The 72,089-nt window shown below is 49.3% G+C and overlaps 1 protein-coding gene and 1 non-coding gene across 4 annotated transcripts; one reads left to right on the forward strand and one right to left on the reverse strand.

Annotated features, from left to right (window-relative positions):
• The first annotated feature begins 36,295 nt into the window (after positions 1–36,295).
• Positions 36,296–53,259, forward strand: LOC145402547 (ATP synthase subunit C lysine N-methyltransferase). 3 transcript variants are annotated; one of them, XM_080274553.1, is made up of 6 exons: positions 36,296–36,331; positions 38,498–38,659; positions 44,452–44,578; positions 45,386–45,496; positions 49,619–49,810; positions 51,928–53,259. In XM_080274553.1, exons 2-6 carry the CDS (start codon positions 38,640–38,642, stop codon positions 52,138–52,140), a joined length of 663 nt encoding a protein of 220 aa, XP_080130679.1. In that variant the 5' UTR covers positions 36,296–36,331; positions 38,498–38,639; the 3' UTR covers positions 52,141–53,259. The 3 variants fall into 3 exon arrangements, with proteins under 3 accessions (XP_080130679.1, XP_080130678.1, XP_080130677.1); XM_080274552.1 differs by having other exon boundaries at positions 36,310–36,331; positions 38,490–38,659; XM_080274551.1 differs by lacking the exon at positions 36,296–36,331 and adding an exon at positions 36,334–36,374 and having other exon boundaries at positions 38,490–38,659.
• LOC145402731 (5S ribosomal RNA) lies at positions 50,295–50,413 on the reverse strand. Its single transcript, XR_013897849.1, has one exon. It is a non-coding gene; the product is annotated as a 5S ribosomal RNA (ribosomal RNA).
• Positions 53,260–72,089: the final 18,830 nt, after the last annotated feature.

Consider the following 72,089-nt stretch of genomic DNA (forward strand, 5'->3'; position numbering starts at 1 on the left):
CAGGTTAAAAAGTTCTGATTCAATTTAAACTAAAACTGATGGAATGATTGATGGTAAGGCAAGGAAGAAATGTCTCGATTTTAAGAATACTCAGTCAACGGTCAAGGCAACAGGACAACAACAGAATTCGACCCGTGTGTACCTGTGTGTAAACCAAATATATAATGAAACAGTTTTTGAATTTGAAATACCTGCCACCGCCGGACCGACCACCCCACCACCCCCCATCCTACCACCGAGCCACCGCCTCACCACCACCCCAGGAGGACACCACGGAGGGCCGGGTCACCGAGAGGTCAACCCGGGACAAGAAGGACACCAATGCTCCCCTGTCCTGAGTCCCTCTGTCCCTCAACCGGTCCGACAGAAGCTACGCCAGCAGAAGACACGACCCTGTGGGCAGGACAGCCTTCACCAGGTTCGGGGTGAGACTGAGCCAGATTCAGTCCCAAGCAACACCGCGGTACGGCCACTGTACGTGCCAGGGAGGGTACAGCCACTGTATGCCCCTCAGTTGCTTTCCCCCTGTAGCGCCGCCACAACAGCCACTGTATGTGTGGGGGAGGGGACGGCCGCTGTATGGCCTTCAGCTACAGCCACATCTACAGACGGCTTCGGAGTGTTAGCTATTGAGCACACTCTGACTGGCAAAGAAAGGAGGAGTGGATCCGCGATAACGGCCACTGTACGTGTCGAAGAGGGTACGAACACTGTACGTCCCTCATCCACTACCTCCTCCTCCTATAGGAGTACCACCACCAGAGTGTTAGCTATTGAGCACACTCTGGCTGGCAAAGGAAGCAGGAGTGAAATCGCGATAACGGCCACTGTACGTGTCGGGGAGGGTACGGCCACAGTATGCCCCTCATCCATTACCTGTTCCTCCTACGGGAGTAACACCACAGTAATGGCCACTGTACATGCCGGGGAAGGAGCGGCCACTGTACCTGCCGGGGAGGGAGCGGCCACTGTACATCCTTCAGTTACTTCCCGTGGGGCAGGCAGACCCGCGGTAATGGCAGCTGTACATGCTGGGGAGGGAGCGGCCACTGTCCGCCCCTCATCTGCCTCTTCCTCCTTCAGGAGCAGCACTGCCAACGGCCACTGTGCGTGTGGGGGAAGGGATGGCCACTGTACGCCCTTCAGCTGTGGACCCTGAGGATTACGGAACCGCCACAACGGCTACTGTACGTGTCGGGGAAGGAATGGCCACCGTACGTCCTTCATCCGTGATTCCTGAGGTCCTCCCGGAGAAGGAGGTCCCTTGCGTGGCCGGCCTTCCACCTCTCGGCTGCGTGGGACGCCCCTCTCTTACCCCCTCCAGGTGTGGTTCCCTGGAGGTGCTGCCGGAGTGGTGGTGCGGCCCTGTGTCGGCCCTGCTGCCTACCCCTGGTCGGCCCTGGTCTCTGACGGACGCCAGACAGAAGAGGTGCCGCAGTCTGCCCCTGATGGCGCCCCTCCCTACAGGCGACAGCAGCACCCAGGCTCCCAGACCGGACCGGCGGGCGCCAGAGCCAGGCTGTTTGGGCTCCACTCCCGCACGGCTCTCCACCCGGAAGAAGGGGCGACAGGCCCATCTCCTGCAGCTGTTCGGCCTTCAGGTCGAGGCCCCCAGGTCGGAGGGCCTCCCTGCAGCCCACCAACGAGGCTCCAGCACAAGGGCCTCTCAGGTCGAGGCCCCCAAACGGAAGAGCCTCCCTGCACCCCTCTGACGAAGAAAGCCTGAGCAGTGACACCCCTACGGGTAGTGCACTGTCTCCTGCATGAGGGCTCCCCAGTAGAGCCCCTTCCCACGCCCGGGCGCCTCTTGTGTTAAGCCCGGGAAACAAGGGCAAGTAGTGACTGTAACGCATCTCGTGTGCCTTGGAAAACCACAGAGACGGGAGTGAACAGTGACAGTGAAAGAGTGAGGCCAGAATAATATAAGTGACACACAGCGAGACAAATACCCAGGCAGAACAGAAAAGACTAGTGAGCACGGACACATAGTCATTTGGAAACGGCACGAGCGCGAGGAAAAGCCAAAAGTTTGTGAAAGGTGTCTCCGCGACTAAGTAACTATCCCGAGTGTCGCGACTCGCACTCTGATAAGTTATAGTAATATTCACTCTCTTGACCCCTGGCCCTCTCTACCCCTAGTGCATCTGGTTTAGACTATTAAATATTAGTTCTGCCTATAGACACGATACGGGTATATTTACAACTCACCATCGAGATATAATTGCAGAACTCTACTCTCTGCCTGTGCTGTGTGTGATACATTATATTGGGGAGCTAACTCTGTAAACCTGTCTCCATCATATCCTGTAACTATTTGTTTTTATATTGTAACAGTGGATTGAAATAAGCCAATAGATGTGTTAAGGCGTACTGCCTAGTTTTTATGCCCTGTTCTTTTGTTAGTGTTTTATTTCCGGTCGGGAAAGACGACCCCGCTCAGTCGGGGGCGTTTTTAGCGCGAGAAGTGGAGCTAAAAACACCCCACATAACAGAATTTTTCTCTGATTTAGACCGAACTTTGTAGAAGGATTGAACAGGTCAAGATTCAAGGTCATATGGCAAAATTAGCTTAAAGACTTTCTCTCCAATTTACAACAAATTTTGTGAAAGTGTTAAGGATAAGGCAAGCGTGAAAGGATTCGATTTTGAGAACGATCTCTCAAAAGTTAAAGTCACAGGACAAGATCAAATACTCGATCATTAGATCAAGCTGTTTTGATTCGATTTAGACAATACTTTGGGGAATTACTGAAGATCAGCCAGCTAATGAAGAAGATATTCCATCTTGAGAATAACAGCTCAAAGGTCAAAGTCACAGTGCAAGCCCAACTGGAATAGCTTTCAGATCACTTAGACCAAACTTGGTGGTAGGGCTGGGGGTCAAACAATGACGAAGTAAGCCGATTTTGAGAATAATCTGTCCAAATCAAGGTCATAGGGCAAAATCAATTGTTTGACCCTTAGATCAGAATGTACAGTGCATACAGTATGGCACAGGTGTTACATCCTCTGAGTCCTCTTTCATGTATCTTACAAGTCATAGTGCCTGGGCCTGTCGTCGCTTCGTTAAATATCTTTACTTTGACGTTCAGAGTACTGGGCAGATTAATTACATTGCGCCAAGATCTCTCTTGGACCATCGCAATGCTTTTGTTTTAACTAGACAGTCGGATTCCTATTGTCCATGAATATATATATATATATATATATATATATATATATATATATATATATATATATATATATATATATATATATATACTGTATATATATATATATATATATATATATATATATATATATATATATATATATATATATATATATATTTTTCTCCCTACGTGTCAAGTGGGGTTGGTGGAGGATTAGTGCCCCTCCCTGTAAAACAATTAACTCTGAGCCTTTGACCACCCCGTTTGGGATACATGGCGTCTGGCAATGAATGAATGAATATATATATATATATATATATATATATATATATATATATATATATATATATATATATATATATATATATCCCATTGGATCCCAGAGTTGCTGGGCGAGGCACTATTCCGGGAGGGTTCTAAGCGTACCGCCCTCCGTCTATTGGCTCATAGTCGCGAAGCTCATAGATCACTACCCGGGACCTCATCTTTCTCTCATCTCATCAGCCGTCTGAGTGTCCATTGCAGGACCGGCCTATCCCTACCGAAGTGGAGACGATACAGCCACTGTATCTCGACCAAGTGGATTAGGCTGTCTAGCAGAGATTGTATGTAGGGTGAGAAGTGCTTATAAGTGTAATTGTAGTGTTGGAGTGGCTCTGGATGTGTGTGTAGTCTGTGAACCAAGTGTAATCAGCCCGCACAAGCCGACTGGGTGCAATCATACTTTATAGTATGTGTAATGCTAGGTGAAAAAGGCCCGACTCCTCGGTCCTAAAGCACTTAATGTGTAGCGGGGTTCTCTTTCGAGACCGGGGCTTAGTGCAATGAAAGAGAGGCAGGACACAAAAACTTCAGGCAATAACCTTTTACACGTATATTACCACAGTCAGACACAGGACAAAAACAGCAGATATTACAACACAATAAGTGACACAGAAATAAAACATTAACTAGGATATTAGTATCTCGCAGGATACTGACTTAACCAATAACAGGTGTACAGGGAACACTGGCGCGCGTGGGAGCGCGGGAAGAGTGAGTTCACACGGGGGGAGGGAGGGGAAGGACTCGTGACGAGCCGGAACAGAGTTATGGTAATACTGGGAAAGGATAAGAACTACTAATTCACTCTTAGTATCACCTGATAGCAAAGGGGTTTTGACATTTGATTCTATCTCTCATTTACGTTACGTTGGCTACGGGGAGGGGATTTTGTAGGAAGCGAGGGAGTAGAGGGACACTAGATATTCACTGTGTTTACGGTAATATAAAGGGGAGGATATTACTTTCACTTCTCTATCGTTTACTAGTAACAAGGGACATAGGTATATTTTCACTACAGAGAATTCCTCAGGGGAAGAGTCTTACTGGTTTCTTATAAGGGCGTCACCTATGAGTCGGATTCCTCAGAACTCACTCACTGTACTCGTTCTTACTCATTCGCCCGTGATTTCACTCACCCCGACATTTGACATACATTAAGTCACTATATCACTGTAACCTGTTTTCTAGGGCAACGTCACACTTAATATAATTTCCTTCACTAGTCCTGGGGCAATACCACACTTGACATAATTCACTCGTGTCGTGGGGGCGGCGGGGAGACACGCCGGCGTCTATTCTGCCGGACTAGGGGCACCGCCAAGGAAGGGCGTGCCGAGAGGGCACGGGACGGCTCGCAGGGGCGTCTTCTCACGTCCAGGGCTGCACGTGGCACAAGGGCCCGTAATCTCCAGGCTAGGGTTAGGGGTGTGGCCCTCAGGGCTGGGGCCAAACAGGTCCAGAAGTCTCTGGCTCCGGTTTCGGCAGGAGGTGGAGGTCTTTCGCCGTCTCTTGGGCGTGGAGAGGTTGTGCCCGGGGGTCCTGGAGAGGGCCCGGAGAGGCTGAGGGCTGCGGTCCCCAGAATCAAGGGGCGCCGTCAGGTGGGGGCTGCGGCACCGTCCTGCACTAGGGTCCGACAGGTGAGTCTTCTCCAGGGCCAGGTGTAGGGACCGGAGGCCAGGGGAAGCCGTAAGGCCTTGCAGGGTCTCTCTGGTGCTGGGGAGCCGGGCGCCTGTCTCACGCTGGGGCGATGTCGACACCTCCTTCTGGCCGTGGGGCCCGGCAATAGGCCATGGCTGTGTGGGGGAGTCAGCGCGCCTCTGGTCACCTCTCAAGCGACCATTGGCCTGTCTCTTCTGCAGGAGGGGGGAGCGGCAATTGGCCGTCTCAGGGGCAGTGCCTTTGGAGCGGCAATTGGCCGTCTCCTTCGGCAGGAGGGAAGAGCGGCAATTGGCCGTCTCAGGGGCAGCGCCTTCAGAGCAGCAATAGGCCGTCTCCTTCAGCAGGAGAGAGGAGCAGCAATCGGCCGTCTCGGGGGCAGCACCTCCAGAGCGGCAATAGGTCGTCTCCTTCGGCATGAAGGAGGAGCGGCAATCGGCTATCTCGGGGGCAGCACCTCCAGAGCGGCAACAGGCCGTCTCCTTCGGCAGGAGGGGTGAGCGGCAATTGGCCGTCTCAGGGGCAGTGCCTTCAGAGCGGCAATAGGCCATCTCCTTTGGCAGGAGGGGTGAGCAGCAATAGGTCATCTCAGGGGCAGCGCTTCCAGAGCGGCAATAGGCCATCTCCTTCGGCAGGAGGGAGGAGCAGCAATCGACCGTCTCCTGAGGCAGAAGAGATGAGCGGCAATAGGCCGTCTCGGAGGAAACACCTTCAGTGCGACGCTTGGCCAACTGACAAAGGCAGTGGCTCAATCGGTAGAGAGTTGACCTGCAATCCTAACGGACCCGGGTTCAAATCCTGCTGGTGCAGGGAACAGTTTAAGGATTTGAATTTCATAAAATCAGACTTTACTGATCTACCAGAAGACCCGCCGACATGTCATAAAAATACCCCCGCTAATACCAATACACCAGTCCTGTATGAGACAGCCCTACCATGTATTCAGTATGGAAGGTGGGTGTTAGCGCCGAAGTGGTGACATGTAGAGGTGTGCGGTACGTAGGAGGACTACTGGGCCTTGAAAGCAGGCTGTGAAGCCTATGCCCAGAGTCGGTCACATAAAAAAAAAAAAAAAAATTGGCTGTCTCCAGAGGGGCACTGTCGGAAACTGAGATATCAGTTCCACCCCAGTCTGATCCAGCAATCCCACTCCCCGAAGGTAGTGTCCTCCTTCTGCTAGGGTGGCGGTGCGGCGGTTGCGTGTTATAAGGGCGCACAGCCCAGGCTGGCTTTTGCCGTTGTCATATTGGGTCCCCTAGTGTGGGTGTGGCTACTTCGTGGGGTCCAGGTAGGGGTGTCGGTGTGTTTCTGGGGGCACTGCGCTGTTCTTCTCTCACCATGTTTCTGAGGGCACTACGCTGTTCTTCCCTCACCTTGTTTCCGGGGACACTGACTTGCGAGCCACACATTTCACCACTCTCCCCTTGGAAAAAGTCACATCCCCATGGCTGGAGGTGGTATATGTGAGTGTCGTGGGTGGCGTATGCAGGCTGGAGATGCTGGAGTAGGGCTTGCCAAGTGGTGGTGTGCGAATTTTGCTCTTGCTCGGCGTCGCAGGTGAGGAAGAGCGTGGAGTCGGTGAGGGTGGACCGGAGGAGGGTAAGTAGGTGATATGGTCCTCTGAGCCGACGATTCTTGCAGATGGTCGGCGCCCATATGGCTCGTCTAATCTTCATTTCGGTCAGTGTTGTTGCTGGTGTGGTAGGAGGCTGTATGCTGGATACTGAGGGTCCGGGCCTGGTTTTGTGCCATGGTAATGCGGCGTCTAGTTTCTGGGGAGTATAGGTGAAGGGTATTTGGGCTTGGTGTATCATAATGGTGTGAAGTTGGGGGGAGGCAGGAGGTGTAGGGGTATGGGTGTATCAGGCGGGTGGGCGTGAGAGTCGGCCGAGGTGGGTGGTGGTGGTTCTGAGGGTGGGTGTGGATGGGGAAGTGGGAGGGCGGGGTGGGCAGGGTTGGTTAGCACGGGCTGTTGCACGTGTTGGGGGCGCGGTGGAGGGTGAGATCATCGGAGTCGGCGTGCATAGGTGTGGAGGGGAGGGGGAGGTGGTAGTGGGTTGTCCTGTGGGGATGGCGGTGTGGGCGGGGTACGTGGGCGCGGGTGGAAATGGCGTGGCGGCAGAGGGAAGGGGTGAGGGTGAGTGTGGGGAGGTTGGTGTGTCGGGTGAGATGTCAGGTGAGGTGCGGGGGGTGGTGGCGGCGGGGGAGGCTGAGGTGGTAGGGGGGGTGGAGGGGGATGGCGAGGAGGAAACATAGCACTCGTATGTGGAAGTGACAGGCGGTGCGGGAGCAGGGGAAGGTAGGGGGTGCGGGGTCGGGGTGGCAGAGGTGGGCGTACGGAAGGAGCACACGTGGCAGTTTCGGAGGGTGCGCGGGGTGCCGTGGTAATCCACGACAACCTGGTAGGGGTTTGGAACATGGGTGATTTTGTGGGGTCCCGTAGAGCGGGGGGCGAGTTTGTGGGGGGTGGGAAGTTGGGCGATGATGACAGTGTCGCCCGGGCTGAAAGTTTTATTTTATTTTTTTTTTTATGTGTCCAACTTCTGGGCATAAGCTTCACAGCCTGCTCTCAAGGCCCAGTAGTCCTCCTACATACCATACACCTCTCTACATGTCACCACTTCGGCGCTAACACCCACCATCCATATTGAATACATGCAAGGGCTGTCTCATACAGGACTGGTGTATTGGTATTAGCGGGGGTACTTTTATGACATGTCGGCGGGTTATCTGGTAGATCAGGAGAGTCTGCTTTTATGAAATTCAAATCCTTAAACTGTTTCCTGCCCCAGCCGGGATTCGAACCTGGGTCCATCAGGACTGCAGGCCGCCTCTCTACCGATTCAGCCACCGCCTCCCCCAGGAGGCAGTGTCGTGGCCAAGGTCCAGTGTTTTCTGTAAGTGGCGCAGCCGGCTTTTCAGAAGATGCAATGGGTCCGTGGTGGGGGCGGAGGCAGGTGGTTGCATGTGTTGGTGTAGTGGTAGCAGGAGAGGGGATTCGCCAAATATTCTCTCATGTGGGGAAACCCCGTCCTCTCGGGGACAGGAATTCATGCCCCATTGAATGATTTTCACATGGGCAGGCCAGTCGTCGTCTTTCGTAGCCTCGATGCGTGTACGTAGTTGGTTCATCAAAGTACGTTGACTACGTTCACATACTGCGTTTCCCTGTGGCCAATAAGGCGAGGAATGGGAGATTTTATATCCAAATATCTTGGCAAGTTCCTCCCAGATTTTACCAGAGAACTCTGGGGCAATGTCAGAATGAATGGCTTGAGGGATGCCAAAATAAGGGAATACGTGCCGGAGAAGGGCATCAGCGACAGCGACGGCATGATGCTCTTTCGCCAGGCAGGCTACTACAAATTTCGAATATGTGTTGACAAAAGCGATCACATATTTATACCCAGATTTGGAAGGGAGGGGGACCACTACATCTATCACCAGGAGTTGCAGGATTTATAGGCGGTGATGTGGCCAGAGGGTCCAGCGGTCCGGGTGACATCCTTTCCTAGCGCACATGCGCGGCAAGTTGCATGATCTCTTTGGCGAGGGTGGAGGGGTTTGACGCCCAGTGTCATTAAACATTTGTACTAGCTTCTTGGTACCCAGGTGGATGCCGTTACAGGCATGGAGGTGGCGTAGGGCGTCACGTGCCACATCGGGGGTCAGTAGAATATGTCCGGACGGGGTTAGAAGGTGATCGCCATGTCAGCATAGTTTGGTGAACAAGTGGGCGGGAATCCAGGGGGGTCGTTCCTTTCGGTGCCATAGGTGTAAGAGGTCCGAATCTGGCTGTACCGCGTGAATGGGAAGGCGGGAGAGGGCATCTGCCTTGGTATGCAGTTTCCCAGGCCTGTAGGAGATTTCATACTGAAATTCTTCTAGGATTTCGCACCAAGTGACGAGTTGGGCGTTATGCGAGTCCGACTGGGGCAACCATTGGAGGGACTGATGGTCAGTGATGATTGTGACCTGGGTTCCGGAAAGGTAAGCCTGATAGCGTTGGAGGGCCCAAATTATGCGGAGGCATTCTCGTATGATTGCGGCATAATTCTTCTCAGCTGGATTCGAAGTGCGGCTGGTGCAAGCAGTGATGTGTTCTCAGCCGGCTTGTACCTGGGCGAGCACGGCGCCTATTGCGGTGAGAGAAACGTCTGTGTAGAGGCGAAACGATGGGTATAATCGGGAAAGGCCACGATGGGAGCAGAGACGAGTTTGTCTTTCAGTTGTTGGAAAGCTTTTCGTCTTTCTTCAGTCCATACGAACGGTTCCTCCTTCCTGGTCAGATCATGAAGAGGCTTTGCAATTTGGGCGAATCCCTTCACGAAACGACGATAGTAGGACGTGAGTCCTAGGAAGGCGCAGACGCTGTGGACGTCCTGCGGTGGCGGTATCCACTATGGCGCGGAGCTTGTCAGGGTCCGGGGAGATTCCTGCCTGGGAGATAACATGTCCCAGGAACTAGACAGTCCTGGCGGCTAGGACACACTTAGAGGGGTGAAGTTTGAGGCCTGCCTGGCGGATCCTAGTAAAAACCTGGAGGAGGCACTGCAAATGGTCGGCCCAGGTCTGGCTAAAGACAATGACGTCGTCCAAATAGGCCAGACGCATCTCCCAAGTGAGGCCGCTCAAGACAGATTCCATTAGCCGGAAAAAGGTGGCAGGGGCATTGCAAAGGCCAAACAGCAGGATATTGAATTCAAAGTGTCAGCCGTTGCTCGTGGAGAAGGAGGTTTTGCCTCGGTGTTCTGGGTGTACCAGAACCTGCCAGTACCCAGACTGGAGGTCAAGGGTAGATAACCACGATGCCCCATGAAGGGAATCTAGGGAATCGTCGATTCATGGGAGGGGAGTGGCATCCTTGACAGTAACGTCGTTCAGGCGGCGGTAATCAATGCAAAATCGCATCGTACCATCCTTCTTTCTTACTAGAACGACGGGGGAGGACCAAGGGCTGATGGAGGGGGAAATGACGCCAGCCTCGATCATTTTGCGCACTTGGCGGTCCTCTTCCTCCCTTTATCAGGGATTCTTGCATCGGGAAGGCTGTCTGATCGGTGGGCCTGTCATATAGATCTCATGAGACAGGTATGTGGTATGCCCTATATCTGCTGGTCCGGTCGCAAACAGGTCCTGGAAATCCAGGAGGAGGTGACGTAGGGTATCTGACTGCTGGGCAGAGAGATGGTCAGGAATAGGGGGTAGGGGGGCGGGGAAGTGGGAGGAGGTTGGGGCACAGGGCTCGGCTTCCTCCATCTCTCCGATAGTGAGCCCTTTGGGGAGGGTAAGGGGGGAAGGGGCGAGGTTGACTATGCGGACGGCGGTGTGGTGGGGGGGGGAGAAAGGTGGGAGATAAAAGGCAGGCAGAAAGGGCTCCCGATGGGAGGAGGGGGGAAAACAGTACAGAGGGGCCGGAGGGCCGGTTCAGGGGCACCTAAGCCTCGTGGTGAGAAGGAATGGTAACAGCGGCGGAGATGGTAGCGGGGAAGGAAGAGGCAGGGGCGGTGGGGGGAGCACTGGGAAACAAGGGGAGGGAGCGGGGAGAAGGAAGGAGGAGGGGGGGGGAGGGAGGGAGAGAGGGGACGAATCCTCCGGCTGGGGCCGCAGCGTGCAGGTGCAAACGGCCTGGCTAGGGTGGGGTGGGGGAAGGAACTGGAGCTGTCGGTAGCGGCAGCCAATGGTAGTTCCGAGTTTTTGGAGCAAGTCCAGTCCTAAATACCCGTCGTAACTCCGGCAGGAGTCAAAAACAATAAATTGATGCTGGGTGGACACTGGCTGGTGGGTGTCGACCCGTAGGGCCCGAGTCTCCCCACGGATGGGCAGGTGGCCATCCCCCGCGTCCACAAGGTGAGTGGTGGTAGGGCGGAGTGGGCCAAAAGTCGACTTGTGACGGGAGAAATAGTGGCTGTATAAACAGGACCTGGCTGCTCCCATGTCAACTAACAGTCTGGCCTTCACGCCATTTAATTTCATCTTGTGGTACACTGGGGGGCGATACTTAGGGGTAGTGGCCCCTGCCACTGTGGGTTGGTGTGGGGGTGGGCCTAAAAATCCAGCTGTCCGGGGCTTTCATTCTCTCGTTCCTGCTCCTGCTCTCCCGTATAGGGCTCGTCCATGGGTGCCAGCTCGTCTTCTGGAGCCTCGCCTTCCAAAGAGGACACCTTACGTGAACCCAGGGCTGTGGGTCTGCAGCGAGCAGCTTTGAGCTGGTCCCGTATATTATGTAGGGGACAGCGGGAGCTGCAGGCTGTGAACTCCCGTGGGGCGGGGTGCCGGCGAGAGGGGTGTGCCATAGGTGGACTAGGTGCCGGGGTAGGGCTGGTGTGAGGCAAGGGGGGTCGTGGCATAGTTGGAGGAGCCGGGGGTTGAGTGGGAAACCTCTTCACCACATTAATCAACTGAGGAGTAGGGCAGGCGGTCAGGAGGCGCCGTAATAGCTGGATGTCCCTATCCATGTCTCCGGTTGGGTCATGGATAGTAAAGTGTCGTCTAATGACATTCGGGAGCACTCTGAGTAGAGTGTTAAACAAGTGTTGGTCCCGGGTTTCTTCGTCTGCCTCCGGGTAGGCAGCGGTAGCCAGGCGTCTTGCCTGTATCAGGGTATTGTCTAAATCCCCGTCAAATGAAAAACTATCCAATTTGGATAGAGCCACCACTCTCCCTAATGATGGAGTGGTGGCTTGAACAGCGAACTTTGTAAAGTTTTGCCAGGTGAGCTACGAGACGATTTTATGTTCGCCGCCGCTTTGCCCAATAGTGGGAGTGTGACTGCAATTTTCTGTTGGTCATTTTCAAAGCCAATATCCAGTAAGGGTTTAATTATTGTCAGATACGTGTGTATATCGTATTGGTCAGGGTCAAACCTGGGTAACTGTACGTGCGGTTTAGTTCCCATGTTGCCAAATATTTCTCACTACCTCTCTTCTACACCCTGGTCAAGAACCACCGCTGGCCACCAGTGCAATGCTAGGTGAAAAAGGCCCGACTCCTCGGTCCTAAAGCACTTAATGTGTAGCGGGGTCCTCTTTCGAGACCGGGGCTTAGTGCAATGAAAGAGAGGCAGGACACAAAAACTTCAGGCAATAACCTTTTACACGTATATTACCACAGTCAGACACAGGACAAAAACAGCAGATATTACAACACAATAAGTGACAGAAATAAAACCTTAACTAGGATATTAGTATCTCGCAGGATACTGACTTAACCAATAACAGGTGTACAGGGAACACTGGCGCGCGTGGGAGCGCGGGAAGAGTGAGTTCACACGGGGGAGGGAGGGGAAGGACTCGTGACGAGCCGGAACAGAGTTATGGTAATATTGGGAAAGGATAAGAACTACTAATTCACTCTTAGTATCACCTGATAGCAAAGGGGTTTTGACATTTGATTCTATCTCTCATTTACGTTACGTTGGCTACGGGGAGGGGATTTTGTAGGAAGCGAGGGAGTAGAGGGACACTAGATATTCACTGTGTTTACGGTAATATAAAGGGGAGGATATTACTTTCACTTCTCTATCGTTTACTAGTAACAAGGGACATAGGTATATTTTCACTACAGAGAATTCCTCAGGGGAAGAGTCTTACTGGTTTCTTATAAGGGCGTCACCTATGAGTCGGATTCCTCAGAACTCACTCACTGTACTCGTTCTTATTCATTCGCCCGTGATTTCACTCACCCCGACATTTGACATACATTAAGTCACTATATCACTAACCTGTTTTCTAGGGCAACGTCACACTTAATATAATTTCCTTCACTAGTCCTGGGGCAATACCACACTTGACATAATTCACTCGTGTCGTGGGGGCGGTGGGGAGACACGCCGGCGTCTATTCTGCCGGACTAGGGGCACCGCCAAGGAAGGGCGTGCTGAGAGGGCACGGGACGGCTCGCAGGGGCGTCTTCTCACGTCCAGGGCTGCACGTGGCACAAGGGCCCGTAGTCTCCGGGCTAGGGTTAGGGGTGTGGCCCTCAGGGCTGGGGCCAAACAGGTCCAGAAGTCTCTGGCTCCAGTTTCGGCCGGAGGTGGAGGTCTTTCGCTGTCTCTTGGGCATGGAGAGGTTGCGCCCGGGGGTCCTGGAGAGGGCCCGGAGAGGCTGAGGGCTGCGGTCCCCAGAATCAAGGGGCGCCATCAGGTGGGGGCTGCGGCACCGTCCTGCATTAAGGTCCGACAGGTGAGTCTTCTCCAGGGCCAGGCGTAGGGACCGGAGGCCAGGAGAAGCCGTTAGGCCTTGCAGGTTCTCTCTGGTGCTGGGGAGCCGGGCGCCTGTCTCACGCAGGGGCGATGTCAACACCTCCTTCTGGCCATGGGGCCCAGCAATAGGCCGTGGCTGTGTGGGGAAGTCAGCGCGCCTCTGGTCACCTCTCAAGTGACCGTTGACCTGTCTCTTCTGCAGGAGGGGGGAGCGGCAATTGGCCGTCTCAGGGGCAGTGCCTTTGGAGCGGCAATTGGCCATCTCAGGGGCAGCACCTCCAGAGCGGCAATAGGCCGTCTCCTTCGGCAGGAGGGGGGAGTGGCAATCGGCCGTCTCGGGGGCAGCACCTCCAGAGCGGCAATAGGCCGTCTCCTTCGGCAGGAGGGGTGAGCGGCAATAGGCCGTCTCGGGGGCAGTGCCTTCAGAGCGGCAATAGGCCGTCTCCTTCGGCAGGAGGGGTGAACAGCAACAGGCTGTCTCAGGGGCAGCGCTTCCAGAGCGGCAATAGGCCGTCTCCTTCGGCAGGAGGGAGGAGCGGCAATCGGCCATCTCCTGAGGCAGAAGAGATGAGCGGCAATAGGCCGTCTCGGAGGAAACACCTTCAGTGCGACGCTTGGCCAACTGACGAAGGCGGGAGCGGCAATTGGCCATCCCCAGAGGGGTGCTGTCGGAAACTGAGAAATCAGTTCCACCCCGGTCTGATCCAGCAATCCCACTCCCTGAAGGTAGTGTCCTCCTCCTGCTAGGGTGGCAGTGTGGCGGTTGGGTGTTATAAGGGCATTCAGCCCGGGCTGGCTTATGCCGTTGTCGTATTGGATCCCCTAGTGTGAGTGTGGCTACTCCGTGGGGTCCGGGTAGGGGTGTCCGTATATTTCTGGGGGCACTGCGCTGTTCCTCTCTCACTGCGGTTCTGGGGGCACAACTACACTGTTTCTCTCTCACTGTGTTTCTGGGGGCACTATGCTGTTTTTCCCTCTCCTCGTTTCCAGGGGCACTGACTTGCAAGCCACGCATTTCAGTATGCGACACTGGTTCAACCACAGCACCCCTATACCTGCTTGACAGAGCGAGCCGAACACCACCACCCCAGGAGGAGGGTACAGGAAGGTGACCCCCACCCCACAAGATGACAGGGAGGCTATCTCACCTGCCGAGCCTTCCCAGCAAGAGCGACTTATCTCCCCCATGACCTGACGCCCCACTTCCCTGCAGCCAGACCACCAGGCAGTATGCAGGTTGAGTGCACTACACTCCAGTGGAGGAAGCACTCGCCAGAATCGGGGTGGGACTTACAACCCCCAAGTCCCAAGCAAGCCCTCAGATGCCGTATCCAGCGGATTGGCCTTCACAAGAGGAGAGGATTCCACTGGAGCCTCTAGCTTTGCTATACCCCAGGGCAGCAGCGGCACAGTAGAGTCTGCTGGACCTACTGTGGGTGGAGTGACAGCCGGTTCTCCACCTTTGCCACCCACCTTCGGGAGCCAGCACGTCGGCACGTCCTACAGATGATTTTCGCTGGTTCTCCCCAGGAGGAAGGCAGGCCTGGAGGTAGACTCCGCTGGAGTTACTTAAGTGGGACAGACCACCGGTTGTCTCCCAAGCTGCCCCAACCCCGGCGACAGGAGGCCAGAGTCCACCGGACCTGTGGCATTGGCCAGGAGTGACCGCTGGGCCTCGCCTCCCCATCATCCCCAGGACAAGTGTCCCAGCCACGGCGGCAGAGGGACAGAGTCTGCCAGACCTGTGGCATTCTCCTGGAGAGCCCGTCGGGCCTCCCTCTTCCATTGTCCCCGGGACAGGTGCCCCAGCCGCAGCGGCAGAGGGACAGAGTTGGCTGGACCTGTGGCAAATGCTAGGAGTGCCTGCCGGGCCTCTCCCTCTTGCCTTCCTCGGGCTTAGCACCTGAAGGAATGTCCTCCGGACCTCCTGTCGCCTCTGTCCAACACAGGAACCTAGGCAGTGCCCGCTGGGTCTGCCTGGACGAGTGAGCACCCACTGGGTCTCTCTCTTGCTCCCTGGTCCGGAGTTCTGGCAGGGACCGTCAGGCCTGACAAGCAGGGCAGCAGGCCGTTGGTCGCTCCCCCTCGGCAACCCTCGAGGTTCCTACAGAGGGTGACGCCCCTTGCTCAGTCCACCCCTCCTATGGTGGAGCAAGGCACCTCTCTCCCTGCCCCTCTCCCCAGGATAGTGGGAATTGCTCCCCCGCAGGCAGCCCACCTGTGACCAGCCAGGACGAGGCTATGCCGAGGCCAGGCATCCTGTTGCTGCGACTCCACCACCGCCCCCGGCAGGCGCTGATGGACTCCTCCAAAGTGAGCGGCCGCAGACCACCTCTGGCGGCCTCTTCCCCCAGGCAAGACCACAGCCCCCAGAGGAGGCAGACAGCCCCTACCGCCCACCACTGCCGCCAGACCCCTCCTGACGAAGGCGGCTGCAGTCCACTCCTGACGACCACCCCTCCCAGACGGGACCGCGGCATTGGAAGGGCGCTGCCCCACCTGCAGCCGACCCTTGGCCTCGGCCTACTCAGGTCCACCCCCAGGACCCCTGCTACCAAGAAGGGCTGGCACCGTGCCGTGTGACTCCTGGCCCTATTTGGCCCTAGTCCAGAGGGCCACTCCTCACCCAGGGCCCCTGTGAAGAGAAGGCCACCCACCACTCCGTCCACCAGCTCCTGTAGAGCCGGTGGCGGTCCAGACAGTGACCAACCCCGTGAGCACACCCCTGACGGCCCGCCCCCTACACCCGGCTGCCACCTGCGACTTCCTATCTATAATCGCGGCTCACGACTCTAAGGTTGTTGTTATCGTACCCTGGCAACCTACCATTCAAAAGTGCGTCTGATTTCGTGTATAATATGAGACACATGTGATTCGTGTATAATATATTCGTGTATAATAATAGTCTTGTATAATATGTTCATGCATAATAATATGATTCGTGTATAATATGATACTAAATCGGACGCACATTTTGAATGATAGGTTGGCAGGGTACGATAATGACAACCTCAGAGTCGAGCGCCGCGACTATAGTGGGTCTCGCACCACGCCCTGGTGCCCCCTTCCGCCTGTGTCCGTGAGTAAAAGACTCTAAGGTTCCGTCCCCTGGTGGTGTTAGTGTTTAAAAGCAGACCCTCCCCACTGCCCCCAGTGTTGCCCTCCCCCCATTCCCCCTTGTTTGGATCAATGGATTTGCAACATCAGGGGGAAACTCACGTTGACAACCAGTGCTGGCACAAGACGGGAGGCCCTGGTCGTTTCTCCCTAGTGTGACTTCCCCCCCTTTTGCAATACACCTCGAACTACCTTTGAGTACCAGTATTGTGCCCCTCTCCCTGCGTCGTCATACCCCCCTGTTAGACTTATTCCCTATATACTGAGTGTCTGTAACATGGGTTTACTCTCTGTGACTGACCTATATGCGAATTCTATGTAATGATAGTGCCCTCCGTCCCTGTCACGTGAGTAGAGTATACGTGGTATATTCCCTTGTCCTATGTCATGCGTGTGCTACATAAGTTAGCCGACTCCGTCTGTCACGCAAATGTATCATAGGTAGTGTAAGGTTCCGTCTGTCACGCGAATGGTTGTGGAAAGGGAATGTGTTTCCGTTTCTGTTACGCGCTGTGTATATTTAGGTAAATTGTATTAGGAGTGTTATACGTATACAGGGACAGGAGGTACCTGAACTACGTATAAATTATACGTGTGTTGTAAAGTGAGACTACCCTTTGTAAGTGGATATATGCTTCTCGTGTTGGTCAATATTATGTATGAACTAAGTGGAGACAGTGTAAGGCATATTGTTCCGTGTTGTCTAATATTCTGTATTTACTAGATTTGGTCACGGACTGTAGTGTGTAATATATTGTAGCCCAACTTATTGTTAATATACGTGTGCCCTTGTTCAGCTAATGTTTGGACTTCCCCTCCTTGTCTGCTTACGCTGACCCGGTCGTGAACAAAGAACCCAAGGCCCGCACCGTAGCTGGTCCCGAGAAGTGGGAGCCCAGACTACGCTGCATAACATATACAGTCTATATACCTGTGTGTGTGTGTGTGTGTATATATATATATATATATATATATATATATATATATATATGGACATATCTGTAATGAATTCACTATAGAACAGATGGGCGGAGGATTTTGAAAAACTGCAAAAAGTAGAGGAGGAAAGGAGACTGAGATTGTGGCAGTTGGAAGGGTGCAAGGAATAAATGTGCTGGGAGAGCTGAATGATTCTTTGATCACGATGGAGGAAGTGCAGGAGGCAGTAAAGGAGATGAAAACATGGAAAGCTGCAGGTATGGATGGGTGTGCTGACGTGGAATGCCTGAAAGGTGGTGGAGCGACTGTTGTTGATTGGTTAGTAAGACTGTTGAATGTGTTTTGTGAGAGGTATGGTGTTAGTTGACTGGGCAAGTGCTTGTGTGGTCCCATTGTATAAAGGTAAGGGTGATAAGTATGGATGTACTAGCTTTAGGGGTACAAGTCTGTTGAGTGTTGTAGGTAAGGTGTATGGTAGAGTGTTAAATAAGAAAGTCAGAGAGAGTACAGAGGGAGTGACTGGTGATGAACAGTGTGGCTTTACGAGAGGGATAGGATGCGTGGATCAGGTGTTTGCTGTAAGACAAATGTATGAAAAGTATTTAGCGAAAGGTATGGATGTGTTTTGGGCGTTCATGGATTTAAAGAAAGCGTATGACAGAATTGGTAGGGAGGCTTTGTGGACTATTTTAAGATTGTATGGACTTGATGGTAAGTGTCTAAAAGGAATGAAAAGTTTTTGTGTAAACAGTAGAGCAGGTGTAAGAGTGGGAAATACTGCGAGTGACTGGTTTCCCGTGAGAGTGGGGCTGCGGCAGGGATGTGCGATGTTGCCTTGGTTGTTTAATATTTATATAGATGGTGTTGTAAAGGAGGTGAATGCAAGTGTGTTAGGTGGAGGACTGAGGCTGGTGAATGTTGATGGTAGAGAGTGGTATCTAAAGCAGCTGCTGTTTGCAGATGATACTGCACTGGTGGTTAATTCAGAGGAGAGACTGAGACAGTTGGTAGAGAAGTTTGGAAGGTATGTGAAAGGAGGAAATTGAGAGTAAATGAGAATAAGAGTAAAGTGATGAAGTGTACAAGGTTGGTAGATGGTAGGAGGATGAATATAGTTTTGAATGGTGAGTTACCTGAGGAGGTAGAGTGTTTTAGATGGTAGGAGTAAAATGCCCGCCGCCGGACCTCCCACCTCACCACCCCCCACCCCACCACCGGGCCGCCACCGCACCACCACCCCAGGAGGATACAACGGTGGGGTTAGTGACCCCGATCAAGAGGGTCATCAGGACACTACGGTCTGAGCCCCTGTACCCCGCAACTGCCCCAACACCAGGTGACCGGAGAAAGGCAACTACCTTGCGGGCGGGACAACCATTGTCAGAAAAGGGGTGGGACTGAACTAGCTTCAGTCCCAGGTAACACCGTATTGACGGCAATTGTTACACCCTCTAGGGCAGGAGGCCCAAGGGCAGGAGGCCCAAGGCTACGGCCTAATAAAGAGTACGAGGGTAAGGCGACCCAAGGCTCCAGCCTTAGTACACCTCGGAGAGAGAGTTGCCCCAGTGCATCCCTCTCCTGTTGTTCTCTCCTACAGGAGCAACACCGAGCCGACGGTCCCTATATGTGGCGGGGAAGGAGCGGCCCCGTACGCCCTTCAGTTGCTTCTGGTCGGAAAGATCAGCTCCCGGCTACGGCCAGAGTACATACCAGGGTAAAGAGCCCCTGCTATCGTAAGTGTAGCTTTTCCCTACTACGGAAGCAACACTGCGCCGACGGTCCCTATATGTGGCGGGGAAGGAGCGGCCCCGTACGCCCTTCAGTTGCTCCTTGTAAGACGGGTAGGCATCCGGCTCCTGCCGTGGCACATACCAGGGTAGAGAAGCCCCTGAAGATAGCTTCAGTACGTACTGGAGAGAGTGTGGCCTCTGTGCCCCTTACTCTGGCTTGTCCCCTACTACGGGAGCAACACTGCGCCAACGGTCCCTATACGTGGTGGGGAAGGAGCGGCCCCGTACGCCCTTCAGTTGCTCCTTGTACGACGGGTAAACTCACGGCCACAGCCAACGTACGTACCAGGGTAAGGCAATCCAAGGCTTCGGCCTCAGGATGTACCGGAGAGGACACGGGCTACGTGAATCCTTCTCCAGCCTCTTCCCCCTGTGGGAGCCCTTCGTCACCACCCGGGAATATAGCCCCAGAGGTGTCGCTAGAGTGGTGGCAAGGCCCGATATCGGACCTACCTCCCACGCCTGGGAGATCCTTGTTCCTGCCCGAGTCCCGACGGAGAAGCTGCTGCAGCCCAGGCCTGTCGGCGATTCTCCCCCTAGGTGCCCGCGGTCCCAGGACCCCCAGGCCAGACCCACCGGCTCCCGACGAAGGCGATCCAGGCTCCCTCACTCCACGGAGCCAGAGACGACAGGCCTGACTGCTCCAGCTGTTCGGCCCCAGTCCCGAGGGCCACCTCTCAGGTCGAGGCCCCCAGACAGGAGGGCCTCCCTGCACCACACCGACGAGGCCCCAACTCGAGGGCCACCTCTCAGGTCGAGGCCCCCAGACGGAAGGGCCTCCCTGCACCCCACCGACGAGTGTGACCCAGGCAGTGACTCCCCTGTGGGTAATCCCTTGCCCTCTGCAGGCCGGGTCCCCCTAGGGCTCTACCCTCACGCCCTTGTCACGGAGAGAACATTGCCCAGGAGATACAGGTAAATAGTGACGCCCCTTGTGCCGAGAACAAATCAGGGGAAATAACAGTGAACAGTAACTAAGTGAAGACCAGTGCGAAACTAGCAACGGTTACAATCAGTCCAAAAGAACTCAGTGCCGGCTGGACAGAGAATGAACCTTAGAGTAAATGTACAAGTTCCCCCCAAAAAGGAACTTTCTGTGAACGCATAAGACTAGGGTGCGCGGGCAGATTAAAAGCCTGTGTGTGAGTGTCGCCGTGACCAGGTGACTGTGTCAAGTGTCGCCATCCGCACCCTGTCTTATTTATAGTAGTATTTCCCCTACAGACTTCCAATCTCGTTTATCCCCTCTGTGATCAGTTCAGTGTATATCCTGCCTAAAAGTGACACATAGACAATAACATATATAATTCAAGACATCCCTGTATGAGCATTGTATTGTGTACTAAAAGTGACTGTATCTCGTGGTGCTGAAAGTTAACTTTGTGTCCCTGTTCCCCTGTATCTCAAATATCACTCCGTGTTGTATTGTAACGGTTAGAATTAAGGTAATAGATGTGTTAAGGTGTACTGCCTGGTTTTTATGTCCTGTTCCTTTGTGGGTGCTTTACTTCCGGTCTAGAAAGAGGACCCCGCTTCAGTCGCTAGTGTTTTTACGGGAAGTCGCCTTAAAAACACCAGCATAACAAGGAGGATGAATATAGTTTTGAATGGTGAATTGTCTGAGGAGGTAGAGTGTTTTAGATGGTAGGAGGATGAATATAGTTTTGAATGGTGAGTTGCTTGAGGAGGTAGAGTGTTTTAAGTATTTAGGGTTGCATGTTGCTATGAATGGAAGAACAGATGAAGAAGTGAAGTTTAGAATGAAGTAGGAAAGGTGCTGGGAGGAATGAAAAATGTGTTCAGATGTTGTTCGCTGGGAGTGGATGTAAAGAGAAGGCTGCATGAGGGTGTTGTGGTACCGACTGCATTATATGGGGGTGAAACATGGAATATGGGTGTAGCAGAGAGGAAAAGTTTGAATGTAATGGAGATGAGGTGTCTGTATGTGTGGAGTGACGCGTATGGATCGAGTGAGAAAAGATGAAGTGTGAAGGAGAACTGGAGTTGTGCGGGAGATGGCTGATCGAGTTGAGCAGGTGTTGCGGTGGTTTGGGCATATGGAGAGAATGGATAATGAGCGATTGGTGAAAAAGATAACTGGATCAGATGTGAGCGCTGTAAGGCTGAGAGGAAGACCACGAATATGATGGATGGACAGTGTGAAGAGAGTGTTGGATGCGAAAGGGATGTCTGTTGAGCAAGGAAGAGTGGCTGCACGTGATAGAAATGACTGGAGAGAAATTATGAATGAATAAATGATGACGCAGTCCTGAGGGGTTATTCTCCTGCATTTGGTATGATCAGCTGATCAGGTCAGGTTTGGGTAAGGGAATGGGTCCATTATGATGTGGCAGGGGCAAACCAGCTCTGCTATCGGGCCCTGCTGCGGATGTCACTGATTGCACTGCGCAGTTGACCCTTGTGTGGTGTGTGTGTGTGTGTGTGTGTGTGTGTGTGTGTGTGTGTGTGTGTTTTTATGCGAGAAAGAAGGAACCAAAGGCCATGAGCCCGCAGTTAACAGTTCCCTCCAAGAGAAAAACAAAATACAATAGAGAGCCAAATTCAAGATCCGATCATTTTGAGATGCCTGGACACACTGCGTTTGAAAGACTGGAGATCATAGGCAGCAGGAAATACAGACAGAGGGAGACAGTTCCAGAGCTGACCTGTTGCGTAAATGAAAGACTGGGAGTAACGGTTAACTCTTGCATTAGAGAATTGGACAGAAAAGGGATGAGAGTTTGCTGCCAGACGGGTGCTACGCGCCCGTCGTAGAGGTGGAGGAATGCAAGCAGACAGTTCAGAGGAGCAGTGACCATTAAAGTAGCGATAGAAAAGAGATAAAGATGCAACAGTGCGGCAAAGAGACAGAGGTTGAAGGGAGTCAGTAAGAGGAGGAGAGTTAATGAGACGAAAAGCCTTTGACTCCACCCTATTGAGAAGAGCTGTATGTGGGGAGCCTCCCCACACATGAGAGTTGTACTCCACACAGGGGCGGATAAAACCCCTGTATAGAGTCAACAATTGTGCAGGGGTAAAGAAAGAGCAGAGTCGGCTTAGCACACCCAATCTCTTGGAAGCAGATTTTACAAGAGAAGTAATATGATCTTTCCAAGATAAGTCCCGAGTAAATGAAACCCCAAGCATGTTCAAGGATGATACAGGATTAAGCTGAATATTATTAAACATTAGTGGGTATACCTGTGGAAGATTTTGTCGGGTTGATAGGTGTAAGAACTGAGTCTTAGATGCATTAAAAACAACCATATTATTTTTACCCCAGTCAGAGATACGAGCCAAGTCAGACATTAGGTGTGCCATAGCCTCATCCCTTGTTTGTTGAAGTAACTGTTGAGATGGCCGTTGCGGGAACCGAATGGAAAGGTGAAGGGTGGAGTCATCAGCGTATGAGTGGATAGGGTTAGAATTAGATGTACAGTTTAGAAGATCATTGATGAATAAAAGGAAGAGAGTTGGTGATAGGACAGAGCCCTGAGGAACACCACTGTTGATAGATCTAGGAGAAGAAAGATGGCCGTCTACAACAGCGGCTATAGAACGACCAGAAAGGAAGCTAGCGATGAAGGCACAGATAGAAGGATAGAAACCGTAGGAGGGCAGCTTGGAAATTAAAGATTTATGCCAGACTCGATCGAAAGCCTTTGAGATGTCAAGTGCAATGGCAAAGCTTTCGCCAAAGTCCCGAAAGGAGGATGACCAGGAGTCTGAAAGGTAGGTGAGAAGATCGCCAGTGGAGCGTCCCTGACGGAACCCATACTGACGATCGGAAAGAAGGTTGTGATAGGAAAGATGCCTTAAAATTTTTCTATTGAGAATTGACTCGAAAACTTTTGAAATACAGGACGTTAAAGCAATTGGACGATAGTTGGAGGGTTGGGAGTGGTCACCCTTCTTTGGAACTGGCTAAATGAGAGCAAACTTCCAGCAAGAAGGAAAGGTACAAGTTGACAGACAAAGGCGAAAGAGTTTGCCTAGGCAGGGTGTAAACACTGAAGCACAGTTCTTGAGTACAACAGGAGGGACCCCATCCGGCCCATATGCCTTGTTAGTACTGAGGCCAGTGATGGCAGAAAATACATCAACTGAAGAAATTTTAATGTCAGCCATGAGGAAGTCAGAGGGGGGTAGTGATGGAGGAACAGCACCGGAATCGTCTAAGGTGGAATTGGAGGAGAAAGTCTGTGCGAAGAGATCTGCTTTATCAGTAGAAGAAATAGCTACAGAACCATCGGAGCAGAAAAGAGGAGGGAAGGATGATGACGTAAAGTTGTTTGAAAGATTTTTGGCAAGATGCCAGAAGGAGTGGGAAGAATTCGAGTTGGAGAGTTGAGAGCATTTAGTATGGATGAAATTATTTTTAGTAGAGCGAAGAACAGATTTAGCACGATTCCGGGCAGAAACGTAAAGATGATGTGATTCAGGGATGGGTTGGCTCCGGTACCTTTTGTAGGTCCTCTCCTTGTTGCGGACAGCATTAGAACAAGCGTGATTATACCAAGGCTTTCTTGCGTTAGTCAAAGGGTATGAGAAAGGAATGTATGCTTCCATGCCCAAGAGAATAACCTCCGTAATGCGCAAGGCACACTCAGATGGCTCCCGCCATGGAAGCAATAATCATTCCAGGGAAAATCAAAGTAGTACTGCCTGAGGGCCTCCCAGTCCGCGGCTCCAAAATGGCACAGACGACGTTTCCCTGGAGGGTCCACAGGCCGCACCGGAGTGATAGGACAGGTTAAGGTAATAAGGTTGTGATCGGAAGAGCCCAAAGAAGAGAAAAGATTAACAGAATAAGCAGAAGGATTAGTTGTGAGGAAGAGGTCAAGTATGTTGGAGCTCTCTCCAAGGTGGTCAGGGATACGGGTAGGGTGCTGTACAAGCTGCTCTAGGTCATTAAGGATAGAAAAGATGTAGGCTTGTTCACCAGGTGGATCCGTGAAAGAAGAGGCGAGCCAAAGGTGGTGGTGAACATTGAAATCTCCTAGAATGGAGATTTCAGAGAAAGGAGAAATGGATAGAATGTGTTCCATCGTAGAAGTAAGATAGTCGAAGAATTTTTGATAGTCAGTAGAATTAGGGGATAAGTAAACAGCACAGATATATTTAGTCAGAGAATGACAGGAAAGTTGAAGCCAGAGTGTAGAGAATTCAGAAGAATCGAGTTCAGGAACACAAGAGCAAGATAAGTCGTTGCATATATAGACACAACGGCCACCTTTGGCTTTGAAATGAGTATAGAGAAAGTAGGAGGATACAGAAAAGGGTTTGCTGTCAGTTGCCTCAGACAGCTGAGTCTCCGTTAGAAAAAGAAGGTGAGGTTTAGAGGAGGAGAGGTGGTGCTCAACAGAACGAAAGTTAGAGGAAAGGCCGCGAATGTTGCAGAAATGAAGAAGAAGAGAGTCAGACAGTGGTTCCAGGCACCTCGAGTCGTCACCGGGAGAGGGGCGGACGGTGGGGGCATTTATGGTCCCCCCCCCGGGGACTCTGAGGCTTGATTAAAAGACACCATTTTTGTTGAATTTAGAATAGGAAGTGTAGTGTGTACTGTGCATGTAGTTTGGTGTAGATAGTTACAGTAGAGAAATTTGTACTGGAGAGCATGCTGGCCTACTCTCTGTGTAACTGAGACACTGAAAAAGTTCAGCAAAGGGGGATGGTCAGGAACTAGTCCTGAGGGCTGATGAAACAGGAGCTCCAGCACTCCCTGTCATCAGCTTTCCATCCACCTCGGGAGTACTGCCCTGCTCGACTGGTGCTACAGTCTACTCCTCTTGGGGCTAAGATGCGAATGAAATGTATTTGTGTGGATGAGTAAATTGGGAGTGTGTCGTCCTGTCATGGCTACCTCCCTTTGGGGGAAGTAAAATGCCCGCCTTGCCCGCCGCTGGACCTCCCACCTCACCACCCCCCACCCCACCACCGGGCCACCACCGCACCACAACCCCAGGAGGACACAACGGTGGGGTTAGTGACCCCGATCAAGAGGGTCACCAGGATATCACGATCCTGGGCCCTTGTTCCCTGCAATTGCCCCAACCCCAGGTGACCAGGGAAAGGAAACTACATTGAGGGCAGAGCAATGGTCGTCAGAATAGGGGTGGGACTGAACAAGATTCAGTCCCAGGTAACACCGTATTGATGGCTTTGTTACACCCTCTAAGTCAGGAGGCCCAAGGGCAGGAGGCCCAAGGCTACGGCCTAACAAAGTGTACAAAGGGTAAGGCGACCCAAGGCTCCGGCCTTAGTACACCAGAGAGAGAGAGAGTTGCCCCAGTGAATCCCTCTCTTGCTGTTCTCCCTTTCAGGAGCAACACCGCGCCGACGGTTTTTATACGTGGCGTTTAAGGAGCGGCCTTGTACGTCCTTCAGTTGTTCCTGATCGGACAGATCAGCTTCCGGCTACGGCCAGAGTACGGACCAGGGTAAAGAGCCCCTGCTACCGTACGTGTAGCCCTTCCCTATTACGGGAGCAACACCGCGCCGACGGTCTTTATACATGGCGGGGAAGGAGCGGCCTTGTACGCCCTTCAGTTGCTCTCAGTAAAACGGGTAGGCACTCAGCTCCGGCCGGGACACGTACCAGGGTAGAGAAGCCCCTGAAGGTAGTTTCAGTTCGTACTGGAGAGAGTGTGGCCTCTGTGCCCCTCACTCCGGCTTGTCCCCTACTATGGGAGCAACACCGTGCCAACGGTCTATGTACGTGGCGGGGAAGGAGCGGCCTAGTACGCCCTTCAGTTGTTCCCCGTACGCCGGGCAAGTCCACGGCTACAGCCAGAGTACGTACCAGGGTAAGGCTACCCAAGGCTCCGGCCTCAGGACGTACTAGAGAGGACACGAGTGACGTGAGTCCTTCTCCAGTCTCTTTCCCTTGTGGTAGCCCTTCTTCACCACCCGGGAATATAGCCCCGGAGGAGACACTAGAGTGGTGGCAAGGCCCGATATCGGACTTATCGCCCACGCCCGGGAGTTCCTTGTTCCTGCCCGAGCCCCGAAGGAGACGCTGCCGCAGCCCAGTCCTGATGGCGCCTCTCCCCCTTGGTGCCCGCAGTCCCAGGACACCCAGGCCAGACTCTCCAGCTCCTGACGAAGGCGAACTGGGCTCCTTCACTCAACGGAGCCAAAGACGATAGGCCCGACTACTCCGGATGTTTGGTCCCAGTCCCGAGGACCACCTGTCAGGTCGAGGCCCCCAGACCAGAGGGCCTCCCTGCACCACACCGATGCGGCCCCAGCACGAGGGCCGCCTATCAGGTCGAGGCCCCCAGACGGGAGAGCCTCCCTGCACCCCACCTACGAGTGTGACCCAGAGTGAAACGTTACCCAGGAGATATAGGAAAATAGTGACTCTCCCCCCCTGTGTCAAGAACAAGTCGGGAAAAAGAACAGTGAACAGTGACTAAGTGAAGAACAGTGTAGTTGATAGTAGTCCACAAGAACTCAGTGTTGGCAGGGCAGAGAATGAACTTTATTGTAATTATCCCATTCCCCCCAAATAAGAGAACTTTCTGTGAACACCTGAGGTAAGGGTGCGCGGGCCCGTCAAAAGCCTGAGTGTGAGTGTCGCCGTGACAAGGTGACGATGTCAAGTGTTGCTATCTGCACCCTACCTCATTTATAGTAATATTTCCCATACAGACTCCCAATCTTGTTTATTCCCTTTGTGAACCATTCTATATATATCCTGCCTAAAAGTGACGCATAAACAATACCATAGATAATTCAAGATCTCCCTGTATGAACATTGTAGTGTGTGCTAAGTGTAACTCTATTTTGTAGTGCTGAATATTAACTCTGTGTCTCTGTTCCCCTGTATCTCAAATATCACTCTACGTGTATTGTTACGGTTAGAATTAAGGCAATAGATGTGTTAAGGTATACTGCCTGGTTTCTATGTCCTGTTCCTTTGTTGGTGCTTTACTTCCGGTCTAGAAAGAGGACCCCGCTTCAGTAGCTAGTGTTTTTACGACGAGAAGTCGCCATAAAAACACCAGCATAACACTGGTGGCAAGCGGTGGTTCTGGATCCGAGTAAAAGCACGGAGGAACGATAAAAAGGAAACTTGCACAATGGCAGCCAAACCGCACATCCAATTACCGAGATTCAACCCGGACCAATGCGACATAGAAGTATATTTAGATATGGTCAAACCCCTCCTAGACATAGGGTTCGACTAAGACAGAGAAAAAATTGCAGTCACATTACCTAACCTGGGAAAAATAATTGCCACTGTCGCACCAAAAATCGTCCCAGAACTGTCATGGGATCAATTCTCACAAATAGTGAGACAGGCTTTCACGCCATCAATAGGCAGAGTTGTCGCCCTCTCTCAACTCGACGCCCTCGCCTACGACGGGAACCTGGACGACACATTCGTCCAGGCTCGGCGCCTCATCAGCGCCGCTTATCCCGAGGCACCTACAAATGCCCGAGATATACATACATTTAATGCCCTGCTGAGGATTCTCCCTAGCACAGTCAGGGAGCACTTCTCAATCTATGATCCCTCAGGGGACATGGAAAACGACCTGCAACTCGTCAGACGTCTCCTCGCCTCCCGTCCCATACCACAACCACTCCACGCAGTGACAAGATTCCCGACGAAACACAACCCTCCACCCAAACCTAAGCTGCCGCCTCACCAGCCAACTACAGAGCCAACTCCTACTGTGCCCAGGGCTTACCCGCAGAAAAAGCGCCCCAACCCCAAAAAACAAGGCAACCTGATTACCATTAATCCTTGGGAGTTCACGGCCTGCAGTCGCACCTGCCCCTTGCACGACATAAGAGAACAGCTAAAGGCTAGCAGGCGCAGAAACTTTCACCAAGGGCGCAAGAAAGTCTCCTCCCTAGACGACAACGCCACGGAATACGACGCACCGCCAACACTCTACTCGGGAACGGACGACGACGACCACGACGACCCCACTCCTCAGCAGATGGATTTTTAGGCCCGCCCCCGCACCTCCCCACGGTGGCGGGGGCCACCTCACATAGCTACAGACCCCCAGTCTACAACAAGATTTGGCTGAACGGGGTCAAGGCACGATTACTGGTAGATACTGGAGCAGCCAGATCGTGCCTCTACTCCCACTTCTACTCCCGCCACACCTCTGCATTTGGCCCCCTTCTCCCCACTTCAGCCAACCTCGTCGACGTGGGGGATGGCCCCCTGCCTATCCGTGGGGAAACACGGGCCCTTCAAACCAACACCCACCAACGAGTATCCACTAACCACCCATTCATCATATTCGACTCGACATGCGATCAATATGATGGATATCTTGGGCTGGACCTTCTCCAAAAACTCCACGCCACCATTGACTGCCATCAGCGCCGCCTCCACTGCAGTCCAGCCCACCCCAACCAAGCATCAATCAACAATAAAAAAAAATCTCATCGAAGAAAAAGCAAGAACACCACCCCCCCCTCACCACGCAAACACACACAACCCCCGAACACTCACCTGCCCCAACCCACCTGTACATCTGACCCCAACCCAACCTCACACAACGCCTCACTTCATCCCCCTCCATCACCACCCCCCACCACACATCATCTGGACCCCTCCCCATCTTTTCCTGCCACTATCGCCTCCTCAATCACCATTCCACCCCACCATGAAGCTTGGGTAAAACTGAACAGACCTTCAGGTACCTCCATCCTCTTCTCACCATCCATCATAACCGGACCACTCTCCTCCTGTTTAGTAAGCCCCACCTTCCTTCCCCCACATGCCCATGAAATTCGTATCGCCAACCTCGCCACAACCCCACTAACCCTACCAAGAGGACTCATCATCGGTGACACAGAAGAAGCCGAACCATGCCAAGCACCACCCCCCAACCATCCCACTCTCCCCAACCTACCATCACACCTATCCCCTTCCCAAACCAACAGCCTCCAACAACTCCTCCTGGACTTTCAGGACCTGTTCTCCTCCGGTCCAACCGACCTTGGCCACACTACCTATCTCAGCCATGAGATACACACGACCGGACCTCCAATTCGCAAACCATCACGACGAAAAAATCCAAAACAACGGGCAGAAGAAGACCGGCAGGTCCAGGATATGCTCGATGCCGGCGTTATCTCCAACTCCACTAGCCCATGGTCCTCACCTGTTGTACTCGTACGGAAGAAAGATGGGACTATGCGCTTTTGCGTAGACTACCGCCGAGTCAACGACGTCACAATCAAAGACGCTACGCCCCTACCCAGAATCGACGACTCGCTTGACTCCCTACATGGGTCTACTTGGTTCTCGACCCTAGACCTGCAATCGGGTTATTGGCAAGTCCCTGTACACCCCGACGACAAACACAAAACCGCCTTCTCAACATCAAACGGGAAGCATTATGAATTCAACGTTCTTCCCTTCGGACTCTGCAACGCCCCTGCCACATTCTCCCGCCTGATGGAGTCAGTTCTCAGCAGACTAACCTGGGAGACTTGTTTGACGTATCTGGACGACGTCATCATTTTCAGTCATACCTGGGCCGACCACCTCCACCGCCTCAAACAAGTGTTCCACCGTATACGCCAGGCAGGACTAAAACTAAAACCAACAAAGTGCGTTTTGACCGAGAGATAAGTCTCTTTCCTTGGACATCTAATTAACGCTGAAGGCATCTCTCCAGACCCAGAAAAACTACGTGCAATCGCCGACATTCCCCTACCTCGTGACGTGCACGAAACTTGAGCCTTGCTAGGCCTAACATCATACTACAGGCGATTCGTCAAAGGATTTGCAGATATTGCCAAACCCCTACACGACCTAACAAAAAAAGGCGAGCCGTTCATATGGACCAAACCAAGAAAAACTGCATTCACCACCCTCAAGTCCAAGTTAACCTCTGCCCCAGTAGTCGCTTTCCCAGATTACAACCTCCCATTCCGCCTGTATACTGACGTATCACTCATCGCCATAGGGGCTGTCCTTGCACAAGTACAAGATGGCTGTGAACATATCATCGCCTGTGCCAGCCGAACCCTAAATCCTGTAGAAAGAAACTACACGGCCACCAAAAGTGAGTGCCTGGGAATCATCTGGTCCCTCGAATACTTCCGCTCCTACATCTCAGGCACCCATGTGATAGTCATTACGGACCACCAATCCCTGCAATGGTTACGTCAGTCAAACACCACCAACGCACAACTTACACGATGGCAAGAAACACTCGAGGAGTATGATTTCGAGATCTCATACCGACCAGGCAAACTCCACACAAACGCCGACGCGCTGTCCCGTCTACCAATCAATGCAATCTCGACAGAGCCAGACCTAGTCCAAATGTGGCACAACAAACAACGCCCTACCTGGATCCTACCGAACACATTCGCTAAACTCCACCCACATGGCAAACACCTGTTTGATCCAAACGGACACATCGTCCTAAGCCCCACCACTGCCCACGACACCATGCTCCACCTCCATGCCCATGACGGCATCCACCTGGGAACTAAAAAACTCCTACAAGTCTTTACCGACATGTACTGTACCCCTAACCCATCCACCATCGCCAAGAACATTATACAATCCTGCCGAGCCTGTGCTTTAGGAAAGGACATCACCCGTACACCCGGCCCTTCAGGAAAATTAACGGCACAGAAACCGTGGCAACTACTTTCCTTAGACGTCATCGGCCCCCTCACACCCAAAGCAGGGTACAAATACATAATCACATTCGTGGATGTGTATTCAAAGTTTATCATCGCATGCCCCGCCAAAGATCACAGTGCAGTATCAGTTGCCGATGCCCTCACCCGCCATGTCTTCCCATATTTTGGTATTCCCCAAGCACTGCACTCAGATAATGCCCCAGAATTTACTGGAAAAGTCTGGGAAGAACTGGCGAACATATTTGGATACCACATCTCCCACTCTTCCCCCTACTGGCCCCAAGGTAACAGCATCTGCGAGAGAAGCCATCGCTCCCTCATGAACCAGGTCAGCACATGCATTATGCAAACAGGGAACGAAGACTGGCCTGCCCACGTCAAGATTATCCAATGGAGTTTAAACACATGCCCACGTCAAGATTATCCAATGGAGTTTAAACACATGCCCACGAGAAGACGGGATAACTCCACATGAAAGAGTTTTGGGGGAAACCCCACTGCTCCTGCCACTCCGCCACCACCTACAGCCACCCACCCCACCATCCACTACCGACCCTCTCCACCACCTCAAACGCCGCCTCCACCACCTACACTCTCAACAAGACCTGGCACCCGACACGACCCACTTCAACCCATACAAACCTGGTCAGTCCGTAGTCGTTGCACATCTGCCCACCCCCTCCAAAACCTCCCCCCGATTTAATGGACTCTTCAAAATTGTTTGAGTACCCAACCCATACCAAGTCATTATAGATCAACAGGGACAACACCACACATACAGAAATCGCCACGTGCGACCCTTCCACCCACCCACCACTGACCACCCACGCGCCCGGCCAACCTGCACCCCTGCCCGCACACCTGTCCATCCCGACCTTTCTCAGAATTACCCCCCAGACTCCTACTCCTACTCCTCCTCACTCCCTCCCTCCACCTCACCAACAACCAGCCCATCCCCCGACACCCCACCACCACCAGCCGAGACCGCCACCCCTTCACAACTCACAACTCACCTCCCTAACACCTGTCCACCCACCACCTCCCAACCCATACCGCCCACATCACCACCACCACCCAAAGCCACCACCCCCGCAGACCTCACCACTCACCACCCCACCACTTCCACACCCACCACCCCCCTCCCCTTGACCATTCTCATTATACGCGCCACACCGCACCCCCACCTGCCTCCCCCCCTAACAGCTGCATGCCCTCACCACTACCACGTGCACAACCACCATCGCCACCCACACGCACCATCACTACCACCACCACCAGATCAGGATGCCTCTCACGCCCACCCCTGAGGTACACCCCAACACCTCTGCCCATCACACGCCCATCCTGGCACCCATCACCTCCACATACCCCCCCCTGCCCCAAACACCTCCCCCATAACCCTCCCCCTCCACCAAGCACGATGGAATCTTCCCAAGTCCCAATTCCCCAAAGGACAACGCTCCTCCCACCAAATCATCCCCCATAAAACCACCAACCTTCCGTCACTCTCCAGCATTCAGCTTTCATCTCTCCACCAGGCACCATTCCCCGAGATGCAGGTGACGAGAGTGCATTGGCTACCCCACGACCGCCCACATGCCAGAATCCGGAACACCCACCAGCTGCTCCAACTCCTATGCCGGACCGACTATCCGTCCTCCCTCCGGCTCACTCTCAACCCCCATCAGGAGCCCAACACCTTCACCACCCACTGGGTCAGCTCACCCAACACCTCACCCCGGCCCACCAGACATCCACCATCCACCTTCTCCACCTACCACCTCCAGTCACGGGATCGTGACTTCTACAATGCGGAGGGTGGTAAAATGCCCACCGCCGGACCTCCCACCTCACCACCCCCCACCCCACCACCGGGCCGCCGCCGCACCACCACCCCAGGAGGACACAACGGTGGGGTTAGTGACCCCGATCAAGAGGGTCACCAGGACATCACGATCCTGGGCCCTTGTTCCCCACAATTGCCCCAACCCCAGGTGACCAGGGAAAGGAAACTACATTGCGGGCGGAGCAATGGTCGTCAGAATAGGGGTGGGACTGAACAAGATTCAGTCCCAGGTAACACCGTATTGACGGCTTTGTTACACCCTCTAGGGCAGGAGGCCCAAGGGCAGGAGGCCCAAGGTTAAAGCCTAACAAAGTGTACAAAGGGTAAGGCGACCCAAGGCTCCGGCCTTAGTACACCAGAGAGAGAGAGTTGCCCCAGTGCATCCCTCGCTTGCTGTTCTCCCTTTCAGGAGCAACACCGCGCCGACGGTCTTTATACGTGGCGGGGAAGGAGCGGCCTTGTACGCCCTTCAGTTGTTCCTGATCGGACAGATCAGCTTCCGGCTACGGCCAGAGTACGGGCCAGGGTAAAGAGCCCCACCTACCGTACGTGTAGCCCTTCCCTATTACGGGAGCAACACCGCGCCGACGGTCTTTATACATGGCGGGGAAGGAGCGGCCTTGTACGCCCTTCAGTTACTCTCAGTAAAACGGGTAGGCACTCAGCTCCGGCCGGGACACGTACCAGGGTAGAGAAGCCCCTGAAGGTAGTTTCAGTTCGTACTGGAGAGAGTGTGGCCTCTGTGCCCCTCACTCCGGCTTGTCCCCTACTATGGGAGCAACACCGCGCCAACGGTCTATGTACGTGGCGGGGAAGGAGCGGCCTAGTACGCCCTTCAGTTGTTCCCCGTACGCCGGGCAAGTCCACGGCTACAGCCAGAGTACGTACCAGGGTAAGGCTACCCAAGGCTCCGGCCTCAGGACGTACTAGAGAGGACACGAGTGACGTGAGTCCTTCTCCAGCCTCTTTCCCTTGTGGAAGCCCTTCGTCACCACCCGGGAATATAGCCCCGGAGGAGACGCTAGAGTGGTGGCAAGGCCCGATATCGGACTTACCGCCCACGCCCGGGAGTTCCTTGTTCCTGCCCGAGCCCCGAAGGAGACGCTGCCGCAGCCCAGTCCTGACGGCGCCCCTTGGTGCCCGCAGTCCCAGGACACCCAGGCCAGACCCTCCAGCTCCTGACGAAGGCGAACCGGGCTCCTTCACTCCACGGAGCCAAAGATGACAGGCCCGACTACTCCGGCTGTTTGGTCCCAGTCCCGAGAGCCACCTATCAGGTCGAGGCCCCCAGACCAGAGGGCCTCCCTGCACCACACCGACGCGGCCCCAGCACGAGGGCCGCCTGTCAGGTCGAGGCCCCCAGACGGGAGAGCCTCCCTGCACCCCACCTTACGAGTGTGACCCAGAGTGAACGTTACCCAGGAGATATAGAAAAATAGTGACTCTCTCCCCCCCCCTGTGTCAAGAACAAGGCCGGAAAAAGAACAGTGAACAGCGACTATGTGAAGAACAGTGTAGTTGGTAGTAGCTCACAAGAACTCAGTGTTGGCAGGGCAGAGAATGAACTCTATTGTAATTATCCCAGTCCCCCCATATAAGAGAACTTTCTGTGAACACCTGAGGTAAGGGTGCGCGGGCCCGTCAAACGACTGAGTGTAAAACGTCCGTCTCGTGTACTCGCATGGCGGTGCTCACTTGTTTTTTTCCAGCTGGAAGACATGAGCTGAACCACACGTGTGACCTTGACGGCAGATTTTCCTTTTTCAGGCAAATTAACAACCAAAATGTTTCTTGAAGTGAATCCTCGTTTGACCCTGGCCATAATGTATGAGATTTGTCAGTGTCAGATCATAGAAGACTGGATGAATATCGAAGGTAGTACGTCGTCTGCTCTGTTTATGTCTGGCTTATTGTCTCAGCCGACGTGGGTAACACTTTTAAAGAGACACAAATAGCGCTTATACATTAGTACAGCGTTGTAAACTGCATCAATAAAATTATACAGTAACTTCTGTCAACATTTTAAATATATATAAGACAATGAACCACAACAGAAAGCACAAAATTTATGAAGGAATTTTTGAAGAGAAGGGTCAAGGAATTCCTTCAAGTTCCAATAATTTCTGCTGCCCAGAGGAAAAATCTTTCCCTTCGCGCGGCCCAGGAAGGGAAGGATTTTTTTAAGAATACCAATTCGGCTAAAGATTTCCTTCCCATGCCTCTACAAGGGAAGGAAATGTTTAAGAATACGGCTGTTACACTTACTAATAACAACATTAAACGTAATAATATTCCTCGAATATAATTTATCAAAATATTGTCTTGAGGAGTGAACACGCTGCGGTGTTGGCCAGAATGGCATTTATGGCTGAATACAAACCAACAGTATACTGTAGATGTGGTGGCGACCTCCCACGTCTCAAATGTGTTGTGCTTTCATTATCCAGCACGAGATATGCGTGTTCTGATGTATTATTTTATAAATTTAACGCTCCATCATACCAAATAGCAGCAGGATGGGTCATTTTAGTTTAACAGGGCTACCAACCTGAACATTTTTCCTTCCCTTCCAAGGAAATCTTTACGCATACTGAAGGGAAAGAAAAATCCTTCGAAGGGAAGGAAAAGTTTAGGGAAGGAATTATTTTTAAGAATATGGCCGTGAGTGTCGCCGTGACAAGGTGACGATGTCAAGTGTCGCTATCCGCACCCTACCTCATTTATAGTAATATTTCCCATACAGACTCTCAGTCTTGTTTATTCCCTTTGTGAACCATTCTATATATATCCTGCCTAAAAGTGACACATAAACAATACCATAGATAATTCAAGATCTCCCTGTATGAACATTGTAGTGTGAACTAAGTGTAACTCTATTTTGCGGTGCTGAATATTAACTCTGTGTCTCTGTTCCCCTGTATCTCAAATATCACTCTACGTGTATTGTTACGGTTAGAATTAAGGTAATAGATGTGTTAAGGTATACTGCTTGGTTTTTATGTCCTGTTCCTTTGTTGGTGCTTTACTTCCGGTCTAGAAAGAGGACCCCGCTTCAGTAGCTAGTGTTTTTACGACGAGAAGTCGCCTTAAAAACACCAGCATAACAGGAAGCATCCTATGATAGGTATACAGAGTTCACGACAATATCGGGGGGGGGGGGGTCCCATCTCCATCGAACTATTCTATTCAGCTTAAGTTGGGGTAGATCTCTTGTGTTGCATCAGTAGCATTAAAAGAATATTACGGGGTCACAGCTAGAAGAAAAATATTACTCTGAAGAAGACTGCGAAATACAGCTTTTTCCATCTGTTTAAGAATGAGCCTAGCGCACCCACCATCCTCTTTTTTTTTATACTTTTTTTTTTTTTAATTCTCATCTTAAATGTCAGGACCAACTTGCCTAGCCTCCTCATGGGGCAACGTAGGATTGGATGATGGATGGATGGACTTTTTTTCAACCACATCTTGCCTGGACTTGGGAGTTTGGACTGATATGATAACGCCCGACAAGAACTCAATCTGTCAGCGATGCTGAAAAACTGGTGAAAACCTTTAACAACAATAAATATTTCAATTCAATTCTGGTAGAAATCTAAAGACGATTTCACGAGGATTCCGACTTCGGAGACGGAGAGGAGGCCTGTCCGCTCTGGCAACACTGACTGATGTAAACAAACGCCTTTGCTTCAATCGCAATCACTTTGTTTTTGGTATTTCAAGTCTTCAGTTACTATTTGAATAGCTTACCTTTGACGTAGAAATGAATGGGAAGGATTCAAAGGGTGATGGGAAAAAAAATACTTGGTAGATGTTGTGGACTAATGATTTTTGCGGAACATAAGTACCGTAGTAGCCAGTCACCAACTATTGTATACCTGTATTAACTCAATACCTGTAGTCGGTAAAATAATACAGGGATGATGTGTGTTCAGCAGTTGCCTGTGTTGATTGAATTTTTGTAGTTTGTCTTTTTTTTTTTCTTTTTTTTTAACATAACCTGACATGCTCGTCCTCCCCCAGGCCTCCTTCGGCAACATAAAGTACTGTATTACATTTTCACCCACATGAAGCATATAAGTTTCCCTTAGTGTCAAGGGGAAGACCCTCAATTTCAGTTGAGTTAACTATAAGCACTTTCGAATCTTACCTAACCCAAGTAATAGAGCCAGCATACCATGGGATTAAGGCTTGAATTTCTGATGTGCACCTTATTTGAACCATTAGAACCACCTTACCAAATCAGTTCGTCTTTCTGATAAACTGTTATATTTTTCTGATTATTTTTGGGAAGGTAAATAAACATTTCATTTGGAATCTGTTTCCCCATTATTTATAGCTATGTTCCGCTGTGTGAAGTTGTTTGACTCGTTAGCTTTAATGGCGGACGCAGTTGAAGGGACTGCCCTAACGTAAATGTTTAACTAATTCTAGCCTTACCAAGCCTAACTGTACCTAATAATTTAATCTAACCTAACTTAACCTTGCATCCAGCTGGGAAGTTTCCCAACTTCACTTTTGAGTACATTAAGCAAGACAAACATTTGTTGATATGGCTTAAGGAATCTATTGCCAGACGCCATAATCCCATATGGGGTGGCCATTTGACCCTGAGTTATTTGTTTTACAGGGAGGGGCACTAACCCACCACCAACCCACTTGACATGTAGGGAGCACGTATGGCTTGAGGAATGTGATGATAAAATCAGCAGGAAAAGGCAATTTACCACCCTGAGGGGGAGCGCGGTAGCTCGGTGGTAAGGTGTCGGGCTCGTAATCGTGAGGTTGCGAGTTCGCGCCCCACCCGGTGGATGCCGTGCTGGGAGGGGCAGCGCTCTCCTGTAACCCTTGCAGGGCTATATGATCTGACGAGGTCTAGCTTGAGGATTAATCCCTTTACCACCCTGAAAATAGCCAGAAAAATGCAAAAAACAAACTGGAGGAATAGCCTTTACCAAATTTTCTAACAAATTTACAGGTTAACAGTAAATTTGCAGTTTTGGACAAAATAGGTTACTCCAACGGATTTTTCTAACATAACAAACCTAATCTACCTGAACTAACCTAACAGTCCTAGCTAATTAACTTACTGGTAATCTTCTTAGCCAAGAGGCATGAATGTAAAATACTGCAAAAATAACAGGTCAATGCTCTTTTGTAATTAAGATTTGTGTTTTTATACAGGATAGGGAAGGGTAAGAGTTTCCTCTTCTTCCCACAATCCAAATCTGAACTGTGAGAGAGAATCAATCATAAGGATGCTTGTAAATCAGGGCTGTGGTTTTTGTCGTGATGAGTTGAAGATGTAAGAAATTATACCCACATATTGAAGAGGGTTCTAGTTGAACCAGAACTACAGTAGCTATCTTAACAGTAAAAGCAGCTTGTGTATGAATATATATTTCTTTTGTTGGAGCATACCTGTATTACAATGCAGTTCCCCATCTCTGAAATACCATACTATAGTCACGGCGCGTGACTCAGAGGTTGTTGCAACCTAGCATTCAAAAGTGCATCTGATTTCGTGTATAATATGAGATGCATGTGATTCGTACATAATGTGTTCATGTATAATAATATTTGTGTATAATATACTCATTCATAATAATATGATACAAAATCGGACGCACATTTTGAATGATAGGTTGCCAGGGTACGATAATGACAACCTCAGACTCGTGTGCCACGACTATAGTACCGGTCAGAATAAAAAAGCTTTGGAAAATTTTGATATTTAGGGGAATAGCTGTTACTGATTTTGATAGTCACTTAAAGTCAGGGCTTGTAGCTACTGCACATTAGTTTAACCATAATACCTAATTTTAAAGCTTTCCAGGACTGTCAGTGTTATTTATTCAAACTAAGCATAGCTGTTACAAAATAAAGATGTAAGACAAGCAGTACCAGTAAACATTCCCAGATGCACTGCTCTGCATAAACTGTCGGTACAAGAAAAGCCAACTAAACCAGAAACAGCAATGGAGCTTACACAGCTGCAGTACGTATGATTTATTGTGCTGAATTTTGTTTGTTTTGTATTTTGTGTATATACGGTAATTATGGCTTGCCTTTCTACAATAGACCCACACTATATCAAACCTAGATATAATGGATTTTGGATGTATCGAGGACCTCTGAGTCCATCAAACTTTTCTCGGCTGTAACAAATTAGAGTCGGTAAATGGGGTGGTACAGTGTACAATACATGTGTTTTCTACCCTTTTTATCCCAACATGCCATGAAATTGCCCTCTTTCCATCATGACCAGTGAGTTGTAATAACAGATTATAGTAATATAGTACTGCAGTCAGGAGGAAATGCTATGATAATTAAGCTTCGAGATGGGAAAATTATGGGCCAAATTAGTGTAACATGGTTATAGCTTTCATTTACAGCATTAAAATATGCTATTGGTGTCACTTCTTTTCAGTCATGTGTCTGAATTCCCACCTGGGGGGGGGGACCATATTTACTGAATTTTTGGCTTTATCAAAGAAGGCATCCCCCGAATTACTTTGATACAGCATGGGTCTATTGTATCATATGTTATTCCACTTCACAAAGTTACATGAGCATGGAAGTGAAAAAGTTACCACATGACAGTATTGTGATACCAACTCTTAACATATGGAAGTGAAACTTAGACCTTGTTGGAGGGACACAAATGAAGAGTGAGAGTAGTGGACGTGAGTTAGCTATTTGGAAGGAGCATGTGGAGTCACATGGCGAGACAGACTGACAAAGGAGGAAGTGAAGGTGCATTGTGGTGTGGATGTGGGTGTGATAGGAAACATTAGGAGAAACACACTGAGGTGGTTTGGCCATGTGGAGAGGCTGGAGAATGAGAGACTGATGAGGAGAGTGTATGTGAGTGAGGTGGAGGGGGGGAGAGGGAGGGGGAGACCAAGGATGAGATGGAGGGATGGAGTGGAGAGGTATATGAGAGAGGAGGGTGTGAGCTGGGAGCAGGACAATGAAATGACAGGGGGCAGGGTGACGTGGAGGCAGTTTGTTGTGGCCGCCCCTTACGGGATTAAGATGTCTGGCAATAGATAGACAGACATGTTTTCTTATCGATGTCCAAGACAGTACAGTACGGTACAGCACTCTAGCTTACTGTATTTGTTAGTCGTGAGTGCAGTACCATAAAACACCATAACTTCGGACGGCGCCCAAACTTTGGACATTTTGCCAAAAAATGTAATAATTCGTTTATTGGAAAAGAGTGCGATATTTGCAAAAAATAATATGGGTAGGTAGGGTAATCTTCAAAGATTATTATGTATAAGTCCTATTAAACTAACTTGAATATGTGTGGGTGAAAAAATTTATTAATCAAATGGAAAAAGAATTGGCATTTTTTAATCCTACGAAACTTGTTCACACAGAACAAACAGTTTCAATTGTAAGAATGTGATTAGTATGATTATATGTGGAAAAGTGTTGTAAGTACTGGGAAGTAAACTGTTATAAAATATATACTGTACAAGCATAATCTTGCTTGAGGTGCATGAAAGGGTACAGCAGGGAAGGTAGGTTGTTGGTTCACTGAAAGCAGTGATGAGAAATGGGGAGGTGAGTATGGAAGTTAAGAAGTCACTGCATGACAGTATTGTGATCCCTACCCTGACGTATGGAAGCAAAGCATGGACCTTGCAAGAGGGGAACAAGTCAGTAGTGAGAGCAGTGGAAATGAGTTACTTGAGAGGAGCATGTGAAGTGACATGGAGGGACAGGTTGATGAATGAAGTGAAAGAATGTTGTGGGGTGGATGTGAATGTGGTTGAGAAGATTAGGAGAAATACACTTAGGTGGTTTGGACATGTGGAGAGAATGGAGAATGAAAGACTAACTAAGAGGGTGTTTGTAGGTGAGGTGGAGGGAGGGAGAGGGAGGGGAAGACCGAGGATGAGGTGGAGGGATGGAGTTGAGAGGTATATGAGGGAGGGGGGAGTGAACTGGGGGGGAGGGTAGTCAAATGGTGGGTGACAGAGCGACTTGGAGGCGTTTTGTCTGTGGCCACCCTTTTGCAGGATTAGGGCGTCGGGCTATAGATAGATAGATAATCATGTTGTGACTTTTAATAAATATTGCTTTATTTTACAGAATAAATTCCTAAATTCGGACAGACAAATTACTGGAAAATACAGACTGTAGGTGTTTGTGTGTGTGTGTGTGTTTGTGTGTGAGTTTACAACCACAGGCCTATTTGGGATGTTTGTTTCTGTGTGTGTGTGTGTATAAGACCAAAGTGTGTAGCTCATTAATACATTCCATGGTGCCATCATAACATGTGCCTGTGTGTGCATGTGTCTGTTGATTTGTGTGCGTGTTAGTGGGTATGTGGGTGTCATTAGAACCAGTAAGACGTGTTTAACATTATATTATGTTATTTCAGTATGCATTTGTTAAGTCAGTGAGGTAGCTACTTGATAATTAAGAGAAGTTTTGTTTAGGAATAAGAGGCCAGTTCCTCTTACAGTTTGGGGTATGTGCATTGCATTTTTATATAATTTTTTGTCTGAAAAAGTTTCTGAATAGTTTTTAGTTATATTTATGGCCAGAATACCTCACTACGGTACTTTGTGATATGATGCATCTTAATGTGATCTCAATTTATGAGCTCAAAAAAGAAGATATTTTTGGCTATTTCTCTTTATGTATGTTTAACGTGGGCCATGAGTGCCCAGTATTTTTTTTTTACATTTTTTAAAAAACTTCTAAAGTGTCCAATGTTTGGACAGTTTGTCCAGAGGTAGGTGCTATTAACCATTCTTATGTTTAAAGGGCAAATACATGGGTTTCCCAAGTTTGGAAGAGCTGTCCGAAGTTAGGAAATTTGTTCCTAACTTCGGACACTTGAAAATAAAAAAAAGAAACACACTAGTTTAACGTGGCTAATTTTTTTTATTATATGGATTCAGTAGGTACTGTCCCTGGCTACCACATGACACCAACAGGGATAAAATTGCACCATTTTACACAGAGTTATTCATTAAAACACATTTAAAAAATGTCCGAAGTTAGGGTGTTTTACGGTACTGTAGCCAGTAGTAGTAGACCCATCTGAACATGATATGGTGGACTGCATGCTGAAGTTGCCCCCCTCCTGTAGCCCACCATCCTTCTTTTAGGGGGGATAGGGAGGGAGTTGAGTGATGTTTGTACAACCAGGCAGTAGAGCCACCTGGTTTGATCCCATTTCGTGAAGGTGTCCCACTCCGGTACCAGTATAATAACCAAGTCTTCATTTTATAAATTACCATACCATTTTTGCCATTATTTCCTGCTCTTAATACAGTAGCAGTACTGTACAGTATTTAGTAAATCAAAGAAAAAGTGCCAGCACAGTTCCATTGCTGTCCTCAAATTGATTTCCCTGTTTCCCAAAATTTACAATACTGTACCAGTTGTAGGTAGGTGGTGGCGACCATCAACCACTGACTTGATGTAGTGCTGCCTACTTCTTCCTTAGCCTTTATCATTCTTTTTCTGTGCCTGCCCTCCTCTCTTCATATTTCTCCCATCTTTCCTGTCACTACTTAATGCTTTTCTTTCCGTTACAGGTGGCTTTACATTGAGTGACAAGCCAAATAGTTTCCTGTAAGCCAAGAAACTATTTACAATGCTGGGTGGTAACCATATAACCAAATCATACGTGCTCCCTACGTGTCAAGTGGGTTGGTGGAGGGTTAGTGCCCCTCCCTGTAAAACAAATAACTCAGAGTCAAATGGCCACCCCATACGGGATTATGGCGTCTGGCAATAGATAGATAGATAGACCATTTGTATGGAAGGTGTGATATTTTGGAACACATCCTGATGTGATACTGTATTTTGGAACACATCACGAACTTATAATGACATTTGCCTGTACAGTCATTCCTTGTTTTTCACAAGTGCTTGGGAACAGACTTACCCACAAAGGGAATATCTGCAAATTAAGAAAATCCATCTATAAAGGTCCCCACAGCCAAAATTTAGCCAAATAATTTTCCTGAAACCCACTTTAGTGCCCCCGAACATCACCAGACATTAGAATGTACAGGCATACCCTGATATCTGGCGGTGTTGTGTACCGGTGGTAGTGTTCAGACAACGAGTTGCCAGATACTGAAGCAATTTTCCCCATAATTTACTGACAAAAAGCCAGAGATGCATTCCAGGCTCAAACCCAAACTCTCATATACCTTAATCAGTAGAGACCAACACAGAAACACCGTAGGTAATGTTATTATCCTCATAAACAATACTATTGCTAAAAACTGGGACATCAAACTTCAATATGCAGGAAGGTGAGGCGTTGGGAGGTTCGATGCTGAGATACGTTCGGGGCAACAGACAGCGAGTGTGGACAAGCACAGGCCAGGCAGGCAGTGTGCTAGTGGGGGTGGGGGAGGACAGGGGAACGGGGAGAGGGACATGCCTGGCAGCGCTGACTTAGTCTATACCAGCCAGCCAAGCGACTTGACCACTCGGTAGGGAGGCAGATGGCCATTTTTGCTCAGCTGGCAGATTAGGTTCTTTTACCAGCTCACAGCTCGAGAGGCCAGCCAGGCTACTTTCACCATTCACTAGGGAGGCGGGTGGCCATTTTTGCTCAGCTGGTAGGTTAGGTTGTATTATCAGCACTCAGCTCAAGAGGCCGGCTGGGCAACTTTGACTGTTTGATGAGGAGGCAACTGCCATTTTTGCTCAGCCAGTGGGTTAGAGTCTATCACCAGCATGTGGCTCAAGAGGCTAGCCAAGTAACTTTGACCATTCGGTGAGGAGACAGACAGCCATTTTTGCTCAGCTAGTGCTGAGAGGGTTGGGAATGGGGGGAAAAGCAAGGGGATGGAGGGAAGACAGGGAGAGCTGTGTGCAACACCACATCCGCATTTGGACGCATGCGTTTCAAACCTAGGGAGCGGCGGAGTGTTCGGACTAGCAAATCGGCAGCTGTTTGGATTGTGAGAATGTTCCCCAATGTCTTTTGTTTGGCGTAGCGAGTTTTTGGTTACAGGGGCCCCAGATATCGGGGTATTCCTGTGCCTGTTTAAAGTGTAGCCATTTTCACATTATTTAAGAGCAGGTTTTGTTAAGTCATCCCAGAATACATCTTAAACTTGAGTATTTTGTGCTGGTTTACTCATTTGTAGATAACTTAAAGTGATAAAGTTGAAATTGCTTAAAGGGATAACTGTACCGTACTTATTTATTTATTCTATCTATCTATCTATTACCAGATGCCATAATCCCGTAAGGGGTGGCCATTTGACTTTGAGTTATTTATTTTACGGGGAGGGGCACTAACCCTCCACCAACCCACTTGCTGACATGTAGGGAGCATGTATGGTTTGGTTATATGGTTACCACCCAGCGTTGTAAATGGTTTCTTGGCTAACCATTAGGTTTGTCACTCAATGTAAAGCTACCTTTAAAGGATAAAAAAGCAATAAGAAGCGACAGGAAAGATGGGAAAAATAAGAAGAGAGGAGGGCAGGCATGGAAAAAGAATGATAAAGGCTAAGGAAGAAGTAGGCAGCACTACATCAAGTGAGTGGATGATGGTTGCCACCACCTACCACTAACTTATTTATTAATTTTTATATTTTTTTTTATTTTTTGTCTTTTTTGTTTGTGGCCACCCTTCACAAGTTCATGGTGTCTGGCAATAGATAGATGGATTATTTATTTATTTATTTTTTTTTTTTGATAATGTTTGATTAATACAATGCAATATGTACAATACTCCATAGTAGATGTTCTGATGTATAATACAACAATGATCACTTAACCATACAACAGAGAGAGTGAACGGAAGGCAAGCAGAAGTGGGCGGAATGTGGGACTAGCGCTTGTAGGTGTGACAGGTGGTGCAGCTGTGGTTCTCAGTGTTATTGCAGCACCTTTTGTTGCACCAGCTCTTAGGAAGGTAAGTGCATGTTTCATAATACTGTCTAACTAAATACTTTGAACTGGTTTGGTCATGTGGAGAGTATGGAGAATAATAGATTGACTAGGTGGTGGGAGATACTGATACCAAGATGGAGGGATGGGATGGAGAGGTATATGAGAAAGGGAGATATGAGTTGGAGAAAGGACACCATGTTGGTGAAGGACAGAGTGACATGGAAGCAATTCTTTTGTGGTCACCCCTTATGGGATTAAGGCATCTGGCTATAGATGGATAGAGAAATAAAGTGAACTAGTGGTGCTGTCGAAATAGTTGTGAACAGTATGACTGGATATGGAAGTAGAGGATGCAGCAAAAGAGAAGTGGATGGAATGAAAGCAAAGAAGAAGTTCAGTTGAAAGATGTCGGAATGTATTGTATTTGAGGTATGTAAAATTATTAATTGACAAAGAAGAAAAATGAATGGCTAAATGAAGATTTGGGAAGAAAAATGAATATATGCTCTGAAAATAGGGAAGAGGCTTGAAAATGTAGGCAGCCAGTCCCTTGTTACTCATATGGGAGGGAATCCTTCATATGGTGGCACTGATATAACCAAGGAGTTCCAATACCTCAGCAGCTTCACTGTCCCTCGAAAGGAGGATAGTGGTCTGCTATAGAAAGGGCAGGGTACAAAATTCAAGTTTCAGATGAGCCTAAGGCTGCACCAACAACTCCACTGTTGTTCTGAAAGTGACTTAATCAGAGGAACCACATAATTAGGATGGCTATGAGTTGGTGCTGAGAATTTTTATACATATCAGTGATTTTCTTTTGTTTGCTCAGGTGTGTCTGCCATATGTTCCTGCCACAACAGAGCAAGTGAGGAACGTCCTTCATGCGTTGCGAGGACGCTCTGGCACGCTGATTGATCTTGGCAGTGGCGATGGCAGGATAGTGAGTTTATAGTATGGGTTATGTCTTGTTTACAAGTAATCCTAATTTAATCCCTTCACTATGATGATGGATGCTGAAGAAGGATGTCCTTGTGTGGTGGAATCAATATACTGTAACTGAGTGGCTTCTCTGGCTAATTATACAAATATCTCTCAGTTCCATCCCTGTGCCCCAGCAGTCAACTGAGCCCATATCCAGATGAACCTATGGTTGCATCTGGTTACTACTACTGTTCTAGCTGTTACTGCTACCCTAGGATGTCTTTTTTATTTTATTCTTGCTAGTACCAGAAAACCATATTCAGCCTAGGAAGAACCTCTTGTAGTGAAAAGGATTCTGAGGGTCATATGAAACTTCTCCAGTTCAGAATGTCACCCTTCACCAGAATAAAATCTGGAGGTAGCAGAAATGAGCCAAAAAAAGTGTATATACAGTATGTAGTAGGTGGGGGTGCCCATCATCCACCCACTTAGTGTAGAGATACTTTGTTTTTAGGGTAGCTCTACATTGAGTGGCAAGCCAAATGATTTCTTGTAAACCAGGAAAGCATTTACAATGCTGGGGTGTAACCTCATAACCAACCAACACATGTTCCCTACATAACAAGTGGGTTGGCGGAGGGTTAGTGCCCCTGTCCGGAAAACAACTAAAAATACTGTACAGACAAGAAGCCTCGGACCAGGACTGACCAAAAGGTGACGACTAAGGATTGTACAAAGGACATGGAATGATTTGTAACATGGAATGTAAGGGGTGCAAATGATGAGGTGAAAGAGAGAGACTGTCCAGGTGCTGGAGGGTGCTAAAGGGGATGTATGTGGATTAACTGAAACTAAATGGGAAGGTGAGAATGGGAGTATGGATGGGGTATATGCACAGGAGTGGGTGAAAATGAGAGGCAAAAGAAGGAGTGTGTATGTTGTGAGCAAGAGATGGAAGGAGAATATAAGAGAGTATGGATCAGCTGGCTCAAGGATTGTTTGGGTAAGATTGAAAGTTGGACTACAAATGTGGGTGATTGTGTGTATGTATGTGCCAACGCAAGATCGTACAAACAGAGTGAGAGACAAATGTGGAAGTGTGCATGGAAAAGTTTGAAAAGGATGAGAAAGTGTTTTTGATTGGAGGTATGAATGGAAAATAGGGAATGTGAAAGTGGATGGAGTAGTTGGTGTGTGGGGTGTGCCTGCAAAGATGGATGAGAATGGCAGTGCTTTAGTGAACATTTGTGCTGGGAGGGGGTTGGTGATAGCCAATACCCTCTTCAGACACAAAATGATCCATACGTATATGTGACGAATGATGAGAAGGGTGGGTGGTGACTTGAATGAATGGAAGGCAATGATTGATTATATGTGTGTGGATGATAGGATGAGAAGGTGTGTAATGGATGCAAGAGCATATAGAGGTTGGGAGAGTGGACTTTCTGACCACCACTTGGTGGTGGTGAGAATCAAGGTCCAAATGAAATGGAGAACTAGACAAAGGGAAGGACAGGAGGAAGTAGTTCTTAAAAGGAGGGCGGAAAGGTTACAAGAGGATGGAAAAAAGGCAGAATATAAGAGAGAAGTGGAGGAGCGGCTTGGTATTTTTTTATCGGAGCAGCTAGGGGATGGGGAAGGTGTGTGCAAGATATTTGCAGAAGAAATCTGTGCAGCATGTACATGGTGTGTGGGGTGAAGAGAAGACAAAAGGGGATGCAGGGAACAGCATGGTGGAATGAAGAGGTGAGACAAGCTGTGGCACAAAAGAAGAAACCATATAGTAAGTGGATGAGAAACAGGGGAGTGGAAGAACATGAGAGTACTAAGAGAGAGTTATATGTAGAGAGGAAGAGAGAGGTGAAAAGATTAGTATGAGAGAGTAAGAAGAGAGTGGATGAGGAATTTGGAAGGAATTTGACTGTAATGTGGAGGGAATGGAAGAATATCTTCTGGAAAGAGGTAAAGAAAGTTAGACGGGACGTCAATGAAGTTTGTTGGGGAGTGAAAGATAGAAATGGTAGATTACTAATGGGGACAGGAGAAAAAGTGAGCAGATGGAGAGAACACTTTAAGGAATTGTTGAACATAGAGAATGAAAGTAATGCAAGTAGACTTTTAAGTGGCTGGGGAATGGCTGGGAGGTGTAAGGATGTTAGAAGAGAGGAAGAGATCAGTAGGATGGAAGTTATGGAAGCGATGAAGAAAGTCAAAATGTGGAAAGCCCCAGGAATTGATGGAGTGTGTGGTGAAATGGTGAAGCATGGGGGAGAGAGAGTAGTAGTAGAATGGATATGGAGGATGTGCAGATTGGCCTGGGAGGAAGGTAGAGTCCCGGAGGATTGGAAGTCAGGCATAATTATTCCCCTGTACAAAGAAAGGGGGAAAAAGGAGTGTGTGGTAATCATAGGGGTATTTGTCTTCTTAGTGTAATAGGAAAAGTAGATGGTAGGATGCTGATTGACAGAGTTAGGGAAATAACAGAGGAATTATTTGGAGAAGAACAGGGAGGTTTTAGGAAGGGGAGAGGTTGTGTAGATCAGATATTCATTCTTACATCTTTACTGGAAAAGTTTCTAGGGAAGGGAAAGAAGTTTATGCAGCTTTCGTGGATCTGGAGAAAACATATGGCAGGGTAGATAGACAGGGGCTGTGGAAAGTATTAAGAATATATGGAGTAGATGGGAAGTTGTTTAATGCCATGAAGATGTATGTATGAGGGTGCCAAGGCTGCAGTGCATGCGGATGGTGAACTGAGTGAATTTTTCTGTTTGAAGGTTGGATTGAAAGAGGGATGTGTCATGTCTCCATGGTTGTTCAGTCTGTTTATAGACTGGATTATAAAAGAGATACAAGGTATGGAAGTGGATGTTGGAGTGGCCCTCACGAGAAAGGGCAGTGTATGGAAACTCCTTGTACTGTTGCAGATGATACTGTGTTAAGTGAAGATGAAGGGGAGCTGCAAGGCTTGGTGGATGTGTGTAAGAAACGGAATCTAAAGGTGAATGTAGGGAAGAGTAAAGTTATAGTCTTCAAGGGAAGTGAAGTCAGTGAATGTACAGTGAGGTTAGATGAGGAGGAAATGGAAAATGTGATTGTATTTAAGTACTTGGGTAGTGTGATGAGTAAGGATGGAAGTTTAGAGGGTGAAGTACTTGAAAGGTTGCAACAAGGAAGAAAGGTTGCTGGTTCCTTGAAAGCAGTGATAAGAAACAGGGAAATGAACATTGAAGTGAAAAAATTACTACACGACAGTATTGTGATACCAACTCTAACGTATAGAAGTGAAGCTTGGACCTTGTTGGAGGGACAGAAGTCAAGAGTGAGAGCAGTGGCAGTGAGTTAGTTGAGAGGAGCATATGGAGCCACATGGAGAGACAGACCGACAAATGAGGAAGTGAAGGAGCATTGTGGTGTGGATGTGGATGTGATAGGAAGCATTAGGAGAAACACACTGAGGTGGTTTGGCCTTGTGGAGAGGATGGAGAGTGAGAGACTGATGAGGAGAGCGTATGTGAGTGAGGTGGAGGGGGGGAGAGGGAGGGGGACACCAAGGATGAGATGGAGGAATGGAGTGGAGAAGCATATGAGAGGTGGGGGGTGAGCTGGGAGCCGGGCAGTGAAATGGCAGGGAACAGGGCAACATGGAGGCGATTTGTTTGTGGCCACCCCTTTCGGGATTGAGGTGCCTGGCAGTAGATAGATAGATAGATGCCATCAGACTGAAGGAGTTAAACACTGCAGACATACACTTTATGATTCTGTTTAAGCTTCTTCCAGATTATTCTGTTTACTAGTGGGAAATCTGTGGATAATAAAGGGTAGTAGTTACAATGCAGTGATTTGAATGAAGATTGAGAAGTTTTTATATTTAAGACACATCACTGACATATGGCAAGGTAGTATGTGAATGTCTTTGCCAAGGAGGGGGAGTCAAGATTCTGGGGCATGAATGATGAGTGAATGAGAATGTGGCACATTCACTTGGGCAGATTTTTTGTTAACTTCGCCTTATGTCATTTTTTTTTCTGGCACTCTCAAACCTACCTCACCTCACCTTTAAGTGAGAAATGAGGTGTGGATGATGATAGTGATGAAAATTTTTTACTGTACCATATCTTAGTGGCAGCTTTGTTTTCAGGTGGTGGCAGCTGCACGTGAGAGAGGACTGAGGGCTACGGGTGTGGAGCTCAATCCGTGGCTTGTGTGGTACTCCCGGTGGGCTGCGTGGCGAGGGGGTGTCTTCTCCACAACCTCATTCACCACCGCAGACCTCTGGCACACAGACCTCTCGGCCTTCCATAACATCGTTATATTTGGAGTTGAGGAAATGGTGAGTAATGCTATGTTCCCTCCAGTTGTTTTAGGTGCATATTGTTGTGGGCTTGTAGTTTACAGCATTTCTTAACATTTAATTTTATGCATTTCACCTCTGTACAATATATCCATAGCATATCTGTCAAGCCATCTATCTACTGTAGAGCCATTTTATGCATTTCACCTCTGTACAATATATCCATAGCATATCTGTCAAGCCATCTATCTACTGTAGAGCCAGATGCTGTAATCCCGGAAGGAGTAGCCACAATGAATCACTGCCATGTCATTTTGTCCTCCACCATCAGGCTGCCCTCTCTCCACCTCACACCACCTCATTCATATGCCTTTCCACCCCATCCAGTGGTATGTGATGGTGACCATCCATCCATCCATTGCCAGACGCCATGTATCCCAAACGGGGTGGTCAAGGGCTTAGAGTTAATTGTTTTACAGGGAGGGGCACTGATCCTCCACCAACCCCACTTGACATGTAGGGATGCCAACAGCATCTGGTGTTCCCAGGCGGTCACCCATCCAAGTACTAACCAGACCCAACGTTGCTTAACTTCGCTGATCGGACGGGAAGCGGTGTACTCAACGTGGCATGGCCGTTGACAATGGTGACCATCATCCACTATATTGATGAGGTTCTTCCTATTTCTTCTTTTCCCATTTATCATTCTATCTTTGTGTCTGCCCTCCTCTTTTCCTATTTCCCCCTTATCTTCCTGTCACTTTTTATTACTTTTTCCACTTCAGGCAACTCTCCATAGAGCAACAAGTCTAATGGTTTCCTGTAACCCAGGAAAGCAACTATAATGCATAACCTTCTTTTGTGACACAAGTTCTTCAGTCACTGCCCATTATTGTTCTCCCCAGCCACTCCATAGTGAGGGGTGGAGGGGGATGCCTTTCACCGCCCATTATTGTTCTCCCCAGCCACTCCATAGTGAGGGGTGGAGGGGGATGCCTTTCACCACCCATTATTGTTCTCCCCAGCCACTCCATAGTGAGGGGTGGAGGGGGATGCCTTTCACCACCCATTATTGTTCTCCCCAGCCACTCCATAGTGAGGGGTGGAGAGGGTTGCCTTCTTATGGTGGCACCAATATGACTGGGCAGTGGAGCTACCTGGTTATAAAAATGTCTCTCAGTACCCTCCCTGTCCCTGGAAAGGGAGGACAGTGGACTGCAGAAGGGCAGCTTCAGCCAGCAGTCAACCAGGTTCATGTTCCGATGAGCCTGGGGTTGTAAGTACTACTACTACTCCTCCACAGTGTTCCATTACTTCATTAAAACAAGGTCACCATCAATTATCCCACTACACATTAACTCCAGTGTACTCATCTCATCACCCCACCTATAGTACTAGAATAATTTTAGTGCATCAGTTTCATGGATCATAGGAGTCCTGGAAAGCTCAAATCAGTTGCAGAATTAGAGAAAGAAGCTAGGATTCTTACAGTCACAGAGTTAATAGGAAACTACAGGCAGTTCTCATTCATAGTCTCACTTGAAGCTATTCATTATTAAGTTGTTGAATGATGGTAGCTGGGCACACCCACCAGTCAGTCACTTGATGTAGTTCTACCTTCAAGTTGCTCTTCACTGAATACCAACCTAAATGGTTTTGTGTCACCTAGGATTGTTGTGTTGGGTGGTTACCATATAACCAATAGCGGGTCACGTGGGTGAGTCACTCATGTCAGGTGTGACTTGTAAGAGGTTAAATCTGAAGGGTAGTTGGGGTTTATTGCTCACATAATGCCTATGCAAGCAACTGGTCACTCAGTTAATAGTGTCAGGACTGATTAGCCTAGCCCCAGGCCTCGATGCACTTGATGGGAAAATAAAGGATTGGATGATTGATGAGTGGGTGGATGAATTAACTTTTTTTTTTTCACTGAAAGTTCCTTATTATCCAATATATATATATATATATATTTTTTTTTAATTCCTTTTTTTGTTAGTCATGAAACGGAAACTTTCAAACTTTCTTCCACATAGCGCAGCATTTTGCCAGCACACCTAGATTCTAAATGGCGACTGGTTGTTCAGTATTGTATTTATTGCTAGCATTTTTCCCAGGTAAACCAGTTTATGCAAACAGTACCCACTCATTACACACAGATGCCAGACCTAGAGGCTAAGCTGCAGAGGGAGCTAAGCAGTGATGGGCGAGTAATAGCTTGTCGATTTCCACTGCCCTCCTGGCAACCTCTGGCAACCCTTGGAGAAGGCCTGGACACAGTTTGGCTGTACAAGAGACCTGAAGACACATGGGGTAGCAGAAACATCACTACAGCAGAAGAAAATAACTTGAGTACAGATGCAAAGACCTAAGATACACAATATAGCAGAAACATCACAACAGCAAAATAATGATAATAAAGCTGAGGTAATCAGTCAGTGATATATGTAGCTAGTATATTTTGGGGTTATGTGCCTTTAGTTTAGTACCTTTGACTGTAATGGTCAAACCTCAGCATTTTATTCAGGCTACAGGCAAGTTATTTTGTGCACCTTAAGGAAGTTTTATTAGAAGATTAACAGTCATACTCTTTTTACTCAAACTTGATCTTAATTGCCATCTGTCCATCTTGAATGCTGTATAGCAGTGGAATGTCCATACAATGTGAAATTAGTCACAATGGAGTGTTATGGAATAGATGTAGAGCCATAGCATTGTCTTCTGCCTCTAAGCTCTACGAAAAAGCTGCAAAAGGACAAGACTCTTGGCCAGGAACTAGTGCTTGATTAATGCATTCAGTGCCATAGACTAATACTGGTATATCATATATTATTTCACTCAGACCAAAAGTAGAAAAATTTCTTTTGCTGAGAAGGAATTCAGTAGTCAAACAGCTATAGATTTTAAGTTGTAATACCTGTACTGGTGTGGACAGTATACAGATTTATGCTGTTATCTCATGGGCTCATGTTCTCGTCAGATAAGGCTTTCCAGCACTTCTCCCGTGGTGATGTACTGTATTTGCACATTATGGCATATTATTCTAATGTATGTTGTGCCTTTATGTTTTGAAACAGACAGCCAAAAATATCCATGTCTATCTATCTATCTATCTATTGCCAGACGCCTCAATCCCGTTTGGGGTGGCCACAAACAAATCGCCTCCAAGTCGCCCTGTCCCCCGCCATTTCACTGCCCTGCTCCCAACTCACACCCCCCTCTCTCATATACCTCTCCACCCCATCCCTCCATCTCATCCTCGGTCTCCCCCTCCCTCTTCCACCCTCCACCTCACTCACATACACTCTCTTCGTCAGTCTTTTACCCTCCATCCTCTCCACATGGCCATGTACATGAAGATATTAACAGATATAAAAATAAACTGGTAAAGAAGAGATGTTAGGGAGCCTCCATAACTGTTAAGAATGTGGGACTAGGAGACTTAGCATAAAGAGAAGTTACAGTATACATACATAAAAGTCATTGTAGAAACACGGTGTAGCTGATACGATAATAAATTAATGTAATTTAATATTAAGAGTATGGTATTTTTATTTTAGCACCATGTATTTTAGTGTTCAGTCTCTGAAGTTTTTCCTTCATCCAGTTATTCAGTAGTATTACATCACTGTAACTCCTACCTTTATAATATTCAGGTTTCATTTTACATTATAAATCATGTTTCTTCATAACATTAAATAAAAGAAGATGAAGGACAGCCATGATGGTGCTGGTGAGAGATGCTGTGGAATTTTTTTTTCTCCCCATTAAGAGGTGCCCTGTGTAGGAGTGGTACATATTTGCTTCGTGGGTATGATCATCATGATTAGAAGCAGAGTAATTAAAGTGCTCCAGTCATATTGAGCCTGTGCAGGTTTATATCCAAGGGGTAGTTGGGGTTTATTGCTCACATAATGCCACTCAGGGATGAGTGAGGCTGGTCACTCTCATCTTAAGTGTCATGACCAACTTGCCTAGCCCAGGGCTCCTACACTTCTCATGGGATGGCATAGGATTGGATGATAGATGGATAGAAGCAGAGGATTAATAACAAAATGATGGGTTGCTGATTTTAAATGGTTTTTAAACCTAGGAACTAAGTCTTCCTTTATTAATTGATGGTGTCTTATAAAGGCCATTAAACAAAATGTTAGCTACCGCATCTGACTTCCTAGATGGTTATACTGTAAATATTCTGCTCATATTTTCATATAAATTATGATTATTAATAATGTATGAATTAGCAACAGCTATTATAGAGTGTTCCACTAAAGTGAATGTATTGTAGTCTAATACTGTACTGTTAAAAGGGGCCAGAATAGCTCAGTGGTAGTGCTCATGCTTCACGACTGCAGGGTTGGCAATTTGAGCTCGTACGTGGGTAGTGTATTTCTGGTGAAAGATGTAGTGGTCTTTCTAAGGATCTCTCCTTGCCCTGCAGGGTTATCTGGACCATTGGTCATAGCTTGGGGGATTCGCCCATTTTATGAAGATGGAAATTGTCTTCAGTTTTTTTTAAACTAATTCAAGTCATGAAGTTATTAATGTTGTTAATTTCTTGAAGTACCATAATAAATCTTCCTATTACAGTAATTATGTGGCTGTTGTGTATACATACGCAACGACTTATCTTGCTCTCGTGTTCCTGAACTTGATTCTTCTGAATTCCCCACTCTCTGGCTTCGGCTTTCCTGTCATTCTCTGACTAAATATATCTGTGCTGTTTACTTATCCCCTAATTCTACTGACTATCAAAAATTCTTCGACTATCTTACTTCTACGATGGAACACATTCTGTCCATTTCTCCTTTCTCTGAAATCTCCATTCTTGGAGATTTCAATGTTCACCACCACCTTTGGCTCTCCTCTCCTTTCACGGATCCACCTGGTGAACAAGCCTACATCTTTTCTATCCTTAACGACCTAGAGCAGCTTGTACAGCACCCTACCCGTATCCCTGACCGCCTTGGAGAGAGCTCCAACATTCTTGACCTCTTCCTCACAACTAAACCTTCAGCTTACTCTGTTAATCTTTTCTCTCCGTTGGGCTCCTCCGATCACAACCTTATTACCTTAACCTGTCCTATCGCTCCAGTACGGCCTGCGGACCCTCCAGGGAAACGTCGTCTCTGGCATTTTGGAGCTGCGGACTGGGAGGCCCTCAGGCAGTACTTCTTTGATTTTCCCTGGAATGATTATTGCTTCCATGGCCGTGAGCCATCTGAGTGTGCCTTGCGCATTACGGAGGTTATTCTCTCGGGCATGGAAGCATACATTCCTTTCTCATATCCTTTGACTAACGCAAGAAAGCCTTGGTTTAATCACGCTTGTTCTAATGCTGTCCGCAACAAGGAGAAGGCCTACAAAAGGTACCGGAGCCAACCCACCCCTGAATCACATAATCTTTACGTTTCTGCCCGGAATCGTGCTAAGTCTGTTCTTCGCTCTACTAAAAATAATTTCATCCATACTAAATGCTCTCAACTCTCCAACTCGAATTCTTCCCGCTCCTTCTGGCACCTTTGCCAAAAATCTTTCTAACAACTTTACCTCATCATCCTTCCCTCCTCTTTTCTACTCTGATGGTTCTGTAGCTATTTCTTCTACTGATAAAGCAGATCTCTTCGCACAGACTTTCTCCTCCAATTCCACCTTAGACGATTCCGGTGCTGTTCCTCCATCACTTCCCCCCTCTGACTTCCTCATGGCTGACATTAAAATGTCTTCAGTTGATGTATTTTCTGCCATTACTGGCCTCAGTACTAACAAGGCATATGGGCCTGATGGGGTCCCTCCTGTTGTTCTCAAAAACTGTGCTTCTGTGCTTACAACCTGCCTAGGCAAACTATTTCGCCTTTGTCTGTCAACTTGTACCTTTCCTTCTTGCTGGAAGTTTGCTCTCATTCAGCCAGTCCCAAAGAAGGGTGACCACTCCCAACCCTCCGACTATCGTCCAATTGCTTTAACGTCCTGTATTTCAAAAGTTTTCGAGTCAATTCTTAATAAAAAATTTTAAGGCATCTTTCCTATCACAACCTTCTTTCCGATCGTCAGTATGGGTTCCGTCAGGGACGCTCCACTGGCGATCTTCTCACCTACCTTTCAGACTCCTGGTCATCCTCCTTTCGGGACTTTGGCGAAAGCTTTGCCATTGCACTTGACATCTCAAAGGCTTTCGATCGAGTCTGGCATAAATCTTTAATTTCCAAACTGCCCTCCTACGGTTTCTATCCTTCTATCTGTACCTTCATCGCTAGCTTCCTTTCTGGTCGTTCTATAGCTGCTGTCGTAGACGGCCATCGTTCTTCTCCTAGATCTATCAACAGTGGTGTTCCTCAGGGCTCTGTCCTATCACCAACTCTCTTCCTTTTATTCATCAATGATCTTCTAAGCTGTACATCTAACTCTATCCACTCATACGCTGATGACTCCACCCTTCACCTTTCCATTCGGTTCCCGCAACGCCCATCTCAACAGTTACTTCAAGAAACAAGGGATGAGGCTATGGCACACCTAATGTCTGACTTGGCTCATATCTCTGATCTGGGGTAAAAATAATATGGTTGTCTTTAATGCTTCTAAGACTCAGTTCTTACACCTATCAACCCGACAAAATCTTCCACAGGTATACCCACTAATGTTTAATAATATTCAGATTAATCCTGCATCATCCTTGAACATGCTTGGGGTTTCATTTACTCGGACTTATCTTGGAAAGATCATATTGCATCTCTTGTAAAATCTGCTTCCAAGAGATTGGGTGTGCTAAGCCGACTCCGCTCTTTCTTTACCCCTGCACAATTGTTGACTCTATACAGGGTTTTATCCGCCCCTGTGTGGAGTACAACTCTCATGTGTGGGGAGGCTCCCACATACAGCTCTTCTCAATAGGGTGGAGTCAAAGGCTTTTCGCCCTCATTAACTCTCCTCCTCTTACTGACTCCTTCAACCTCTGTCTCTTCGCCGCACTGTTGCATCTTTATCTCTTTTCTATCGCTACTTTAATGGTCACTGCTCCTCTGAACTGTCTGCTTGCATTCCTCCACCTCTACGATGGGCGCGTAGCACCCGTCTGGCAGCAAACTCTCATCCCTTTTCTGTCCAACTCTCTAATGCAAGAGTTAACCGTTACTCCCAGTCTTTCATTCATGCAACAGGTCAGCTCTGGAACTGTCTCCCTCTGTCTGTATTTCCTCCTGCCTATGATCTCCAGTCTTTCAAACGCAGTGTGTCCAGGCATCTCAAAATGATCGGATCTTGAATTTGGCTCTCTATTGTATTTTGTTTTTCTCTTGGAGGGAACTGTTACTGCGGGCTCATGGCCTTTGGTTCCTTCTTCCTCGCATAAAAAAAAAAAAAAAAAAAAAATAAAAAAAAAAATAAAAAATAAGTAATCAGCAACTCCAACCGATATTGGAGGAAGATTGTGTAGGCCTCAGGCACTTTGGGAGAGCTCTCAGACTGTTAACACCCTCTGCATGTAGCTCCACTATAACTACTACTTGTTCCAGTGAAATATACCTCCAGCCTCACTGTCATCTGAGTTCTGGAACCACTCCAAAAATTAGAAGTAGGTTATTCTGTCTGTTGGACGATAAGGTAGGGTACTGTATCTAGGAGGAATGGAGGAGAGATTGAGAGAGGTGAGTTCGCCAGTAACAGTGGCCTTCGCTGAACCCCTCTAAAATAACAACAGGTGCCTTCGAGTACAAACACCTACATAGCCAGGCAACTCCACTACCCGGTTATACATGTGTCCCTTAACTCTCTGTCTGCCTCCTGAGTGTATGATGGAGGATGACAGGAAATATCAGCTTCAGCACACACACCACTGGGTTCTTAGTAGGAATGGAGGAGTGATCGAGACAGGTGAGTTCGCCAGTAACAACGGCTTTCACTGAATCCCCCTAAAATAACAACAGGTGCCTTCGAGTACAAACACCTACATAGCCAGGCAACTCCACCACCCGGTTATACATGTGTCCCTTAACTCTCTGTCTGCCTCCTACGTGTATGATGAGGATGACAGGAAAAGATCAGCTTCAGCACACACACCACTGGGTTTTTCTCCAGTTGAACCAGGGTAGGAACTATTACTGCAACTACTACTAATAATATTAATACCTGTACTGCTACTGCTACTAAAGTTCCTACTTACCCTTTACTCCATCCTAAACAGAAAGTTGGTAGCAGCCAGGGTCTATGATCATTACTGGGAGTTCAGAGCTTTTCTAGATTGTATTAGCAGCTGTATCATCAGTAAACGATCATTGTGCAATCTAACACTTTCAAACAACCACCTTAACACTAGACAGCAGGTTATTGTGGCAACCTCAGGCTCATCTGGATGTGTACCCAGTGAACCACAGGAAACTGGCCATTTCAAATGGTTGTTCCCTGAATTCTTATGATGAAGGATTGTCTATATTGTGATAGTGTGGTGCTAGACATGAGTAAATGTGGTGTGGTGTGGGGGGCTGAACTGCAGTGAGGACATGGACTGTTTGTGAGTTGCATTTTATGTTGGTAAAGAAGCAGGAAAGAGTTAGGGATCTGGCAAGATGTAATGTCTTGTGTCTGCCTGGATAGGACGGATACTGATGGTTGGTTGTCTAGTGGTCATTCATGTTCTTTACATGAAAGTTTTATCAATGCCCACTCACACCTGTCCACATCCACCCACGCCTCTCCATAACCACCCACACCTGTCTGTCCCCACCACCCTCACCCATCTACTCCTGTCCACAACCACCCACATCTGTCCAGACCCACCAACACCTATCCGCAACCACCCACACCTGTCCACAACCACTCACACTTGTCCACACCTACACCTATCCACAACCACCCACACCTGTCCACAACCACTCACACTTGTCCACATCTACACCTGTCCACACCCACACCTGTCCACACCCATCCACTTCTCCACACCCACCCACATCTGTACACATCCACCAGCACCTGTTGTTGCAAGTGGTGAGATGTATCTGTATGTCTGAGTGTATAACGCCTCGCCTGCGCGGTATACCGCGAGAGTTAATGGGCGTTTGCTTTTCCAGTATTGACATGTTTCTTCGTTTTCTCATTCCTCCATGACGTGCATTGAATTAAGTGTTCGTGCGATGTTCTTATTATACTCTCGTGTGGTTTTCATGTGCATTACTGCAAGTTACGTAGTATTCCCAACTATTTCACCATTTTATGTTACCCCATGACCGCCCCCCACCATTTCATCGTCCAATAACGGCGCTGTGTTGCATCATCCTCCCGTTACTATACAAGGATTCAGAAGTGCTAAATCAAACTTCCTTACTGTACCTCTGCCTTCCCCCCCCCCCACACCTTGATTAGAGTTGGTTTTGAGCAGTTGTTTCTCCCAGTGTTCTGAGTTATGGAGATTGTCAACCATTGATGTAAGTAATTGTCTGACTTTTTTCCTCCCAGTTGTAACCATTTACTATCAGTGTATTTTCCCGAGACTTTTTCCCAGTATTTTACTTTACTCTGTGACATGGCGTTAACCAAAAGTGGTATTCCTCATTGGTTTGATATTTCAGTTAACAGTGGTTTCCAACCTTTTTTAATTCTCGCCCCCCCCTCACTGAATGACACGTTCCCTGCGCCCCCCTTCCTCAAATACTGTATTTTACTGGCATAGTTGGCACATGTCAATAAATATAATAGATTCTTAATCTTTGACAAATTGTTTATATATTCAGATAACTAGATTTCTTATTCATATCTGAAATATTTTCTCCATATTTAGAAATTACTGAATTCCATCATAATTCATATTTTTCAAATATAATTACCCTCTTTATCAAGCCTTCGCGCCCCCTTCCCCAGGCTGGCCTTCGTGCCTCCCTAGGGGGGCGCGTCCCACAGGTTGGAAACCATAATCATGATCCTGTAAAATCCCAGTGTTGATACTGGAGTAACCATTATCCTGTGTAAAATGCGCGCTTCCACCGCCGGACCCCCCATCCCGCTACGGAGCCGCAGCCCCAACCCCACCCCAGGAGAACACCACGGTGGGCTGGGTGGATGCGACGCTGGCCCAGAGTGAGACGGGCGCAGGTGCGCCCCGACCTTGTGTCCCTCTTCCCCTCAACCTGCCTAACCACGAAGTCGCAGGGATGCGAGACTACTTCTCGGCCCGACCAGCCCTCGTCAGGATCAGGGTGGGACTGCTCCGGATACAGTCCCAGGCAGCACCGCGGTAACGGCCACTGTACGTCCCTCAGCTGTTTCCCCCTGCAGCACCGTGACGATGGCCACTGTACGCGTCGGAGAAGGAACGGCCACTGTACATCCTTCTGCCGCAGCCTCATCTGGAGCCCGCCTCGGTGTGACGGCCTTCGTATGCACACCAACAGGCAAAGGCAGGAGGAGTGGAAGCGCGACGATGGCCACTGTACGCGTCGGAGGAGGGAATGGCCACTGTACGTTCCTCCTCCACCTCCTCCTCCTCCTATGGGAGTAGCACCACGGTAACGGCCACTGTATGTACCGGGGAGGGAACAGCCACTGTACGTCCCTCAGCTACTTCTCGTTGGGTAGGCAGACCCGTGACGATGGCCACTGTACGCGCCGGGGAGGGAACGGCCACTGTACATCCCTCATCTGCCTCTTCCTCCTTCGGGAGCAGCACCGTGGCGACAGCCACTGTACATGCCGAGGAAGGAACAGCCACTGTACGTCCTTCTGCTGCTACCCCAAGGGGTTGTGGAACCGCGATGACGGCCACTGTACACGTCGGAGAAGGGACGGCCACTGTATGCCCTTCATCCACAGTCCCCAGGGTTCTCCCGGAGGAGAAGGTCCCCTCGGCTGCGTGGGACGCCCTAGCTGTCTCTCCCTCTAGGTGTGGTTCCCTGGAGGTGCTGCTGTTCCAGGAGTGGTGGCGAGGTCCTGTTGCTGAAGGCAAGATTCATGCCCTACAGCCTGCCCCTGGATGACGCCGGATCCTGACGGACGCCCCACGGGTGAGGTGCTGCAGCCAACCCCATGGCGCCCCAACCTAGAGGCGACCGCAGTCCCAGGCCTCCCAGGGCCAGCCCTCGGAACCCAAGACGGGACCACTCTGGCCCCACTCACTGTCGGCCCTCTGCCAGGAGCAGGACGCAGCAGGCCCGACTCCTGATGCTGTTCTGCCCCAGTCCCGAGGGCCCCTCACCAGGTCGAGGCCCGAGCAGGAAAGGGCCTTCCAGCATCCCAGACCAGAAACACTCCCAGGCCGCGACGCCCCTGAGTGCTGTCCCAAGCCTTCTGCATGAGGGCTTCCCAGTAGGGCTCCCTCCAATCCCTGGGTGCCACCTCAGATAAGCCAAGACCTCGGCAGCCCAGTGACAACACCTCAAGACCCCAGTGTCGTGCTAGAGACTTAATAGTGACAGTGATTGTATGTGATATAGAAACAGTGAGACAGAAAACACCACCCGCATAATGTCTCTACCCAGTTTACCCAGAGTGCTGTGTTAATACCTAAGCGCCCTAGAACCAGAGTAATATCCTAATGTGAGTGATTCCCAAATGCAAAGAGACCAACATACAATGCAGAGTCCAAGAAACCGAGTGTATGAACAGTGTCACCATATCTATGTGATATTCTCTTGTGTAGTAACTCAAGTGTAAGCACAGTGCCCAGATGATTTACTGCACCAATATTAACTAACCTGTCACTATACCCCATCCACATTCAGTGTACCATTGTATGTATATTATAAGGAAGTTGGACTAAGGCAATATATGTGTTAAGGTGTCTGCCGAGTTTTTATGCCCTGTTCCTTTGTAAGTGTTCTATTTCCGGTCTAGAAAGAGGACCCCGCTCAGTCGCTGGTGTCTTTAGAATGAGAAGTCGGTCTAAAAATATCCAGCATAACACTGGTGGCAAGCGGTGGTTCTGGATCCAATTAGAACACGGAGGAACAAATAGGGAAATCTAGCACAATGGCGGCCAAACCACACATCCAACTGCCTGAATTCAACCCCGCATAATATGACATCAATGTGTACTTGGATATGGTAAAACCCATATTAGATATAGGGTTTGAAAACGACAGGGAGAAAATTGTCATCACACTGCCTCACCTGGGCAAAATCGTGGCAACCATAGCCACAAAAATCGTCCCCGAACTAAAATGGAACCAGTTCACTCATATCGTGAAGCAGGCAGTTATGCCTTCCTTGGGCAGGGTTGTCACTCTCTCGCAACTTGACGCCCTCACATACGAAAGTAGCCTCAATGAAACATTCAACCAGGCACGGCAACTTGTCACCGCCGCCTATCCCGAGGCCAGCACAGCCACCCGGGATCAACATATATTCAAGACCCTGCTGAGGATCCTCCTGAGCACAGTCAGGGAACACTTCACAATTTATGATCCTTCAGAAGACATAGACCAAGACCTGCAGCTTGTACAGCACCTCCTCACTGCCCACCCCGCACCTCAACCAATAAATGCAGTCAGTAAGTTTCCCACAAACAAGGCAGTGCCGCAGAAGCAACAGACACCCCCACCACAACCCACTACGGAGCCGTCACCTGCCATATCAAGGGCACACTCTTCAAAAGAGACGCCCCAACCCCAGAGAAAACTGCAACTTGATATCCATAAACCCGTGGAAATTTACCGCCTGTAGTTGCAGCTGCCTCCTGCATGACATTCGCGAGCAGCTGAAAGCCACATGATGCAGAGCGGTCCCACAAGGGTGCCAGAAGGTGCCATCCTTGGATGACGAAGCACCACCTCTCTCTTATATAGACCCAGGGGATGTGGAGCACGACGAAGAAGGCACGGTACAGCAGATGGATTTTTAGATCCGATCCCGCACCTCCCCACGGTGGCGAGGGCCACTTCACATAAATACAGACCCCCAGTCTATGACAAAATGAACCTGAATGGGGTCAAGGCAAGACTATTGGTTGACACAGGAGCAGCCAGATCCTGCCTCTACTCACATTTCTACTCCAGCCACAGCTCCTCCTTCGGACCCCTTCTCCCCACCTCAGCCAACCTCGTAGATGCAGGGGACGGCCCCCTGCCTATCCATGGGGAAACCCGGGACCTGTGGACTGGAACCCACCAACAAGTCACTGCAAGACACCCCTTCATTATCTTTGATTCTGCCTGCTGTACATATGACAGCTACCTGGGGCTGGATCTCCTACAGAAACTCCATGCCAACATCGACTGCCACAAGTGCTGCCTCCAGTTTCGTCCAGCACCCCCTTCCCTTGACCACCCGCGAAGCACGTGCACACCTCCACCCCACACACCCCCTTCCTCACCACCCTCAATCACTCTGCACATGCACCTCCCCTCCACTCTCACTCCTCACGTCACCCACCAATACACTTTCCCACCTCCTTTCTTCTTCTTCCTCTCCTACCTCCTCTCCCCCTCCAACTTTTCCTGCCACTATTGCTTCTGCCGTTACCATTCCCCCCCACCACGAGGCTTGGTTACAATTAAACAGGCCCAGTGGTACCTCCATACTATTCTCACCAAGTTTACCATCCGGGGCCCTTTCATCCTGTTTACTATCTACCACATTCCTCCTCCCTCACGTCCGAGCAGTGCAAACCGCCAACCTCGCCGCCACACCACTCACCCTCCCTCGAGGATTAATAGTAGGGGACATGGAGGAAGCCGAGCCTTGTGAAACTCCATCCCCCTCTACCACCACGCTATACCTACTCTACCTGACCACCTTTCCACCCATCAAGCAAAAAGCCTGCGACAATTGCTCCTGGACTTCCAAGACCTTTTCTCATCTGGCCCAGCAGACATCGGGCACACCACCTACCTGAACCACGAAATCCACACCACGGGACTACCCATCTGCCAACCCTCATGACGAAAGAACCCTAAGCAGCAGGCAGAGGAAGACCAGCAGGTCCAGGACATGCTAGATGCCGGCATCATTTCCCACTCCACCAGCCCCTGGTCCTTCCCCGTTGTACTCATTAGAAAAAAGGATGGCACCATGCGGTACTGTGTCGACTACTGTAAACTCAATGATGACACTACCAAGGACGCTACTCCCCTACCCAGAATAGATGATTCCCTCGACTCACTACACGGCTTTTCATGGTTTTCCACCCTCGACCTACAATTGGGTTACTGGCAAGTCCCCGTCCACCCAGAGGACAAACAGAAAACAGCCTTCTCCACCAGCAATGGCAAACATTATGAATTCAACGTCCTCCCTTTAGGACTTTGCAACATCCCAGCCACGTTCTTCCGTCTAATGGAGTCAGTCCTTAGCAGCTTGACCTGGGAGATCTGCCTGGCGTATCTCGACGATGTCATCATGTTCAGCCGAACCTGGGACGACCACCTCCGCTGCCTCAAACAGGTATTTATGCGAAAACGCCAAGCCAGACTAAAACTCAAACTTTGAAAGTGTGGCCTAGTCGAAAGATCCGACTCCTTCCTAGGACACGTGATCGAAGCCGATGGCATCTCTCCTGATCCCGACAAATTGCGCGCCATCGCTCACCTCCCTCTACCTAAGGACGTCCACGAAATGTGTGCCTTCCTCGGACTGACCTCTTACTACCGGCGTTTTGTCAAAGGCTTCGCTGACATTGCCAAACCCTTGCACAGTCTCACTAGGAAAGGCGAGCCTTTCGTTTGGACTGATACCCGAATTGCAGCCTTTAACACCCTCAAAAATAAACTCATCTCAGCCCCGATTGTCACTTTCCCCGACTACAATCTACCTTTCTGTCTATACACTGACATTTCCCTGGTTGCCATCAGTGCCGTACTCACCCAGGTACAGGACAGGCGGGAACACATCATCGCCTGGGCCAGCTGCACCCTCAACCATGCTGAGAGAAATTACGCTGCTACTAAACGTGAGTGCCTGGGCATCATTTGGGCTTTAGACTGCTTCCAATCATATTTCAGGCACCCATGTAGTCATCATCACTGACCATCAATCTCTCCAGTGGCTGCGACAATCCACCACCACAAACGCACAACTAATTAGATGGAGAGAGGCGCTTGAGGAGTTTGATTTTGAAATATCATACCGACCCGGGAAGCTGCACATAAACTCCGACGCTCTCTCCCACCTACCTATCAACTCCATCCACACCAACACAGACCTCATCCAAATATGGCAAGCCAAGCAACGCCCCCCCCCCCAGATACTGCCACACACCTTCGCCAAATTATACCAACACGGCAAACACCTGTTTAACCAAGACGGCCACATTGTCCTAGACCCCAACGCTGCACACGATGCCATGGTTCACCTCCATGCAGACAACGGCATCCACCTCGGCATAAAAAAATTACTACAAGTTTTCAACAATATTTATTGGACAACCAACCCCTCCACCATTGCCAAGAACATCATCCAAACATGCCAAGCCTGCTCTGTGGGTAAGGACATCACACACACAGTGGGACCTGCAGGAAAAATCATCGCACACAAACCATGGCAATTACTGTCAGTCGACGTAGTCGGGCCCCTAACACCCAAAGCAGGCTACAAATACATCATTACTTTCGTTTATGTATATTCCAAATTACTCATCGCCTGCCCCGCAAAAGAACACAATGCAATAACAGTAGCCAACGCATTGGTCCGTCATGTATTCCCTTATTTTGGGATTTCCCAGGCCCTACATTCTGATAATGCACCAGAATTTACAGGCAAGGTCTGGGAAGAATTAGCCAATCTATTCGGCTACCAAATATTCCATTCCTCCCCATACTGGCCCCAAGAAAATAATGTGTACGAGAGAAGTCATCGTTCTCTCCTCAACCAGGTGCAGGCCCGAATTGTACAAACAGGCAACGATGACTGGCCAGCCCATGTGAAAATCATTCAGTGGGGCCTGAACACATGCCCTAGGGATGATGGGGTCACCCCCCACAAGTGAGTCTTCAGGGCCCCCGCCCTCCACCACTGACCCCCTACACCACCTCAAGAGGCACCTCCACCACCTCCAGAAACAACAAGATTTAGGGCCAAACACAATCACCTTCAACCCCTACAAACTTGGAGACTCTGTCGTAGCACGCCTGCCTACCCGAGACAAAGTATTTCCCCGATTCGAAGGCCCCTTCACCATCATCAAAGTCCCCAACCCTTACCAAGTTATCATTCAGCATCATGAGCATACACGCACATATCGTAACCGCCACGTGCGCCCCTTCCAATCCACTGACAATAACACCCCGTCGAACCCTGTGCCACGCACCTCCCGCCGCGCTGCGCTGCCCCCTCCCCCTTCCAAGAATCAACCCACTGATTCATACTCCTACTCCTTCTCACCTTCCCCCTCCGCCTCCCCTGCCGCAACCCCCTCTAACACTGCACCCTTACCCAAACCACCTCCAACCTCCTCTGATTCCGGAACATCACCAAACTCCCCCCCTAGCACACCCCACACTGACGCCTCACCATAACCTTCTTCAACTCACAACTTCCCATCACCGACCCACACCCATAACAACCCACCAACAAGACATCACTCCACGACAACTCCTACCTTAGCCACCACGGAAACAACCACCCACACCACACCGCCATGACACACACTCCCCCCCATCTCCACTCCCCTGCCCTCACCTCCCTCACCACCTCACTTACAAGCTCCCCACGCACAGCAACACCACCCACCACCCCCACCGACCACACACCCTCACCTTTCCACCCCATACCCACCGATCACGCCCACTATACACGCCACCTCTCACCACCACCCACAACCTCCCACATCCAAAACAGGACTCCCACACCATCACGTGTCTCCACAGCTTCAGCCCCCATGCCCGTTCTCACTACCGCCACCACTATATCCGGACGCCTCTCACGCCCACCAACCAGGTACACTGCTACGCCTGCTCCTAAATCGCCAACATCACCACACTAACCCCCCACACACGACACACACACACAGTACTACCGCCATCACACTCAGCCTATATCAGGCAAGGTGGAAAATTCCACTGACCCAATTCCCCAGGGGGAGCCGCCGCGCCTGCCCAAACCTCCTCCAAAAAAAGGCCGAGGACCTCATTCCTAGCCAGTATACAGCTACCAGCCCCGCACCGAGCACCACCACCAGAGATGAGGATCCAAAGGATCTTATGGCATCCCCCACATGGACCTGGACAGAGAGTACGAGGGACACACAAACTCCTCCGCAGCCTCTGCCACACTTCACACTTCCACACTCCACATCACATTCAACCCCCACCAGGAACCCAATAACAACACACAACATTGGACTGCCCTCCTCCAACACATCACACTTACACACTAGACCTCCACCACAAGCACATACCACCTCCAGTCATGGGTCCGTGACTTTACCACAGACGGTGGTAAAATGCATGCTCCCACCGCCGGACCCCCCACCCCGCTACGGAGCTGCAGCCCCACCCCCACCCCAGAAGGACACCACGGTGGGCCAGGTGGATGCGATGCTGGCCCAGAGTGAGACGGGCCCATGTGTGCCCCGACCTTGTGTCCCTCTTCCCCTCAACCTGCCCAACCACGACGTCACAGGGATGCAAGACTACTTCTCGGCCAGACCAGCTCTCGTCAGGATCGGGGTGGGACTGCTCCAGAATCAGTCCCAGGCAGCACTGCAGGAACGGCCACTGTACGTACCAGGGAGGGAACGGCCACTGTACAGTACGTCCCTCAGCTGTTTCCCCCTGCAGCAACACGACGACGGCCACTGTATGCATTGGGGAAGGAACGGCTACTGTACATCCTTCTGCTGCAGCCACATCTGGAGCCCGCCTCGGTGTGACGGCCACTTTACACACACCGACAGGCAAAGGCAGGAGGAGTGGAACCACGACGACAGGAACTGTACTCATCGGGGAGGGAACGGCCACTGTACGTCCTTCATCCACCTCCTCGGCCCTTCGCCAGGAGCAAGAAGCAGCAGGCCCGACTTCTGACGCTGTTTGGCCCCAGTCCCAAGGGCCTCTCACCAGGTCGAGGCCCAAGCAGGAAAGGGCCTCCCTGCACCCCAGTCCAGAAACGCCCCCGGGCTGCAACGCACCTGAGTGCTGTTCCGTGCCTTCTGCATGAGGGCTCCCCAGTAGGGCTCCCTCCAACCCCTGGGTGCCACTTCAGATAAGCCAAGACCTCAGCAGCCCAGTGATGACACCTCAAAACCCCAGTGTCGTGCTAGAGACTTAATAGTGACAGTGATTTTATGTGATATAGAAACAGTGAGACAGAAAACACCACCCACATAGTGTCTCTGCCCAGTTTACCCAGAGTGCTGTGTTAATACCTAAGCGCCCTAGAACCAGAGTAATATCCTAGTGTGGGCGATTCCCAAAATGCAAAGAGACCAACATAACATGCAGAGTCCAAGAAACCGAGTGTATGAACAGTGTCACCATATCTATGTGATATTCTCTTGTGTAGTAACTCAGGTGTAAGCACAGTGCCCAGGTGATATACTGTACCAATATTAACTAACCTGTCACTATACCCCATCCACATTCAGTGTACCATTGTATGTATATTATAAGGAAGTTGGACTAAGGCAATATATGTGTTAAGGTGTCTGCCAAGTTTTTATGCCCTGTTCCATTGTGAGTGTTCTACTTCCGGTCTAGAAAGAGGACCCCGCTGAGTCGCTGATGTCTTTAGAACGAGAAGTGGGTCTAAAAACATCCAGCATAACACTGTGAAATCCCAGTGTTGATACTGGAGTAACCATTATCCTGTGTAAAATGCTGGGAATAGTCACCAAGGGCATCACAACACCTCCAGGAGGAGCCTACGGAGGGGCAGACAGAGCGTGACCCGACCCCGGGGGACAGGGACATAAGTCCACCCAGGCCGCGCGCCCCTATGACCTGAAACTCACCCGCCGCCACCATAACAGGTAATGGAGACTACCTTGAGGGCGAGCTGACCCTCAACAGGATCGGAGTGGAGCTACTTCCTTAGCTGCAAGCAGCACCCCAGCAACAGCCAGCAGCCACGCCCTTTGTGAGACGGCCAGTAACCGTTCAGACCTTCAGGAGACAGCCGGTAGCCACTCAGAAGGCTTCCCAGAGACTGCCTGCAGCCGCTCTGTCCTGCAGGAGACAGCAAGTAGCCGCTCCCCCTTAAGAGCCACAGCCTGTAGCCGGGTTCAGGCGATGGCCAGTAGCCGTGCCTTTAAAAAGCCACGGCCTGTAGCCCGGCCACACGACAAGAGACGGCCAGTAGCCGCTCCTTGGTCGGATGCTGCTATACCCCCCTACAGGAACCAGCTACGGCCGGTAGCTGCGCTGGGGAGAGAAGGGTACGTCCCCTCTCCTCCTGTAGTTGCCTCAGAGGACAAGACACAGGCGATGGCCGGTAGCTGCGCCCATCGGCAGGAGATGGCCAGTAGCTGCTCCTCGTCGGCATGTCGTCCTCCATACAGGGCTTAGGCAACGGCCGGTAGCCACACTTTGCTGGTATCCCCATCAAGGAGACAGGTCCAGACAATGGCCAGTAGCCGTGCCTACGATGAAGGGACGGCCTGCATCTGCCCTCGTTTCGTTGCCCATGGGAACCCAGCGGCGGCCAGCAGCCACGCCGGGGAGGAGCACCAAAACCCCTCCCCCGCTGTGACTCCACTATGAGAGGACGTTCTGCCCTCAGTGTGGGGCCCTTCGCTGCATGCAGCCCTGGACAAGAGAGGACGCCCCTATGAGTGATCCCGTGGCTGCAGGATATGGAGGCCCTTGGCAGAACTCAGCCCCCATCACGAGGCAGGCTGTGAACTCTCCTGCCGCCCCCCACCAACCCCGCCACCCTACCCAGCCCCGACAGTGAGTGACAGTGGAAGTGCAGTGACAGTGAAACAGTGACCTAGGCATTAGGAAGTGTGTTAAGATATTAGAGGGAAACTAAGCCCAAGTTCTAACAGTGCTATAGTGCCAGAAATATAGACCAACAGTGAAATAGTGATGGGACCAGAGTAGCCGAGCAGTGATTACAGTGACCTGAGTAAATGCGTATCTCGGCTCTAGTAATATAATTCTTCCACGACATAAGACCTAAAGGCAAGCTACCTATTCTAACCACAGTGTAAATTTCCCTCAAAGTGATAGTGACTGATTCCCCTGCCTAACACCTTAACCCGCCCCATCCAGACGTTTTCTGGGCAGTGGTATGCCCCAGTCCCGACATTTTTGGACCTTTTATTTTTAGGCTCAAACATTCGCTTTTGGTGAGAAACATCGAAAATTTATAGAGAAATCGCTCACCTGAGGTTTAAAATACTCGATCCAGGTACGAGTACCTCCTTACCTGACTGGGTTTTCTAACAGGCTGGCACCAAAGAAAACGAGTTCTATGGGAGGGTAACTATTTTATCCACTCATAAACAGTATTTATTTATTTACTTGGTACGAATTTATACCTAGTACAAGAGTATATTGGTTTTCAAACAGTAATATAGGCATTATAAGCATTGTTTCACTCACTAACTCATCACCATTCATGACCTTGTTTTCCCACATTACCTGATCATCATTTCTGACTGTTTCTTCCTCTAATGCTATGTAAACTTTGTCCTCCACATTGTCATCGATTGGGGAATCACTCTGGCCCTAAATGTCTTTATTGGCCAAGTCACTGGTAACAGGTGAATTGCCGAGACAATGGCGTGCAGGGGGGGGGAAGAGGTTATGCGGTGTAAGGCATTGTCCCTGCTTGGCATCTTGTAGAGGAATAGAGGAAGGTGTCCCGTGTATACGTGCCAAAAATCACTCGCGAAATCACTCGCGAAAATTGAAAATTGTGCAAATTAGGGACCTTGCAATGTTGCCGCATTAATTTACTTCTCCAAGATATGAATGCACATCACGTGAGGACGTGAATTCCCGTCTCCGGGACGGGGCGGGTTAAGTGCCATTCATTGTACTATCCTATTTTATCCAGAACTATTGTCCAAGCAGTATCCTGCAAGGTACTACTACTCCTGATCACAGTATATGTTATATAATTGTCTAGATTCCTGTTTGTGACATCTACCTGTTCCACTTTCAGAATTACCAATACACGTGTAAGGTTGTTGCCCTGAGGTTTTGTGCCTTGTGTCTCTCATAGTCTCCTAAGCTCCGGTCTAGAAAGGGAACCCAGCTGCAGAATAGGTGTTCCAGGGACAGGAAGCCAACCCTTAACTCGCCCCGTCCCTGAGACTCGAATTCACGTCCTCACATGATGTGCACTCATATACCGGAGACGTAAATTAACGCAGCAACATTGCAAGGTCTCTAATATGCACAATTTTCAATTTTCGCGAGTGATTTGTGGTACGTATACACGGGACACCTTCCTCTATTCCTCTACAAGTTGCCAAGCAGGGACAATGCCTTACACTGCATAACCTCTCCCCCCCCCTGCACGCCATTGTCTCAGCAATTCACCTGTTACCAGTGACCTGGCCAATAAAGACATTCAGGGCCAGAGTGATTCCCCAATCGATGACAATGTGGAGGACAAAGTTTACATAGCATTAGAGGAAGAAACAGTCAGAAATGATGATCAGGTAATGTGGGAGAAAAAGGTCATGAATGGTGATGAGTTAGTGAGTGAAACAATGCTTATAATGCCTATATTACCGTTTGAAAACCAATATACTCTTGTACTACATATAAATTCGTACCAAGTAAATAAATAAATACTGTTTATGAGTGGATAAAATAGTTACCCTCCCATAGAACTCGTTTTCTTTGGTGCCAGCCTGTTAGAAAACCCAGTCAGGTAAGGAGGTACTCGTACCTGAATCGAGTATTTTAAACCTCAGGTGAGCGATTTCTCTATGAATTTTCGATGTTTCTCACCAAAAGCGAATGTTTGAGCCTAAAAAAAAAAGGTCCAAAAATGTCGGGACTGGGGCATACCACTGCCCAGAAAACGTCTGGATGGGGCGGATTAAACATCTAGCATAACACTAGTGGACAGCGGTGGTTATTGACCCAGGCACATGAGAGAAGCACTCAGGGAATACTGGCAAAATGGTAACCAAACCTCACATACAATTGCCTAAATTCGACCCGGAACAATACGACGTCCACACGTATCTAGGAATTATTAAACCATTACTAGATATCTGGTTTGAGGACGACAAACAGAGAATAGCAGTTACACTTCCACTACTGGGTAAAGCAGCAGCAAATATCGCGCCAAAAATAGTCCCAGGGCTCACATGGCAAAACTTCACGAAGCTCGTGATCCAAGCCATCACACCCTCACTAGGAAAAGTGGTGACACTATCCCAGTTGGATAGCCTGACATATGATGGCAACTTAGATGATACCTTGATCCAGGCCAGGAGCCT

Source organism: Coenobita brevimanus, chromosome 58, assembly GCF_032717465.1.
Source record: "Coenobita brevimanus isolate Jiangsu-jjx chromosome 58, ASM3271746v2, whole genome shotgun sequence".
Taxonomy (NCBI): Eukaryota; Metazoa; Arthropoda; class Malacostraca; order Decapoda; family Coenobitidae; genus Coenobita; species Coenobita brevimanus.

Coding starts and splice junctions, on each gene's coding strand:
- LOC145402547 (XM_080274553.1), top strand. CDS start 38,640: ATGGAGCTTACACAGCTGCA. Junction 38,660..44,451: donor ATGGAGCTTACACAGCTGCA/GTACGTATGATT, acceptor ACCATACAACAG/AGAGAGTGAACGGAAGGCAA. Junction 49,811..51,927: donor TATTTGGAGTTGAGGAAATG/GTGAGTAATGCT, acceptor CATTACACACAG/ATGCCAGACCTAGAGGCTAA.